We start from the raw sequence: 55,000 nt of genomic DNA on the forward strand, positions 1-55,000 counted from the left end.
CGGCTTCAAACTTTCAGTTAAAGGATTACAGTTCAGTTGTGTGTGTGTGTGTGTGTTTGTGTTTGTGTTTTTGTGTTTTTTGTTCGGATCAGGCTACATTTTGGATTACACGAGCAGCTTATCTGTCTCAACTTTCGTTGCAAATGCACAAGGGCACAAACATTGGAACTGAGGATTGGTGCTCAGGAAACACAAAATTTGGGAACACAGAACCACAAACGTCAATAGTGAAACAGAGGTAAGGAAAAACTGGGGGGTAAATGTCATTACAAATCTAGTATTTCGTAAAGCATACGAGAGATCACCGGTAGAACTGGACGCTGAAGCATAGCGACAGTGGAACAATCACTTCAAAGTCCTTCGCAAGGTCAGTGGACACGACCAAAATAATAAACAATCAAGAACCATATGATAACTATGCACTGAGATATGAAAGAACACTACAGAAAAATACCTGCAAACCCCTCAGGGCTCTTCTGGACAGCACAGATGCCATGCTTTATTACTTTAATTGGACGACTTAGTCGTCTCCAGAACAGCAGAAGGCAAAAAAATGGCCGAAAGTCACGTGGTTTGCAAGAGGAACCACTCTTGTCACGTAAGCCAAAGACTCGCATCTCATTCTTGTGTCCATGCGTAAGCCCAAGCCAACGTCGCCAAGTTGCTGCACAACGGAAGCAATAAATCAGAAAATGTGTAGTATGTCGTCTTTAACATCTAAGCCACGCCTCTAAAGTGTAATGTATGTTAAATGAAAAAAATAGTATAAGCGACGCTTGTTTTTCCCAATACATGCCACTGGTCATTCTGACATTTTTCTAAAGCAAAAACAACAATCAACCAACCGTCAAACAAACAAAACAAACAAACACACAATCAAAGAAATAAAGTGAAAAGAGAAAACAAACTGCGTGATTATACCACCATTCAAAACGATATCATCAACGCGGTTTTGTTGTATATAAAATTTATTTCTTATCAGTATTATGTGTGCCAGCATCCGCATCGTAGTGATGCGGGCTCCTTTATCCGTGAAGTGTGTGTGTGTGTGTGTTGCCACAGTGCCGCCGGGTGTGTCCGTAAATATGCTTTGTGAATGTATGTGTAGTAGTCCTGAGTGATATTAGCACTATCAATACTGAGCCACGGTATATAGCAGCCGGCACAGCAGCAGCAATTCGACTCTGTGTGTGTGTGATAGTGTGTGTGTGAAGATCATTCTCCATTTTGAACGTAAATTTATGTTTCGTGCTCACCTCTGTTTTGCAGTGGTTTTTTTGTTTGTTTGTTTGTTTTTGTTTGTTTGCTTGTTTGTTTTGTTTTGTTATTTCAAGAGGGCGGCTTTTATCTTGATTCCAGTTTTTAGAAACTTTTCAAAGTTTCTTCAGTTCGGTGTGTATCACTTCACAGAAATACAATCGGTTGTGGTTTGCTGAGACAGTGGACGTAATGCCGAAATAGAAAGTAAGGAATACAAGAATGGAAGATCATTTTTATGTCAAATTCCCGTCACTGGGTGGGAAAAAAAGTCCGATCACACAGCAAAACAAGCATTGATTGGTGGATTCTAGCGCTGCGAAAAAAGGAAAAGGGAAGGATATCACAGTCTGCTCAGTGCTCGCACACCTCAACTCGAGGACAAAGTTTGTGGACGCTGGTAAGTAAACGCTGTCGTTTTTTTCCCGACTGACATAGTCCATTGCACATTTTAGTTCATTTATAGATCAACGATCTACCAATGAACTTTGGTTCTTATTCAGTTATTGTGTTACAAATGGACTCTTAGGGTAAGCTCGATCAGAGAAATTCATTCTTCCGTGAGACCATCAAGGACTGGAACACACTAGGCCTACCTGAGAAAGAAGCCTGCCCTCTCCATGGGCATGTTTCAGTCTTCCATTAGAACAATCTGAATTTTTGTGTTTTTTTAATTTTCTTATGGTTTAACGGTTCCTGCTGATTCAGCGCGGCATATCATGCTGGTCCCGCTGAACGAGTTTTGACTGGCTGCCGAGTCAAGTGTAGTTTATTAATGTGTGTGAGACCATAATAGTATCGTGAAATCAACCCGATGATTGTGGATACTCATAAGGAAGAAGAAGAAGTAGTGACTTCTTCTTCTTCCTGTTAGGTGTCCACGGTCATCACACTGACCATTCTGACACCATAATGGGGAGGAGCGCAGCAGCGTGGAGAGAAAAAAAAACCGCAAAAAAACTCCCTCCTAGGGCCTAAAAAGGGGGTGATGGGGTGGAGGGGGTAGAAAGATGGCGGGCGGGGAGGGGGGGGATGGGGGGAAGCCATCTTCTGTTTCAGGCATCAGGACCAGGCCTTTCCGGCTACCGAAGCGGCCCCCGGGGTCAAGCCCCAACCGGCAGAGCCCTAGACCCTCACCGCAGTTGCCTCACTTTGGCTGATGGCGGGGCAGGGCTTCTGATACTGGCCACAAACGGCATTGGTTGAGGACAGTTTCAGCAATGATACCTCATTCCCACCCCCACCCACGACCCATGAAATGTTTTGATATGGGTACCTTCAGACTTTAGGTTTAACTTATGCATTTTTCCACGAAAATGATGAAAGTGAGCATGTAGTGCAGCAGCAGTGGGTAGGTGATCTGAGTCAGTAACTCAGTAAGTTGTATTATTTTTTTGTTAAAGCTCAAAAGGCCATACATTATTTTATTTTACTTTTTTTTTTTATTACTTTAAACATATTTCATTTCTTTGCTTAAATTCTACCAGACAGTCTAAAGGAACACTTTTCTTTTCAAAATCAAAATTGATATCTTGGTCAACAGAGTGAGCCAGAAACTGACTACTACATGGAGGAACAAACAACTGCAGATGGCAGTCCATCCAGGCTGAGGCTAACAGAAAGCGAGGCAGAAAAGGATCTCAGAGTCATAAAAGACAGAAAACTGGCATTCAAGCAGCATGTGGCACAGTCATCTGCAAAGGCAAACCGTATAGTTGGTGTAATCCATCGATCGTTTGATCACCTCACAGAAAAGGCCTTCACACAATTATACAAGAGCCTGGTTAGACCACTTTTGGAGTACAGACACTGTGTCTGGCAGCCTCGATCAAAGTCCCTCTGCAATGATATTGAAGACATTCAGCAATGAGCCACGAAACTTCTGGGCCACATCAAGGACAAATTGTACACTGAGAGACAAGATTTTAAGATTACCCAGCTTAGATGTTGTTTGTTTGTTTTTGTTTGTTTTGCGTTCGTGGGCTGCAACTCCCACGTTCACTCGTATGTATACGAGTGGGCTTTTTACGTGTATGACCGTTTTTACCCTGCCATGAAGGCAGCCATTCTCCGTTTTCGGGGGTGTGCATGCTGGGTATGTTCTTGTTTCCATAACCCACCGAACGCTAACATGGATTACAGGATCTTTAACGTGCGTATTTGATCTTCTGCTTGCGTATACACATGAAGGGGGTTCCGGCACTAGCAGGTCTACACATAGTTGACCTGGGAGATCAGAAAAATCTCCAACCTTTACCCACCAGGCGCCGTTACCGAGATTCGAACCTGGGACCCTCAGATTGAAAGTCCAATGCTTTAACCACTCGGTTATTGCGCCCGTCACCCAGCTTAGATAAGTTAGAGCACAGACAACAGAGGGGAGACCTGATCGAAGTGGATACATACCTCAGTGGGCATTACACCAGTGAAAAACCACAGTTCCAGCTATCTGACACACTGAACCTCTGAGGCAGCTCCATGAAGTTGTCAAAGAATAGGTTTCACCTCAACGTCAGGGGCAACTTCTTCTCTCAGAGGATGGTCTCAGCATGGAATAAACTTCCAGATCATGTGGTCACAGCTCCATCAATCACTGCCTTCAGAAGACGCCTTGACAGCCATTGGAAGGGCCTGCCAACTATTTACGACCCCCAGTGCATTTGATAGACCTCAGGGAACTGCTAGCCACACATGCAAAGTTAAATTGTTAGCTTGGAAGGTGAACAGGCCTGGAACAAGGCCTCTGTCACAACCAAGTCAAGTCAAGTCAGCACCTGCATTTTCTCTGGATTGTTATCCATTAATTGATGGGCATACCACATTACAGATAAGGAATCTTTAGGCATGGGGTTATTACTCAGGGGTATGATTGTTGAACATGGAGAGCTGATTCTAATTTTTGTTACACAATACATGCAATAAGTTATAACAAAGATGACAGCAGGATGGTTTTGACCTGTAGCTACCATGCTACTTACATTTCTTCTCCCCACTTCAAACACTTACAGTTGATTAACTCACTCCATGCCAAGAGTTTTTGCCCTTGCCAATCCCTGAAAACCCAGGGTTTGTATAGGATGGGGAAAAAATTGTAAAAAAACCAAATAAACACCCAGACAATTGATATTTAGTATATTTATGCAAAGAATGTTGTTCCATATGTGTGCAAAAAATCAAAGTATTTACTCACCATCTTGATGTTGATCGCGGTATCCATATTTAGTGTATTTTTTAGCATTTTTGCACCCATCAGAAAGGTACACCAACATGTTCCACATCACATTCTAACACTATTTGAGGAACTGAAGACCTAGTGCATGCAATGAAGTATGAACAGGTGGTGAAGAAAGTTGAAATTCACACATACAAAAAAAAAAATTGTCTCTACATAATGAAAATCAAAGAACAAAGAAAAAAACTCAACCGGCTGGGTGTTGACTGGCCAGTCAGCTGACAAACCTGGTATGCCAGTGAAGGGATGTGCAAGAGGGAAAAATGAAAAATTGTCAGTCCAATCACTGGTGAAAACACTTGCAAAATCGTCCATTTCCTCAGTGGTTTCCTCGTCTGTGTCTGTCTCATCTGCTGGCACATGTTCCTCACTTTCCTCTCCATTGTAAACACTCTCTTCAGCGGCCGAATCTGTTTCTAGGTCATCGGGATCTGGTTCAAATTAACTGTCCGAAGAATCAACATTATCTCCTTCGACATCAGAGCCTTCAGTTTGGATCATTTCCAAAGCATCTTCAACGCTGAGTAACATTTCACCTCTCCAACCGTGTCGAACACTTCGCCGTGACGCCATCTTGTCAAACAACTTACAAAGCTGACAGGGGGCACGCTTTGTTATCAACTGCGGTTGAGCTTATCGCGACACACACGCAGCGTGTGTGAATGAAAAGCTGACCAGAGGTGACGTAAGATATCACATCTGCTTTTGATTTTCGCATCCGACGCGTCACTCCGACAGCACGACTTTTTAAAATCCAAGTCCGCATATGCGGACATTGGCATCCAACGCTTTCTCCGACGATGTCCGCATATGCGGACAATGGCAGCGAGTGAGTTAAAGAAATGGATATGAATGTATTTTTAGACTTTTTTCCTTTTCAGATTCAGTCATGACCAGTCTCAGCGGTCTGACTCTAGAGGACATGAAAGTTGAAAAGAAAATTGGAGCAGGTATTTGTGGTTAATCTTTATAATATTACTTGCCATAGAAAATAGTTAACAAGTTCTGAGCTTCAGTGGTACTTTGTGTGTGTGTGTGTGTGTTTTGCTGGGAGGCCACAGGGAGGAGAGTGAATGGGGTAGAGGGCCAAAAGTGGATGGGCGTCAGAAATGGTGGTTTGTAATATAACTAACAGGAGGATGGGTGTATAGCATTCACTTTTTGTGACTATAGCTGTCTGTCAGACTGTAGGTAGGTAAGTGCTATGCATATATATGCACAATAAACTTCCTACATTTTTTCATGAATCATGTCCCACAGACCAGTCTTTGGTGTCCTTTTCTTGATTTGAGGCAAGTTAGGTGTTGCTTTGTTTCCTTGTTAACTTAGGGAATTACTGCTACCCGGAATTTCCTTGTGATGCTAACAGTTACTCTGAGGATCCTTTCATTTTCACCAAGGGAAATGGGGGATGAATTTTATTTAATGTCCCTTCATATGAAACAAAATTCTTCATTCGCCTTGTTATTAATGAAAGCATCCTCAGAGCAATTGATAACATCACTTGGAAATTCCAGGCAAACTCCATGGTAATGTTTGAAGTTTAAAGTTCAAACTCTTCGAGTCAAAGGGAAAAGAAGCAAACAACAAACATTTGAAATATCTATGGCACTGTAGACAAATACAAGCCAGTTTTTGCAACATTGTATTGGAACCACAATGAATGAAATCATGGGATTGGTCATGTACACAAGGAAAGTTTTTTCCCCCCTTTTCTTTTGTCTTTAAACTTAAGACTGTCTACATTTATTGGGGAATCTGGTTGATTTCCATGTAGTTGTGTAAAATTTCAGCCTTTCTCCAGATTTTTTGCAAGGGAGGTACAGTGTTTACAAGCAAACTGAGGGATCTGTATTCCATATTTGGGGGGACTTGTCAAGCAAGTGATCCCTGATTGCCAAACATGGAAAATTTATCCGAAACATTGTATGCAAGTGGCAGCTTATTAAGAGAATTCCTACTGAAACAATAAGCACCAGCATCAAGCCAAGATAACTTTTGAAGAAGAAAAAAAAAATCATAAAAGATAGATCCAAACCAAGAGAAAACAGTATAAAGGTTATTTATAAATTAATACTCAGTTACAGTTTCTGTTTAATCAGAAAAACATGAGGTTATGTTTCTTGAGTTCCACACCCATGAACATGAAATATTCTGCTGAATCTGTAGCAGTCATTCTTTAATGGCTATATCAGTTCCGATCAGAATCTTTTTCAGTAAGATCAAATGAAAGAGTGGTTGAATCAAATCGAAATTTGATTGAAATTATCAAACTATTTATGTCATTACATGATTGCTTGTATCACAAGTGCACATAAATGTCCTTTTTAGACTAACATTATAGTATTTATACATTTCCTGTCAAAATCATACCAGTCTAATTTTGTTGGCATCATGCCAAATATATATCTGGAACAAAGATCTATCACAAGAAAGCGAATGAATAAAGTTTTACTAGAGTAAAGTTCTGTATAATGTTACATTTACTTTCACATTAATTTCATAGTATGAGTGCATAAAATGTAGATGGTAATGATGAAATGAATAAAAGACATCATTTCCAGCAAGAAATTTATTTCAAGACATCACCCAGTTGATGTCTCTCTTCTGCTTTTCTCATTTGTGAGTCTCACTTTTGTGAGAATATGTGCTCCTCTTGGTTTAAATAGCAGGAAGTATATATATATCCCTGCAAACATTTAATTCCGATTTTTGAATCTCTCCTGCTTCTCGCACCCTTTCTTCCCCACTTGACTCCTCCCCAACCCCTCACATTCCCTTCATCTGCCCTCCAGAAGTATTTAAAGGAGCTTAAAACAATTTTCAGAGTAAAAGTAGGTTGAGAAATAGATTTTTAAAAGTTTCCTTTAAACATTATGAGACATCTCCAGGAAATTTATATATTTTATTGACTAATAGTAATATAATGTATCGTCCACAACAAAATTGTATGACCATGAAAAAAATCTAATATTGTGTTTTCTCCAAGGTACTTACGGGGAAGTGTTCAAATGCTTACACAAGCCCACAAACAGGAATTTGGCTGTGAAGAGGATCCGGATGACTGATGATACTGACGGTATTCCTGTTACAAGTATTCGAGAGATTATGGTGCTCAAGGAGTTGAAGCATCACAACATTGTAAAGTAAGGTTGAAAGTATTATTGTTAATTGGATTCACTTTTCTCTCTCTCAGTTGCATGTGTGAGTCTGTATAAGAATGTATGCTATGAGAGTGTTTGTGTATCATATATACATGACTTTCATTAGAAATGTTGATTTTCTTTAAATGGTGTTCAAAAGCATTAGTAATTTGATTGTGCTATTCTTAGATCCTATCAGATCTTTCAATGTTCATGGATCTTTTTGTTTGTTTTGTGTGTTTGTATGTTTTGTTGTTTTTTGTTTATTATATTTTATTTCATTTTAAAAAAATCATTTTCATAAAACATTTTACCATGTGGAAATATCTCGCACTAATGTGTTTAAAAGCATTTGGTTTCATTCAAAAATGTTTTAATATCATATTTTATATGCATACAGTTTAATTTAATATTTTGTATGTTTTGCAGATTGGAAGGTGTCATCACAGAATACGACAGGCTCTTCCTTGTTTTTGAGTACATGAATATGGATTTGAAGCATTACATAAGCACAGTTCTTCCTCCAGGAGAAATGGTTGACAGAAAACTGATCAAGGTATGGGCGATGGTAGAGCCACCAAAAGAGGCACTGTTAAATGGATGAAAAAGATCAGAACTTACAAAATGCTCTGAAAGAATTTGGTTTTTAAAAAAAAAAGTGTATATATATCTCTGTGTGTGTGTGTGTGTGTGTGTGTGTGAGCAGAGCATTTTGTGTCTGTGCACTGGTGGGTTTAAGGGTGGAGAATTTTCCGATCTCCAATGTCAACATATCTGTAGACCTGCTATAGCCTAAATCACCTTCATTTGTATATGCAAGCAGAAGACCAGATACACATGTTAAAGATCCTGTAATTCATATCAGCATTTAGTGAGGTAAGGAAACAAGAAAATACTCAGCACACACACACACACACACACACACACACACACACACACCCCTCCCCCACTCCCCCCCGTCCCTGCCACCCCACAGGAAACGAATGATGGCAGCTGTCAGGATTATTTATTGTTATTAAATAAAAGATTCCTTTCAGTATATGTTGAATAACTGCTAAGTAGCTTTGCCTCAAGGCTGCATTGCAAGTAGTTTTGATCCTTCAAAAAACAAGATGCTGATATTTTTCTTACCTTGTGCCAACCAAATATATCATTTTTCTTTTTCCTCCAGAGTTACATGTTCCAGATTGTGTCTGGTTTGCTTTTCTGCCACCAAAGACGGATTATACATCGTGATCTCAAACCTCAGAATCTGCTTATTGACAGTGAAGGCAGCATAAAAATTGCTGATTTTGGTATGGCCCGAGCCCTTGCCTTTCAGGTTGGAGCTTTGACACACAAGGTAAATCATTATCATATCATTTTAACAATTCATTTAATATGTAAGACTGAGAGAATTAAGTCATCAATGTCAAAGAAAATGAGTCTTTATGGACCCATGTGACATCTCAGTGTATGCAAGCATCTTCTTGCATGTCTAAATAGATATATCTCAAGTTAATTCGTTCTTGGATTGGAGTTCCAATAACAAAAATCCAGAATTTTTTATACATGTAATGCAAGTTCATTCGAGTGTTTTGGGAAATGTCTCCAGTTCTGTACATTACTTCTCAGATGATTATGCATGGTTCTTTTTAAGCCATGAAGTACATATTATTAATATATTACACTTAGAGATGACTACGTTTTCAGTGTTGGTCATGTGGATCATCTTAGGCTATGTTATTTTTCATCTGTTTATAAAATAATAGTTTGACAACTGGCTGGAATTTCCATGATACTTGACTGTTGGTTGTTCAGACAGTGAAGTGTTCTTTTGTAGTCAAAATATGCACAATGTGTTATGATATCTGCCTGTCCCAGTATGAGCCTTGGCAAAATTTGTAAAAGTGATAGAATGGGTCCTCTTGGTCTTACCTGCATCTGTCTAAACTTGTTGACTGGCTACCCTGTGATTGTGCAGGTTGTAACGCTGTGGTATCGAGCACCAGAGATTCTAATGGGTGACACTGTATACTCCACACCTGTGGATATATGGAGCATTGGAGTCATCTTCGCTGAGCTTTTCAGTAGACGGGAATTGTTCAAAGGAGACTCTGAAATCGGCCAGCTGTTTGCGATATTCAGGTCAGTTACAAAAGCTGCAAATGTGAAGCTGGACTGGAAAATGATGTACAATGGTACATTGAATTTCAAAAATAAAGTATGGAGACAAACTGATTTTTAAAATATGTTTGTTTTATGGTTTTTTTTTACCTTTTAACCTGACAGGTAAAGAATTTTTATCATGATACCTACAAGTGTGAATAACCAGAAGTCACAAGATATAGATATACATAGACAGATAGATATATCTGTCTGTGAATGCTCATACTCATCCAGTCTTAACCTATTTCATGCCAGAAGATACTCCTTAGAAAAGTACTAAAAGTGGATTTGTCTTCTGTTGGTCATGCTTCATTTTTAAAAAGAAAAAAAGTGAGCATGTGTTCTAGTCAGCAGCACAGAAAGCTTGATAAAAATTGCAGTATGAAACATTGTCATCTAACAAATGATATTGTTATTTCAGAATTCTTGGAACACCAACAAACGATAGATGGCCGGACATGTACAAGTTACCTGGATACAATGCTTCTTTTCCAGAGTGGAAGTTCATACTTCATACTCATCTAAAAGAGATAGACGCACTTGGTTTGGATCTCTTGAAGGTAGGCAGTTGTTTTATTTTTGCTTTTTGCATTGTCTTTCTTTGTCTTGTCACTGAATAGACCGGTTCTGTGAATTTTTAACATGCTAACAAAGACTTCTTGAAAGAAAGAAGAAGAAAAATCAGTATTGCAGAAATCAATGAACCCTTGTGTCTTATACCTTGAATTAAAAAATATATATAGAAAAACAAATTTAAATTTAAGTTAATAACGGTGAAAATTATCAGCTGTGTCTCCATGCTGGTCTGTCCCCAAGAATCAAGAAATTACTATGAATGTTCTCACTCATATTGCTCTTTATTACTACATGATTATTGCATTAATTGCTTGTTCCATTTGTCTTTGTCTAATGCTTTGGTTTTAGAAAGGATTTGCACTTTTTTTTTCTTTACTCATTCAGCAATATTAGGCTTGCATTCTATCTTAACCGACAAGATTGGTTATGTGACAACTTAAAAAGAAAGTGGATTGTTAAACTATTATTTTTAAGACTATGCACATACAGTCTACTTACAACTGCAATGTTGTAGCTGTCATCAATAAAACAGCCATGCATGTACTTTGTGAACAATATGGCAAACAGCTGAAAATACTGATCAGTATACTCTGTTACTGAGAGTATTGATGAATGGATTTGGGGGTTGTCATCTCAAGGGCTTTAATCTGTTCTTAAAAAGAAAGTTATGGCACTGTTAATGTTGGATAATGGAATAAATAGCAATTTTTTTTTTATTATGTTGCTGCAACAAGGCACCAAGAAAATTGTGTGAAAATAGTTTGAATTTTCAATGGCAGACTTTGGATTTTCAATAGTAAACTTAACAGTACTTGATGATGTCTGTTCCAGTGTACATTACTGTATGACCCAAAGAAACGTATCCACTGCAAAGTGATGCTACATCATCCTTACTTTGCCGATGTTGACCTTTCGGTTAAGCCAGCTAGTCTTGAGCCATCTGACAACAGCTCAGAAGTGAGTTCTTAGCCAAGTCTTCATCACTGATCAGGCTTCCATTTTCTAAAGGTACAAGGAACATCCATTCCACCTTCTGTTGATTGGTATCAACACCAGTCAGTGAAAATAAAGGTACCAATAATGATCAAGGAGTGTACAGTTGTGTATATTCAGTTGTCCACTTTGTATATATGCACACAAATGCACACATACACTCTCTTTTTAGCAATGTGGCACTGTTTAAGCTATTCATACAGACACAAGCTGTTTCAGAGACAGCCATCTTTGAGTGCCTTTGTTCATCAACTAAGCATTAATTGTCTGATGTCAAAATCCCTGCTTGAATGACCAATACAGACATACAAAACATAGGCACTCATACACAAACATACACATTCCAGTCTGCTGCGAACTGCTGTATAGCAAGAAAAATTAGCTTACCTTGTCAATGGAAGAATGTAGAGTCCTTGGAAAGAAAATGTAAACATTCTAAGACTCCTAAATTCCTCCACCAATAAGGTTAAGGTTGATCCTGCAGTTGTTTAATTAGTTCCTTGTGCTGTGCAGCAGTGTTTATTTTAGACTTCTGAGTCATGGAATATTGTTTTGGATGTGTGGCACCATAAGGATTCACTGGTTTTCTGGGTGTACCACTGTCAGGCTGTGGTGATTCTGTTCAGGATTTGTACACCACAACACCATCACCAGCCACAACACCCAACATCAGCCATATCAATGCCAACCACACTTTTCCTGAGCTGTAAGCTTGTATGGTACTGTGTTTATTTGGTGCGTGCTAATGAAGGTTGTTTAGTGGCTTGGAGGTATACTGTCCTTGCTGTACGTAAGTTTTGTGATTCATTTTTGTCAGTTTGAATTTTTTTTTTTCAACCTTTGACATTTCAGTGTGTTGGTATGACATAATATATGTGTCGATAGAAGAAGTATAGTCCAGTGTTCACAATACTGAAAATGTTTTTGAGATATATATATATATATAAATACAGTTTGGATGGAAGACTGTGTGTTGGGAAGAAGATACATATATCATTTATGCAAATTATAGTGGTGATAAATTTGTTTCAGTTTGTCTTTATTTAACAATGTTACCTTAAATCTGAACAATCTTTGGTCTGGATACTTATGACTCTCATGTTAGATTAAGTGGCTTTGGGAACAGGCAATCTTCCATTAGTTGGAAAAACAAACAAACAATTACGGGAAGCCAATAACCCACGCAAGATAGCTGGAGAAGACACCTTTTATATATATATAGTTTGTAAATGTGCAATATTTGAAAAAAACATTTCAACTGATTGAAGGATGGCTGAGTTGTCAATATTGCTATGTGTATGTCAGATTTATTTTCTTTTTTTGTCCTTGGTTTATATCAAATGCAGTCTGATCAAGGATTTATTTGTCATATGGTGCTGTTTATATATGTGATAACTTGTCTTTGCTGTCATATTCTATGTTTGTTTGATTTTGAATTTACGGTTTACAGATTATGCACATCAATATTTTCAGAGAAACATTCTAGTATGGAACACCAACAAATTCCTTTACATTTGATTGAATACTCCAGACATTTATTAAATGATTTGAGAATCTTGAAATATTGTTTTAGTTGTTTTTGCTTTGCTGTCCTGAATGGCTGTGGGCAAAAGAAAAATCAATATAAAACAGTAAATATAGGAATAAACATGGTTATGTGTTTTCATCATGCCTGGATTAATCTGTTCACTGTGGTGGTGATGTACAATGCACATAATATGTGCCAGTGTTGTGTTCAGGCCAGTCATCACCATGCATCACCAACACAAATGATGAAATAGATTAAGGTATGACTCAATATGTGTTTGTGGTGGACAACAAAATGATATAGAATACTTGTATACAAACTAAAGAGACACTTTCTAAATGCCACTTTGCCCAAGCATGCATAAAGGAATTCAAATAAAAAATTTTAAAAAGCTGTTCCAAGCAAACGTGTGAAAACAAAGTAAACTTTCATCCCAATTCAAAATCAGTTGTTCCCAGCAAAGACTTGAGAAATCAAAGTAAACTTTCATCCCAAATCAGTGCTCCCCAACCAAAAAAAAAAAAAAAAAGAAATAAAGTAAACTTTCATAGTGAAATGAACAGGGCAGACTGGGAATAAAAATAGGTAGCACAGCACAGTGACAACGTACTGTCCCTGTCAGAGAACAGCCAGGATTTAATACAGCTCTGTGACAACACTCTCCCTGATAGAGAGCAACCAGGATTTCACAGATAAAAATATATGTATTAAAAACAAAAAAATACAACAACAAAAAACACACCAACTTTCATTATGGTGGATCCATGCTTTCTATTTCATTAAAAAAAAAAAAAAAAAAAAAAAAACAACTTCAGGACACTGGCCAGCTATCTTGCCTACAGAAGATGAGCAACAAGACAGACCTGAGAAAAAAAAAGCAAAAAAACACACACACTGTAACAAGAAAGTAAGGGGAAACAATGCTCTGTGTGTTGCCAGTGGTTTATCAGTATCCAGTAATAATGCTGTTATAATGGTTGATGGCGTGCAAATGCTGGTCCTGGCAGATTCCAGGTGAAGATGGATCCACCACAGGTTCTTTGAGCTGTCAGATCATATACTTGAATGCAGCCAGGATGGTTTTTAAGATAGTCATGCCTGTGCTCTGATTTTCTTTCATATACATGCACCCCATCTTAATCCCAGACACATATCTGTATCTCTTGTGCACACTTTTTGATCTGAGGAGGAAGCTTGGATGTCCAAAACCTTGATCTCCAGGTACACCCACATGCATGTATTGATGTTATACATAGGAATGGGTAAGTTATTAACTATGGATAAAGACTGAAAATAACATGACAGATGAAAGGCATACTGCACAGTTCATATATCAATTTGCATGAAAGAACCAGAAAGCTGATTTTGAGGTATGTGCATTGGCATTGAAGTGGGGTCGATTGAATTTGCTATTTAAAAAAAAATAAAACAAAGAAAAGCAATTTCTGTGAGGAGGCAGAGAAAATTCTCGTGGGATTTGATTCTCTTGCTTCCTTGGCAAACAAGTGTATGTTACAACTGACATTGAAGTAGATTCTTGCACCTCAAAGGCAGACGTGTTATCACAAGGCCATGACTCCACATTGGACTGAATGGCAGTTCCTCAGCTGATCAGTGATTTGTAGACAATAAAAAGAACAATTAGACAATAAAAAGAACAATTAGAGTGGAGAAGAATTTTTTGTGAGAAAATGCATATGGAAAGAGCTGTGTTAAACTAGTGTTTGAAAATTAAGAAATATTGATGAACCAAACGCTCTTTTTCTTTAAAACCAAATGTTATAAACCAGTGAGAAATAAAGGTACTTCATAGCACAATAAACTTACAAAATGGGGGGAAAAAATAAGTAAGAATGGCATTAAGCGTAGGATTTTCAGGCTATTTAGTAATATACCAAATGTTAAACTTTACAAACCTGTCAGAAATAAAATTTGCAGCACGATAGAATTAAGAAGTTGAAAAAATGTTTAAGTTTGACATTCAGCAAATAATTTTCAGCTTGATTATATCATATGTTTAGTAACATATCGGATATAGAATTTCAAAAAATGAAATAGCCTAGATCTGAGTCTTGATCAGCCTCATTTCAGTTTCAGTTTCAAACGAGGTGTCAAACGGCATGGACTGATCCACATATGCTACACTACATCTGCTGGAGAAAAAAGGCAGATGCCTGATCTTCACATAAACACAACACGCTGATTAGGTTAATTGCTAGGTTTGTGTAAAACAAAAACATAAAGAATTATGAAAAAAAATTATTATGAAATAGATATTAAAAAAATGAATAAATAAACAAGATTAAACAAAAAAGTAAACTAAAAAATAAAGAAAAGGGAAAAATGTGCACTCACTAACACCAGCATGCAAATGCATACAGACACACAATGACACAAATACCAAAAATGCAGTTCACACACACTTAACACATCACTTTGAGGGATTATGCATGCATATGCACACACATTCAAACACACATACATGTAATGTTGATCCACAAACTGAGTAAATGCATGCATTTGTGCAGCTGCACTTGCAGATAGCACCCACAATCCACACACTTAACATATACACAGTTCCTGCCTATCACACAGACACACACACACACACATACATACCTCACCTTCCAGGAGACACACACACACACACACACACACACACACACACCAGCTCGCATGCACACACATACTGCCATGGGTTTGCTGCAAGAGGGGTAGGAAAAGATCTCTGAGGCAATAATCGTTGTCTACTGTATTTGGGAAGGCCCAGATCAGATTGATGGACTGTTCCTTTTTGAAGAAATCTGCACATTATTGGTTTGGAAATTATGCCAATATTCGTTTGATTTGTTATGGATCTTGCTCTGCCTTTTAGGCTAGACTTACAGCAACTCTCTTTCTACATCATTCTTTCTGTGAGGCTATTGATAATGTGATGGCCTGGTTAGAAGTACTCTTTTACTTAGATTTGAGATCTTCCCAGATTTTTCATGGTTAGCCATGGGTAGATTTGAGCTTAACAACCCAGAAGTAGCATGCAGTAGGACGTAAGCTATATAAACTCTGTACCCTTTTCTAAACTGAATAAACACCAAAGAAAAGCACACTTACTCTTGGTAGGTATGGCAACTCCAGCAGTTGCTGCTTACTGTGTAAAATGTGGGTGTAGGAGAAGGAAGGAGTAGGGGGTAGGATAACAGGCAGAGGACATGTGCACACGACACTCTCTCCTCATACCACAGCAGGGTCTTTTAGTGAGATGAATTGAGGTGTTTATTTCTCTAACTTTAAACAGCACACAGCTCCCATGGGACTGTCACCCAATTGTGCCATCTGTTCCCTGGCCTGTTGCTGTTGCTGGTCCTCTTCCAGCTCTCTCTGCCACCTCAGGGCTTCATCTCTGGCCTGGATGAAAATGGTTTGAGGCTCCCACCTCACTACCTGGCGCAGCTCCCTTTTCAGCAAGGCATTCCAGAAGCCACTGATGAAGTGGTCTCTCATCATGTCAGCAGTGAGGGCCCCAGTCATCTTCATCTGGATGGTTCTCTCCATGCTGCGCAGAGCATGAGAGTAGTCCATGATGGACTCCTCCAGCTGCTGCACCCTGCTGAAAAGAATAGACAGCAATGTGGTGACATGCCGTTCATCACCAAACACTCCAAGCAGAATGCCGGTCACCATCTCTTGGGTGTTAGTTTCCTCCAGGTTCCGCAGCATCAGCTCCCTGTGTACGGTTCCCCGCAGATGGCCGTAGATGAAATATGCAGCCATCTTGTCTCCCATGGGGTTTGCGGCCAGGACCCTCTTCATCTCAGTGATGAAGTCCTCAGCCGATGTCTCACCTGGCTCACCACTGAACACTGGCAGTGTGGGTGCCACACACCACTGCATGGGGGACTGCTGAAATGTGGTCGTAGGCATGGTCATCCTCAGGCTGTGTTGGACTGTGTTGGGCTGTGTGCTGCTAAAGCTAAGAGACACCTCACCTGCTTATCATGTCGGCGATGCCAAGTTATGAAAGGTGGGTGTAGAAGAAGGAAGGGGCAGGGGGTAGGATTACAGGTAGAAGACAGATGCACATGCCACTGTCTCCTCGTAGCACACAGAGTCTTTGTGTAAGATGAATTGAGGTGTTTATTTCTCTAACTTTAAACAGCACACAATCCCCAGGTACTGTCTTGTCTGTCCAGCTCTCCCGGCCTGCTCCAAGCAAGGAAAATGAATGAAACCACGTATGTCTACCAGTTTCATCCTCTCTCACCCATTCACTCCATGCAAATTATTTTCAAACCCAGAGCCTTTCCAACTGGTTTAATTAAGTTAACGGATCAATCTGGGACCAGCAGTGCTAAACTTGCACATCCAATGCTTTTCTCACAAGGAAAGGGGGGGGGGGGGACGAAAAGGGGCAGGGAGGTAGGAATAAGAAAAAGATCGCCCTGCTCTGCTTCTGTTCCGAACAGCTCATGTTACACACCACACCAGGCGGTGACCATTGAGGCAGATGCCATCCTGCCAGATATATCAACAAGGAGGAGTGGTGGGTGGGTGGGGGCAACGAAAGATGGAGCATAGTTCGTATAGCACACATACCACTGGTGGCGGTGCCATGTGCAGTAAATATCACTGAGAGGAAAGGTTAACAAAGGAGGAAACGGGGGACGAAAGTGACGAAAGGGGGTAGGAAAGGGGCACGGGAAAGTATCAGGAAAGAAATAAGGTGCGAGATATCTTTAATTAGTATTAGCATTTGCTCCCTCTGCACTCGACCAAGGGAAGGGGGGAAGGGAGAGAGGATATGGAGAGGGGTGTTGGTGGGGATAAGTGCCGTGGAAGGGGGAGGGACGAGAGTAGGGAGGTAGGAAGGAGTGGTCCATCAGTAAGCAGTGTGTGCTGGGAAAATCCCACGCTTCCACCACAGGTGCCTGACACACTATAACAACTGCATACTATCAGATTGCATACAGGCAAATAAGAGATACAGGGAAGGTACAAAAACTTCCTTTAAAATGCATTTGCAACTAATTTTTATTCCACTTTCATTTGACATGTACACAGCAACAACGGTGGGGAAAATGTGCAAACACAATAAAGCTTTTATTTAAGACAGGGCTTTAGTCCAAAACATGTCTCACAGACATAACCCACAAATGTCCAACACATTATTGTCCTGCGCTGACAACAAAGATACCTCAGTTCTGTGTAGTCGATCTGTCAGCAGCTTCCAACACAATAGATCATGATATTCTTCTCAACTGTCTTCATCATACTTTTGGAATGTTTGGCACAACTCTCATTTGGTTTAAATCTTACCTCTCCAATCAGAGGGTGTTTATTTCCAGTTCTCATTTTGAATCCAGACCTCTTCCTATTCAATATGGTGTTCCCCAAGGTTCAGTTACTGGTCCAGTATTATTTAGTATGTACACTCAGCCACTATCTGACATCATCAAACAACATTGATGTGATTTTCACAAGTTTGCAGTTGACACCCAACTCACTGACGGGCGCAATAGCCGAGTGGTTAAAGCGTTGGACTTTCAATCTGAGGGTCCCGGGTTCGAATCTCGGTAACGGCGCCTGGTGGGTAAAGGGTGGAGATTTTTCCGATCTCCCAGGTCATCATATATGCAGACCTGCCTGACCCCCTTCGTGTGTATACGCAAGCAGAAGATCAAATACGCACGTAAAAGATCCTGTAATCCATGTCAGCGTTCGGTAGGTTATGGAAACAAGAACATACCCAGCATGCACACTCCCGAAAACGGAGTATGGCTGCCTACATGGCGGAGTAAAAACGGTCATACACGTAAAAGCCCACTCGTGTACATACGAGTGAACGTGGGAGTTGCAGCCCACGAACGCAGAAGAAGAAGAAGAAGAAGAAGACACTCAGTTTATTTGCTATTCTCTGCAAAAAAACAACAACACAAAAACATAAAGATCTGCATTAATTGTTGCTGTGAAGGAGTGGATGCTGACAAGCTTTTAAACTAAATGATGTCCAGACAGAAGGCATGCTTACAGGTTCTAAATGTGCACTTAATCACAGTATTTCACTGACCATACCTTGACTGTCTGCAATGCTGATGCCAACTTTCAAAATTCAGTCAGAGACCTGGCTGCATATTTTGATTCAGCTCTATTCATGCATGACAAATGTCGGTAATTCATTTAAAATTGCTAATTTCCAACTGAGAAAAAATTGTACCATTTGACCATATCTCAGCTTGTTTGTTCCTTGATCCTGACTTGCACTGACAACTACAATTCACTCCTAGCTGGTTTGCCTTCTGATTTGTTGTCACGCCTTCAGATGATTTTGTATAATGCTGTAAGAATCATTTTTCATAAAGTCAAAAGGATCACATTACCCCAGTCTATCATCAACTTCATTGCTAACCAAGCCAGTACATAATTCAGTACCAAACTGTCACTTTGAAGGATCTCTCCCGTCTTAATTATTTTCTGTCCTTGATACTTACGGCACCGTAATTCCCGTTCTCTAACGGGTCTTCTGTTGAAAAGCTCCGAAGAGTTCCCCAATCCTCTTCAAAGACATTTGGCCAAAGGGCCTTTTAGTGTCAAGCACCTTTAATTCTATCTGGAAATCTCTTCCTCTGGAGCTCTGTCACTTACCAACACCGTGCTCCGTCTTTCAAAACGAAGTTGAAAACCTGCCTGTTCAAACAAACCTTTGGATGTGATGAAGCATATATATATATATATATATATATATATATATATATATATATATATATAGAGAGAGAGAGAGAGAGAGAGAGAGAGAGAGAGTTTGTCTGCAGTCTTCCTCCTCCCACCCACTCCACTTTACCCTCTACTTAAATCATTATGTTTGTGTGCCTTTGGGTAGGTGTTTACTCTGTGTGTGCGTGCGTGTGTGTGTGCGTGTGTAAAGCTTATTTTGGTGTGTGTGTGTGTGTGTGTGTGTGTGTGTGTGTGTGTGTGTGTGTGTGTGTCTCTGTGTGTGATTGTTCTTATTTGCAATGTTAAGTATACTATAATATTGTCTTGACACATATATACATATATATACATATATGTGTTGTTGTTTTTTCATTTGCTGAGGTATGTTATTATGCACTACTATATACATATTGTTTCATGTGACGCGCTTAGAGCCCATTACATGGAGTTTTGCGCCATATTATTAATATTGATAGTATATCAACATTGATATAAATATCATTTTTGCTGTTATTGTTATCATTATGAGAGACAGAGCAAATACATTGTAGCAACAGTACATTTAAAATCATAAGAAATTAAACACCTTGCTCATTTGATGATACTTCCTGAATTGATCTTAGCTTTCAATGGAAGTCGATGTCTGTGAGAGGTTACTTGTGTGCGAAAGTTGCATTGTTTGTTTGGGTAGATATTGTGAGATTGGGATTGGGCCGAGAGAGGAAGGGTGAAAGAAGTTAAAATGTTTTTGCTTTTTAAGGAAAAGGTTTCGGAAACCTTTTAAAGTGGAACAAAAAGTCGATTAACAGTGAATTTGGACAAATGACAACAATGACGACAAAATATTTTTTTGTTCTGTTGCAAATGAGTTTAGAGATTATTATGCCAAGGGAGATCATTCTTCCTTGAGGCCATTATTTCGACAGTTGAAGATGGAAGGAGAATCGGAAAGAGTCGTTATGGCTGACGAGCAGAAACCTAAGGAGTCTGAACAAGAACGTGCTGAATATGAATCAGATGACAATTCAAGCGAAGGTTCAGGGTATGATGAACTAAATGATCTTGACTGTTTTGGAATCGAAGCAATTGACCGTGCTTGTTTGCTGTTATATCCAGACCAACCGAACCCAATTCAAGCTGAAGCCGTCGTGAAGTTTTGGTGAGTAGCAACTGATTATGTTTGTCATGGTTGTGGAATGTGAACCTTACTTGTCGTGCAAGTTTCTTATATGCGTGGGCAGTTGACACTGTCTTTGTTGTCGCTGGAAAGTTCGCTCGTGTTTTACACTCAGGCAATCCCAATGGTTTCTCAGACTCGAATCGAAAAACTGTTGGAGAGCTGCACCAAATTAAAAGTAAAACGAAAGCTGCAATGAATGAAACGAAAGGGCCCCACATTCGAGTCAGTAACGTATTGGAAGAAAACATATTCAGTTTTCTTTGAGCGCGCGCGTCTGTGTGTGTGTGTGTGTGTGTGTGTGTGTGTGTGTGTGTGTGAAAATTAATAATGTTGTTGTTAATATTATCAGTATTGTTAAATGCTTAATATTAGTGCATAATATAAAACTGCACAAATATGACAGCAAATCTTTAGAAGAAACTATTGAAAAAACAAAAATCTTTTCACTATCATAACATATTATTAACTGTGACTGATTAGGAATATGACAAAAAAGGGTTTACTACTGGAAGTTGAATCCTGCACTGGAGCATTGCTCCTGAGTAAAAATTCTTCTCATTAAAAAGTTTTTCACGTTTCTGCATCTGCATAAATTACAAAGAAAACGGAACTACTGCAGTATTTTCGGACGTGTCTACATATCAGTTGGAGGGAAAATGGTTTATTTCTGGTTTTTTTTTGTTTGTTTTTTTTCCTCTTCAGCATCAATATGGCAATGAAGACTGCCAGACCTCTGGGTTGAATGGGTTAAAACTTTCAACAATAATAATTGAAATGAGCATTTTACTGTAAAAGTGTAATGCCCAGAGCAGCCATTATTCATGACAACAAGGATTAAACCAAAAATATATCAGAAAAGGCATACATATATTAATATATAATACAGTAATTAACATACATATATAATACAGTAATTAACACATTATTATCAATTATAGTGACTAGTACTTATAAGATTTGAGTATGTTGCTCACTGTTTTGTATTACTCTTTTTTTTTTCTTTTTTTGTTGTTGGTCACAACAGATTCCTCTGTAAAATTCAGGCTGCTCTCCCCAGAGAGCATGCGCCACTTCACCAAGTTTTTTCCTGCAAGCAAATGCTGAGCAGTTCTATTTGTTTTCATATTGAAGTGGATTTTTCCTACAGAATTTTGCCAGGGACAACCCTTTTGTTGCCGTGGGTTCTTTTACATGCACAAAGTGCATGCTGCACATAGGACATCAGTTTATCGTCTCATCCAAATGACTAGCATCCAGACCTCAAGGTCTAGTGGAGGGGGAGAAAATACTGGCGACTTGAACAAGTGCACTCAGATTCTCTCACTTCTCAGGCGTCGTGTTATCTCGAGGCCAACACTCCATATGCTGTTGATAGTTTACAGTTATATACAAATATTAATAATTCTACTTTTGACCCATTCTGTGCCAAGCCTCTTTTATGCTCACTGATAATTATTTGCCAAGGGATGTTTTGGTCATGAGGGTAATAATTAAAAAAGAAGAAAAAAAAGAAAGACAAGCAAACTACTAAAAGAAAGTTTTCAGAAAGGAAAATGAATACACTATCCAGTCATGACAAAATCAAGTGAATTTAACAATTCTGTGCTGAAAAAATTCCAACTATGCATCGACGGGGCAGTTTGCACTCCAGAAGGGGACTGAAATTTCCATCCTGGGGCACTCAAGGGGTTAAGATTTGATTTTAAAAATATTTTATTGTTTACAGTTTAGTGCTCTGCCTTCGTATTCTAAATGTGTGATGTCTAACTTAACGTTTTGCATATTTTTACTGGCACAATGTGAAATCTTTTTTTTTAAATATCAAATTTGGATTGTTATAAGATATCAGTATTATTACATTATTAATTTGAAATTTCTTTCCACATACTTTATTTGTGTTATTTCTTGGGGGAATGCAAAGTTACGTTATAAAGAAAAAAAATATTGATATTTGGTGTTCCATTTGATCAACACATTTGATCCTAATTTTTATAATATATGTCTGTAGGCTTGGAGGCCCTCATCCACTGGACTACATCAGCATGTATTCCAATGAAGGGGATGCAGAGCAAGGGATTCCACCACATTGGCATTACATAACCTATGGATTTACAGATCTGCATGGAGATGACCGAGTGCACAGGTGGTTTTTTTTTTAATATTAAAAAAACAAAAACAAAACCTATTTTCTTAACTTCTGTTCATTTCATGAGTCATTGATTATTTTTAAACTTAACCTCCATTTACAAGGCTGTTGCACAGATATTGCTGATTTGTGCAGATCTATACATTATTGTATATAACTTTCAAAGAAATGAAAAAACAACAAACAAACAATATAAATGTAATGCATGAATGAAAACTGCGATTGTTTTCAGTGTGCTATCAGCTTGTCTTTGAATTGAAGTTTGAAAAAATGTTCCTACAGGAAATTAAAAGTGACTAAATTCTGTTTTGAAAAGATGCAACAATAAGCATTTATGACAAACTGCAGTGCATGTCAAGAGGAGTAAATGATATATCAAGTTGATTTGACTGTATAGTTTTGTTGATGAATGTGTTTGTGGAAGGGATGTTTCCTTTTTTCCCCCTCAGTTTTACTGGGAGAGGTGCTTTGAGTGGATTCGGTTTTGAGCTGACATTTCGCTTGAAAAAAGCTGAAGGCGAGACAGGTCCACCAATGTGGCCAACCACTCTTCTGAACAAGCTAGCTGCTTATGTTTTCCACACAGGTACTTTAATGTTTTATGTGTTTGTTATATTTGCTATTTTACTAGATTCATTGTGTTGTATCTTTAGCTGCACAAGTTTTCTGAACATTTGTTTATATTATGTTAGGTGTTCTTGCTTTTTTAAGAACAACATTTTATCAGTTCTTTTCGTAGGAATCAGATGTGCGTATGATATGATCCCTCTGTTATTATTAATTCTTTTAAAAGACGATCAGTATTTGAATTACTCTGTCATTTTCTAATAGTATTAACTATTTTTAATAACAGCAGTGTTAGAAAACCTGTAACATCCTTTGCTGTTTGTTTGCATGAGTTTTTATCCTAAAAAGTTCACAAGAATAAAACACTGCTTGCTGTGTTCACCAGGTTAAAACAGGATGACTCCATCTAATAACATTTCTAGTGAATAGACGTTAAACGGAAGAAGGCAGGATAACTGCTAGATCTTCTGGTAAGATGAATTAAAAGGGTGTAAAAGTTGGCGAAAACTAAAACTAGTAAAAGATCTGCAGGATATAAACTTTTGACCAATATTCTGTGTTAATACTGTTATGCACTTCTTAGTGAGTCACTTCTTCTTAGTGAATCAGTTGGTTGAGAAATTATGCTGGCAATGATGAACAGTTATTGAGAACAAACTTGTATGGTTTAAAGTAGTCACAATCTTGTGCGAGTTTTACAATTCAAATTACCCAAATGATAAATGATATGTTTGTCATTATTGTTTTTATTATCATTTGAATCACTTAAGGAGTTGATGAATTCTGCAGGCAATATTCTTCATGTTGGTGATCACATTCCCTGGCACCAACCACTGGATGGAGGGAAAGATTCGCGTATTCAGCACATGCTGGTGGCAGAGGAACCACAACTCCTGGATCTAGATACTCCTTATGGAACTGCTCAGTTTAGACAGGTAAAATAATGCTTCAATCATTCTGATATTGTTGGTTTCTTCACGATATAGTACACAGGGCTCCTCACCGAATAATGATGAAAACAGTGTTTCTAGAATTGGGAAAACAATGCACCATAGCATTTGAGATCACCGATAAATCAAACAGTCAATCCAACAACTAGCAAAATGTGTCATGGGCATTTATAACTACAGCAGAATCATTCATGACAACACTTACTTTCGCCTTTTACAAGGGCCTTTGTGTATGTTGCACAAATAAACAGCTGAAAACGAAAAAAGAAGTCATGAAAAGTGCCGGAGTTAAACAAAAAACGAGTTTGACCTATTTACGCAATGAAATCGGGGCAAAAAAAAAAAAATCTGCTTATAACTCAGTGTTCATGAAACAAAAAGGGGGAGGAAATGTTTCAACCAAAGTTTTCAATGTTTTCTTGCAAACGGTGAGGTATTATTTATCGATTATGTACTTGACAAATTATTTTGAGGGACATATTACATGGCATTAAAATGCTATTCATATGTGAAGTTTATGAAATCTGTGGAAAATTGGGAAAGGTCAAACTTCACGACAGACAGTTATGATCATCCTGGCTAAAGTCACAGCCAGCTATTCTTAGCTATGCACAAGAACAAATGCTTTGATATCGTTTATCAGAAGAACATGTGATTGTTTGACACTGTTTTTGCACTTCATCTTACAAAATCTTTAAGAACATTTGTTAAAGGTTTGGTTTTGTATAGTTGTTACACAAAATGAGACAGATAAAGATGTCTGTGTTTGGTGTTTAGATTGTTGGCGTAACAGATGAAGAAGTGCGATCAGCACAACGCTGGAAGGGTGCTGGTATTCTGGAGCTGCTTCAGAAAGATCCTACGTAAGCCTAGTTTTGATTTTAATTGATAATCCTCAGAAAGTGAACGAACATTTTCATTAATAATATGTGAAATACATGTTTATGAGTTGAAGCTACACAGCTTATTTTGTCATTGAAAAACATTTTGGTTTGTGTTGTTTCATGTAATTCATACCAAGTGTAGTTTGTGACACAGTAAAATCAATAATGAATGATGCTTGTTAACTGATTATGATGCTTTAAAGATACCTGTAAGGGGTCAGCGTAAGTTTGATGTTCTCATTTTATTTCAGACCAGCATTAACATTTCTCAGCAGGAAAAAAAGCACAATTTCATTGATCACTACAACTGTTTGTGGCATATTAACCCCATTGCCTGTCTGTGGACATGACACTTAGGTCCCTTTTGTTGCATTGTTATGTGCCTACAAGACGTAACTCTCACGTCCAATTTTCATCAGCAATTTGTGGTTGATAGTTGAAGGGAAATGATCTACTTTGTTTCTTTCGGAATGTTTGAAGATTGTTTACATCCCTTGGATATGTATGGTCTGCACTGTATGACTTACAGGCAGTGAGAAATTCTGAAATCACTTGCAGGCAGATTTTGTCAAAATGGTGTTATCTACTATCTAGCAACGGTTGGTCTTGGTCCATTTTTTAATTTTTATTTTTTTTACAGGTTTACAGCCTTAAAATGGCTCAGGAAATACTGAAAGATACGGACATGGGGAAAGAAAGTCTGTAGTGGTGAGGGTGGTGATTAATGAGCAGATAAAGAGTATGATGATAACAGTCACAACCAGCTTCTTGACTCATCGTGAAAATGACAGTGATGCAAGTTTTGTGCTCAGTCTGCATCTCTAACAGGCCAGGAGTAAAGTGACAGTGAACATGAACCAGTTGTAAGCTCAAGCACTGTCATTCTATTTGTGTAGCTGGAAAGGGAAGGGGGATGAGGAGAGGTGTGGTCAGTCAAGTTCTCCAGGCTGGGAAGTGGGTGGGTGGGTGGATGGGGGAATGATGATCTGTTGGCTGGGTGCCAACACACAACTGACTGGCCAGTTTCTTCTTCATCAAGCTCTGGTGTAATACTGGGCCAAAGGCACCCAATAAAAACAAGTTTGACTGGAAATCCTGGAACTGATTGTGATGCAGAGAATTTTTAACCACTTGATTTTATGGAAACATTTTTTTTCTCAGATTTATAATCAACAATAACAAAAGTTATACAATGGAATTATGATAACATTATCACCTGCAAAATTTCAAGGAGATATCTTTGAGAAAGTAGTGAATGTTTTTTGTGTGAAAACCCCAAGGTGTCTTTTACATAAAATGATTTTAAACACTCGTGGTATCAAGCCTACTGCTGTTTTGTTCTTTAGCTTTTGACATGCAAATTACTGTGAAATATCCTCAGTTATTCATATGCACATGTGTACACATGGACTTGGATGTTCTAGAGTGGGACCACACTTCATCACGGACATGCAGAGGAGCCAGTCCATCTTTGAGAGAGACCCAAGTCTTGTACAGTTGGTGAATGAAGGCATTGAGACAGATGGTTCAAACCTTGGTCATGTGACAGCCCTCTGTGCCTGGTCAATGCTGCAAGATGAGTGAGTAGTGTTTGTTGAGGTTGAGTGAGGTAGGGTGGGGTGTACCTGGGAAAAGAAAGGTCTGTCAAAAATGCTATCATGAATAATGTTTAACTCTACACAAGAAGTTGGATAACTAAGACCCATTGCCTACGCTGGGATGTGAGACTTTTGTCACTTTTGCTGCACTGTTTTACGCCTTCAGGATGTAACCCACGTCCAGTTTTCATCAGCAATTTCACAGCTGATATTTAAAGGGAAATGACCTACTTTGTTTCTCCCTGTCTTCTAGAATGTTTAAAGATTGTTTACATCCCTTGGACTTGTGCAGTCTGTATTACTCATAGGCAGTAGGAAATTCTAGGGGAAGGTCGGTGAGCAGGGGGTGGAGGGTGGGGTGGCGGGAGGGGGGGGTCTGTTGGCTGGGTACCAACACACAGATGGATTGCAAGTTTCTTACCATACTGTGGTGTAAAACTAGGCCACAGGCACCCAACGAAAACAAATTTGACTGGGAATCCTGGAATTAATTGTTATGCAGAGATTTTTTAACCCCTTGATTTCATGGAAATTTTCTTTGACTCAGATTTAAAACAATAAAAACCAGTTATACAGTGGAATTATAATAACTTTATTATTCTCTTTAAGTTTAAAGTACAGTGTATGAGCAACCATCATGCAAAATTTCAAGGAGATATCTTTGTATTGAGGAAGCAGTGCACATTTTTTTGCACTTAGGAGGAAACCTGGAATTTTCTGCTGCACACAGGAATGCCAAAATTGTTAAAATGTTTGGCAGGCAAGGGGTTAAATCCCAATTGTGCTTTTTTATTTCCCCCTGGAGGATATTTTATAGCTTTAGAATGATCTCTTGGGAACTGGTTCAATGGAGAAGTCCCATGCAGGACAGTTAGATTGATGGCAAAGTGAATTTGTGCTGTTTTCAAGCATGACGCCATGTGGCATGCTACATTTTCTAACCTCAGCATGATGAAAATGTTAAAAGCATCGCAGAGTATAAAAACATAGTTGAACCATTGATTTTCCCTTCTTTGTGATAGAAGAAAGGAGCATGAGCAAATCATACTGTACAATCAAGTGGAGAGCTGTAATTCCTTTTCAGCTCAGCTGAAAGCTCAAGCAAACCAGGCCAGATCACTGGGGTGGAAAAGGACACCGAGGCGAAAAGTGACTCCCAAGCCGGGGGTGACAGTTTTCCTGCAACTGGTCTGGATACACAGGAATCAGGTGCCAAGGCCAATGCCGAAGCCAAACCAGAAGGAGAGGTGCAGACAGACATGGGCAACGGAGAGGGAGAACTCAAAACGCAGACAGGAGGCAGCAAGGAAGTGGAAAAGAAAGGGGAGGAAGGAGAGGAAGAGGAAAACGTGGTCACTCTGGATGGTATTCAGCTCCTGTTTGATATTGAGGCAGCAGAACTCATTCCTCTCATTATCAGGTAGGTGACTTCTCTTGTGCTAGCTTTTTGTTGTTGTTTGTTTGTTCATCCATGGAAATAGAGAAGATGGTAAGGGGTAGATTCCAAGGTTGGTAAAGGCCACAAGGACAATTCATAATCTGAAATAGAGAAAATTATTGTGTTCTTGGATCATTTATATACATGTAGATGTCATGTTTTAAGAAAGTGATGCTGAATGCACCCCCACCCCCACAAAAAGGACAAGAAGATGGATATGCACCTTTTCATACATTCAGCAGACCTGCCTAGTACTACGATTCGTCCGTAGTTTCTATGATTGAAGCCCCCTGACTATGGCACTACGGCCGAGTAAAGAAAAACTACGATTTTTGCCGACCGCGAAACCTGAAACACACACGCACAGCAAATGCTAAGAAGCGCCACACACATTCGTCTCTGAAGAATTCGTCACTGAAAACGAACTTTCATAGCACTGATTTGACGTCAACGCTCCCCCCCACCCCCCCCCCCTTACCCCTCCCCCACCACCATCCCGTATTGCTGAGATTACGTCAGCCGTTGGTGTGGTTCACTTCATTGACGATAGTCCATCCGCTTTACCAAACGCGCGTGCGGCCTGACAATTGGACGTCGGTACATTTCACGATCGCACGCACGCACGCACGCACGCACGCACGCACGCACACACACACACACACACACACACACACACACACACACACACACACACACACACACACACACACACACACACACACACACACACACACACACACACACACCATGCATACAAAGATCGACACACAAACGCACACTGGCAGATGTACAAACACATTTTACCATGTTTACATACACAACACAGATGCGCACTCACATACACATTTATGCGCGTATACACACACGCACACACACACACGCACGCACGCACACACACACACACACACACAAACAAACGCGCCTACACACACAGCGGGCGGGCACGCGCGCACACACACACATAGATCGACACACAAACGCACACTGACAGATGTGCAGAGACAATTTACCATGCTTGCATACACAACACAGACGTGCGCGCACTCACACAAACGCGCCTACGCGCGCACGTACACACACACACACACACACACACCACATAGAAAGATCGACACACAAACGCATACTGGCAGATGTGCAAACACATTTTACCATTCTTACATACAACACACAGACGCGCGCGCACATACAAATACACGCGCGTGCACACACACACACACACACATACACACACACAGACATACCGGCCTACATTTACCACACAACTGTGTGCTGGATCTCTATCCCTGTCAAGTCATATTTAGCAACAATTCCTTTGAAGCACCATAGTGCCACAGAACAAAAATTTTGTTGCAAACAGTGTTAAGCCAGACTTTATCAGCCAATGATAAAGCAGTGCACTGACATGGTGGCAGTGGTATTTAGATCTGGATCTAGATATTCATTTCCCCATTACATGCATGAAATATGGTTGGCTTCAAATGCACTTGCAACATCTGCCTCTAAATGGTTGGCCCATACATTTCACTTGTCGTTGTCTTCCTGGAGTTGAATTGAAAACACATAAACATGTGCGTGCAGACACATAAACACACACACATGCACACTCTCTTTCTCTCACACATGTATACACACACGCGCATGCGCGCACACATACACACACACACATACATGCGCACACACACTCATTCACATAGAGTTGTATTGAAAAGAATACACATGCATTTACACATGCACTTACACACACATTATGTGTAATACTCACATGCGCGCTGTGCACACACACACACACACAGTTGAATTGAAAACACACACATACACACTCTCTCTCTCAAACACACACACACACACACACCTGCGCGCGCATACACACATACACGCGCGCGCATACACAAAAACTCTCTCTCTCTCTCAAACACACACACACACACATAGCTGAATTGAAAACACACACACGCATACACACACACTCTCTCCCTCTGTCTCTCTCTGTCTGTCTGTCTCTGTCTCAAACACACACACACACACACACACACACACACACACACATAGCTGAATTGAAAACACACATACACACACACACACTCTCTCTCTCTCTCGCTCTCTCAAACACACACACACACACACACACAGAGACCTGCATTGAAAAGAAAATACAAAGCATATACTCTCTCTGTCTCTCTCTCTCAGGCATACACACACACTTTCTCCCTATCCTCACCCCTCTTTCACCACACACACAGGATTGAATTGAACACAAACACATACACACACACACACACACACACACACACACACATACACACGTACGTGTGTGTGTGCCTGTGCTCAGAGGTGCTCTCTCTCTCTCTCTCTCTCTCTCTCTCTCTCTCTCTCTCTCTCTCTCTCTGTGTTTATGGATACAACACATTACAAGCTTTGCTGTCCTAATGCAGTCCTCAAGATTCCTACGCCTGTTTCGGTAAATTTTACAATTTTGGAATCTTACCTCTACAAACAGATAAAAACTAAGAGAGAGAGAGGAAGGGAAAGCTGTGTCATGAATAACATAAATGATGGCTACTGTAAGTCAGCCATTTTGTGTTGGTGATTTTGTCACGTGCTCCTTTTTTGTCTTTGGAGACTGGTATCTGTGTATATGATTACTGAAAGCTTCACTTGTGTTCAACAATTAACCCTAAATCTTGTCTTTGTTAGTACAAGGAAGATGACATGAAGAGTGTATTAAAGTGGAAATGCCGTCATGTCCACACTACTGAAAACTACCGTAAAACTACTGAAAACTGGGGTTCTACTACTGAGAGGTATTTGGGGGCCTAGGCAGGTCTGATTCAGAGAGATCAGCAACAGTGCTGCTGGTCCTGTAATGTGCAGAGGAGGCCTTAGAAATTGAGGCATAGTTCCACAGCAGTAACCGCTGAACGGTAAGGAACCTATTGGAGCTTGGGGACAGAACTGAAAATAAGTAAATTTTATTGGTCCACAGCTGTTAATTGGACTGGCTTTCATTTTGCTTGAGTTTGTCAGGCAAATGAGGTGATGACTTACTCTGTATATTTGTGCAGAGGTCGTCTTGGCAAAGGGCGCTTTTTCATTTTTCACAACGCGGATGGTCAGGCTGTGCACTTTGTGCCCCCAGAACTGGTGGGTCAGGAGAGTGTGATGGTCAACAGTGAGGAGCCCATTAAGTGCTCGGACCAGTACCTGCAGGTGGGTGATAGGTTATTATGTACTTTGAGGAAGGTTGCAGAATGGTAAAGATGATTATTTGCCAGTACATTGTCCATAAAGGTCTGGTTTCGATTCCTGCTCTCACCCTTTTCCCCAAGTTTGACTGGAAAATCAGAGTGTCTAGTCATTTGAATGAGATGCTAAACCAAGATCCAGAGTGTAGCATGCACTTAGCACACTGAAAAAGAACCCCATGGCAATAAGTGTTGTCTTCTGGCAAAATTCTATAGAAGAAATCCACTCTGATAGGTACACGAAATTTATGTATATATGCATGCACTCAAGGCCTGACTAGTGGGTTGGGTTATGCTGCTGTCAGGCGCGTAAAACTTTCCATACTTAGCACCATCCACACAAAAATACAAACAAAAACAAGGAAAAATCAAACGCATGCACACAGTTTACTTTGGTTGGTAACTAGCAGAAAGGGTGCTGTTTTAATAAGCATTTGGGGGGAATTTTTTTTAAGCTCATGTTTGTATATAATCTTTTTTTTTTTTTGGTTATCTGTGTGTGCTGTCTTTTGGGGGGATGTTTTTTAAGCTCATGTTTGTATGAAATCATCCTGTTTTGGTTGTCTGTCATGTACTTGGGGGGTATTTTTTAAGCTCATGTTTATATGTAATCATCCTGTTTTTGTAGTCAGTGTGTCATATATTTGGGGGGTATTTTCTAAGCTCATATTTGTGAATCATGTTTGGTTGTATGTGTGTCATGTATTTGGGGGGTATTTTTCAAGTTCATGTTTGTAATCACCCTGTTTTGGTTGTCTGTGTGTCCATTTAGAATATCCCATATCTGAAATATCCTTGTGACTGCACTCTGGTTTATTTTATTTGATCAGAGGTCAGCGAAGTATCTTTGTGCCTTTAGTTTTAGAATGTTTGTGCACGTGTGTGTGTGTGTGTGTGTGTGCAGATCTTCTGTTCAAATGAGCTCATGGAGGAGATGGTGGAACAAATGGATTTTGTCCAAGATGCAGAGAAGGTACTGTTACAAACAGTATGACTGATTTATATTTGGTGAATGAAATTTGATTAATGAATGCTGAAAATATACTTGTGGATGTATTTGTTGTGTATTGCATCACCCACAAATGCATTTTCCCATAATTTTGTATATAAAAAGGATTTTGGATGGCCAAGCTCTTAGTTTTTTCTTGTTGCAGTGCCTCTGTGTGTGTGTGTGTGTATGTTTGTGCGCACACACGCTCACATGGGTTTGTTTTTTCATGTGCTTTGTTTTGCTTATTTGCTCTAAGAGCTAACTGAATATGCATGAAATAGTGTTGTTGTGTAAGTGATCTTATTATTATATAGGAGCTTTGATTAAATTATATGTATTCTGCTCAAACTGTTCTGTTTGCAGAAACCATTTACTGAAGCCCGGGTTGTGCAGCTGAAAAAACTGCCCATTCTTATCCGGGTCATGCCCAAGGGAGGACCATTGGAATCTGCACTTCTGTAAAGCTGGGCACAGTCCATGCATGTATATTTAGAGCTCCCGCCAACTGTCCACCAAGCCAAAGATGTATCATGCAAGGCCCTGCCAACAGCCAAGTTTCTTGTGTAGCATTGACTGTTGTGAACACAGCGCATGGAGGCACTTCACCCAGAACCATGCACTAACACTTTGTCTCAAGTCAGCATTCTAGTCATGTTTTTCACCACTAGACGATCACATAAAAGATGCGTGTTCCTGATGTTCGAGTTGTACATGTTTTGCTGTTAATAGGGTTCAGTCATTACATTTGTGTATCTGGCCCAGAGTGTATTTTTTGATGAGGTAAAAATATTGGTCATTTATTGAATGGTCTTTCATGCATTGCAGTCACTGGAGGTCTACTTAAATGTATGCTGTGTTTTTACAAGGATTGCACGTGACAGTCTTGTTTTGATTATTGAAGAGTATGACCTACTGTCGTCCATTTTCCAGTGACTGGAAGGGTTCTGTCTCATTGTGGAATGCCTGTGCAAGACTGTTCAAGTCTCTTTCTTGCACACTTCCATTTGTTATGCATTTAACAGAAACTAGGCCAAGACGATGTGTTTATGTAAAACATTTGGTTGGTAATTGCATTGGTTACTGTTGAAAAATGTTGTCAGTCAGATTATTGTGGAGATAGTATCCTCATCTGGAAGAGAAGCATACCTGATATTTTTCTGCTCATTTTTCATCCAATCACATTAGGTACACAGAATATAAATCCTTATCCTAGAAAACATTAATTGGTGGTATAAAATCAAAATCTGAAGAAAATGATATGGTTAAAAAAAATAATTTTAATGTTTTTATTGATGTGAAATTTATTCAACTGAAATTTAAAATCAAATGCTGTTTTGTGGCACTAAAAGATATTGTTCTGCACAAAAGTACAACTCTGGAAGGAGTAATTTTCACATTTTACTGAACGGAATTTGTCTGGTGTCAATTTGTCAGCTTGGTATTATTTCAGAGTTACTAGAAAAAAAAAAAGTTACGTACACTAGTCATTATCTCTTACAGTCGTAGCTTAATCTGTCATTTACACTAATTTGATCATGACCATAAACAAGGATACTGAAGAGACTGACTGCTTTAAATTAATTAACTACTTGAGCATCCAAATGACTACTGACTTTTGAGATGCACTTTCTTTATGACATGCTCTTCTTTTTGGTTTTTCTCCATATTTCAGAGACTTGGATTCACCCACTTTGATGCTTTGCAATTCAGAATGCTTGGAAAAAAAATCTCTCATTTTGATTTACTTACATTTATATTTTCTGTTCAGATAAGAAAAGTTTCAGTTTGTGCAGGTAATAGGATCTGTCTTGTAAATATGCATATTTCCACATCTCACAATTTTAGTTGCAATATTTATGGTTACAGAATCGCACCAACGCACAAAGATGATTATCTTTCCTTTCAGAATACAATGCCTGGTTAAAAAGATGGGGGGGAAAAAGGGATTTAAAAGAATTCACAGTCCTGTTTATTTTCGATTCCCCATTGCCATCTTAGATTTGTTGTATGTAAATTGCCGCTTATTGATCTTTGGTTTTAATGCAGAGAAATCTAGCAAACCATATTGTGTTTATAAACCTGCCTGAGGCACTGATCTTCAAACAGCTTTCTCCTGACAAAAAAAGAAAAGAGAAAAGGTTATTGAAACTGAACAGAACAAACTGCTTTCTGACACTATGACTTAATAAAAAGATCTCACAAGTTAGTTTCATGATAATCACATTAATATTCTTTGACTTTGGAACTTTTCTTTTAGAAGTATTGGTGTGATTCCATTTTTTGGTCATGGAAATGTGAGGTGCTGAAGTATATGTGTGCAGGGTAAGGATTCTTTGATAATGCCTATCTGTATACATTGAGATCAAAGATGTATTGTTATGATCAGCATTATTGGATTAACTTTTCATGACATAATCTAATGGTCTGCAATCTTTTCCACTTTTGTGGAGAGTCAATACTCTTCTTTTGTTTTTCTCCTAATGTATTGATAATCTATATAACAACGAAATTCATACTTTTGATGTGTGTGTTTAACATGAACAGTATCTACAAACTTGATAAACCTCTTTGGATTGTATCTCTCTTCAGTGTAACCACTTGCCAATTCTTTGCTCTTGGTTCTGGTGATATTCTTGCCATGATTGTACCAAGTGAATAATGCCTGTGATTTTTCTTTGGTGTGCTGATCACTTGATATGAAAACTGCATGCCTGCAGAAAGGAAAGCACACACAGAACTACTAAGAACAAAATATGATACATAATCAGAAATGGTTTTGAATGCTGGTAAAGTATTTATACAACAAAAAACAAAACAAAGGTTGTGATGAAAGTGATATATTCAGTATATAACATTTATTTATTAAGATGATGTTTATTGCATCTTATCAGTTAAACAGTGAACAAATAACCACAGTCCTCTTTCCATTGTGTGATTATGGTGCTACATTTGTTATGGATGGAAGATGTGCTGGGAGCAAAAATCAAAACTGTAACCATTGGCTTTTAGACTTTACAGGAGATAACAGCTTTAAAAGTCTTGTATAGTCTCTGGTGAGACAATGTACTCATGTTAATCCCATTGCATTGAGTGATGTAGATATCATATCTGTATTGTTTAGGATAGGTTCCACATATTCTGTTGACACGTTGAGAAGTCTTTCTGATGAATCCTGGTTTTCCCTTTCAGTTCAAATAAGAAAGTGATGGGAGGGGGTCTGTTCACCATTAATTCTGTATTCCTGTTAACAAATATCCATTTGCAGTTTGAGTTTTCTCAATTTGTTACCAGTCCTGAGACTAGTTCCAGTGGGCAAATAGTTATGTGATTTTTTGTGTGGAGGAATGCAGGTTATGTGGCAAGCAAATGTTTCACTTAGGAAATCATCCCTTGTCAAAATTTTTATTTTTGTTTTTCTGCAAAGGCCTCACAGCTTCATAAGACTAAACAATTCTTTGTTTTAACAACAAATCACACTGTGCTAGAAGTTAGGAAGAAATCTTTATAAAATATCTTTAACTTTTTGTTCTAATAATTTGTTTGTTCTTATAATGTTTTTGTTTTTTTTTGGGGGGGAAAATTTTATCAGCAAACTTTTGCTTGTCAAGACAAGTTGTATATATATATTAAAAAAGGATAAATGCCTGTGTGTGTGCCTGCAATTTGTTTGCTTAACATATATGACTGCAATATGAACAGAAAAAGTTCTAGTAGACTAGATTTTTTTTATTTTATGAAATTGGTTGGTTTGATAAAAGAAGTGCATATATCTTCAAAATAATCTCTTTAAAAAAAGTTTTTGCAATTTATTTATTATTTGTGAAGAAAAAATGTAAAAGGTGAGCAAACACACAAACACTCATACGAATGAAAAAAAAAAGGAATAATAAATTAAAGATACACACACACAGAAATATATATATATATATATATATATATATATATATATATATATATATATATATATATATATATATATATATATATTTTTTTTTTAAACATGATGCATATACAGACAGAAAGATAGATAAAACTACCACATATGTTTTATCTTTCACGGTTATTCGTCAGACATATTAAGAAGTACATTTTTTCTTAAACTATAGGGAGAGCAAGCACAAAAAAAAACATGATTGTTGCAATGAAAGGTAATTATTTTTCATGATCTGAACAATTCAGATCATTGGTAATTTTTTATTTATTTTTTTAAATTTTTTTAATAATGAGTCTCAGTTACACTAAAGTCTGCAGCTGATGTGATGAAAATGTGTGGGAATACAGCTATTTGGGTCATAGAAAAAAGTATAGAATTGTATTGTTAAGATTTATATGCATGTGACGTTCACAACAATAGTTTAGCAATGTGTCAACAGATTGGTAGTTTGTAAAATGTAGAATTATAGCTTAGCACAACTATTTCATTTTTCTGTTTTTATTTATTTGTATATTTATGGAAGAGATGGTTGTCAGTGATACTTCACTCCTTGAATGTGTTCTTTTCTTGCAAAGATAATATGGTTGTGATAAAATAAATAATCTTAAGTTACCAGCAAATGCTTACATATGTTTTCTGGGGGAAGAGTAAAAGAATGTTTCTTCATGTTTGATAAGCTCAGTATTAATATCTTTGTTTATGAAGGATCGATACTGAATTTTCACTTTGCTTTGCCAGTTTTATGTTCTTGTTCTACCCAGTGTCTGCACATGTCACTTTTTGTCCTCCATTCTTGCCCTATGACTTCCAATCTCGTCCTGTTTACCACTGATCTCATGCATGTTTGATAACAATGTACTTTCACTGCACATTTTCTTGAAAAAAAATTTTTTCTTGTGCATGTTCTAAAAGAACATAACCTGGTGCATTGTGCAGGCCAATTGGTCAGAGAGTTACTTTTGTTGTGAATCACAAGAGCTGTACCAGCTCACAAGTGAATCTCCCTTCCCCTCCTGTTTCCCCACCCCTCTCCTTTTCTCTGGTGCTCCTCATGACTGCAAAGTTTATGTGTTTGTTGCTTGGTATTTTACAGCATTTTACAACATGCATGATGGTGCAAAAGCTCCGCAGTCCTGCAATGACAATTTTCTTGCTTTACTGTGGACTGTTTCTGGACACTTACTTTTTCTGTTCACTTGGAAATCCTGCCAGTCATGGTAACACAAAGGGAAGGCCCTGTGTAAGTGTGTTCCAAATCACTCTGTGAGGATTATATTTTCCACCAACATCCTTCCCAAAGATGTTTTGATTTTTTTTTTCCTGATTGTGTTGTGTTCCAATCTTTGATTTTGTTTGTTATATTCCTAACCCCTGGGTGGAGATTTGTTCATGTATTTTTGTTCATAACTATCTTGTGAAGAGCATTTTGTGCTAATATTATTTTGCAGTTTTTTGTTAATTTTCATTGAACACTTGAATTCTACCCTTTTTTTTTTATGTCAGTCGTTTAACTTAAATTGGTAAATGAAAAGAATCTCTGTTTCTTTTGATTGTTTAGTCATACTCTTGGCAGTCTCTCCCTCCACACCCATTACATTGAGAATAAATTCATCTTTTTTTTTTCCCCATTGTCATTTTGTGAAAGACCCATTTGCATATGTATCAGAAGATATCAGGAAATTGAAGACCAGAACAGAAGAAGCTATCATTGAACATATCAACATTATGATCCAGTGGCAGTGCTCATAGATGTACAGCTGTTCAGAAAGCAGAAGCAGTTAGTGTGCAAATATTGCCATTATCTGTATTTGATTTGCAGCCAGTACAAAAGTAAATATTTTGATTTGGATTGTTTCTCAGTGATTTTTTTTTTCAGGCATGATATATTTTGTTCATTTCTTAAACATACCTGAATTAAGCTGAAGAGTGAATTGACATTACTCTTATCAGCTTGGCCTTGAGATCACCTACTGCCAGAGTCTGTGCCTACTTTAGATCAATATATGTTTATCTTTCAATATGCTAGCATTTTATTTCATTCTGAAATCCATTTGTCAAAATTAAGTGTATTGCAGCATTTATAAGCAATACTTTACTACATGCTTCCTTGACTAATCCTAAAGCTGGAGTCTTTTTCAGTTATATTTGAATCAAATTTATTACTTTTACTTTTAATCAAAACTTCTGTTAAACATTGGATGCTTTAATTTGTGGTTTCTGTGGGGGAAAAAAAAGGTTGTGCAGATGTTCCATTCACTTCAGCTCTGTTTCACGTAATACATATCTATCGTGCTTTGTGTTGCAGCCTTTTCTGCTCACCTTATATTTGTGTGCACTCAGTGTGTGGTTGCCACCATAGAATGAGTTTCTCAGTCTACATGTCTGTTATATATTGCCACCTTCGTCATGTTTCACACAATCAAGTTCTGTTTTCCAACAGACCAGGACTCTGCCAACAGAGTGTTCTTGTGCATTTTGGGGATGGATGAGAAAGTTTGGGTAATTAGGACAGCAAACTGGAATTCAGATTTTGGTGAATTTAATAGACGCTTAAGATTCTGTTTGTGTCGTCATGATGAGAGCGCATGGTTGCATATTGCCATACATGGTGGAAAGTGGTTGCTTGTGAGTTTATAGCAAGAATTGACTGCATAATGGTTCATTGTCGAAACAGTGTATTCTGAAATCATTAAAAATTTTAACAATTCTGTGATAGATCTTGAGTAATCCATTAAAAAAGAAAAAAATGGAACATGAAGCTTTTCGGCCTCTTTCACAAGAAAAAAATGTTTGAAGCTTTTTGTAGGAAACAATTCATGGAATTCCTTTCTGTCTGCAGTATATGCTTATTATTTAGAATTACTATGGTGAAATACCATTATTATGATTGTTTAAACCAGTTTACTGAAAACTATGTCATTACATGCATGTTTTAAGTTTGTTCTTTTGCATTTTTATTTGCAGTTTCTCGCATGCAGTGTTTTGGCAACATTCCATATTTGCAAGTTTATTTTACATTGCTTTAAAGCTTGTGGTTTGGTTATTGCTTTTTTGGTGAGCTCAAATAAAGTGTTAACACTCACACTGACGTCTTGTGTCTTTTTGTGTAGAAGGAAGAATTCAAAACACACATAATTAAGACATATTTGATAAGAATATTCTGCCATGGATGGTGAGGAATCATGAGAAGTTGCAGTTGACTCTGGCATATTGCAGGGTACAGTGCTTGGCCCTTTGCTGTTCTTAATTCACATAAACGACCTGCCATTAGCAGTTAAACCCCAAGTGCGCTTTTTCACAGATGACTGCTTACTGTACCGCCAGATAAGGACCTTCACTGATCATCTTGCACTCCAGGAAGACCTGAAACAACTTGACGCTTTGACATTTTTATTGTCATTACCTGTAAGGGTCTATTGACAAGCGGGTGACGAGGATTAATTCTTAAATCCCCTTGAATGCAAAGCAACATTCTGCTTAACAGCATTTCATCAACAAACAAACAAACAAACAAACAAATCTCTAAATATAACTCTCTCACGATACATTAAGCAAGCGGAACACACACACACACACACAAAGAAACTAATCATACAAACTCGATCACCCATTCTATGAGTGATATAGTTCAATATATCAATTATCTACCTTACCAAATTAACATAAGAAAATAAAATTAACATATGGATATCCTCCTCATTTACTCTGGTGTGTTCTGATCATTGTGATTATGCCTTATTTTTTGTGCTTCTGAGATAAATTTAGCTACTGACTGTATGATATATTCATCATCAGACGATAAAACAGAAAAAACATCATGTCTTTTAGCTAGATGAGATTAAAAAAATGTACATTTTTCTCTTACTTTATCGTATAATTTACAATGAAACAAAAAATGTTTTTCGTCATCTACACTAGATGCACACAAAGGACATGACAATTCTGTGGATGCTGCAGGTTGAAACCACAATTTATTTGCATTGAAACCAAATGTCCGTAGCCGAAATCTTGCATAATTTAACCTGTGCCACTTATCTGTGATGACTGTTAGATATTTTTCAGTATGAAATATACTTTTGAATGAGAAAAACCAACTATATTTCTCTTTGCTTTCCATATCTGAATGCCAATTTTGTTTAAAAGAACAAATCAATCTATCTCTAAATTCTGATATAAACTGCTGTTCATTTCCCACTTCCTGATACATCCACACAATTCCAAAACCGTGTTCAGACAAAACCTTTTTTACACTATAAGTCCAGTTTTCTTTTCCTAATTCCATTTGCAACAGCATCATCTCGTAAGCCTGTCTGGGTAAACGTGATTGTGGAAGTTTCAATAATTTCAACCAATATTTAATGCATTTTACAAACGTTCTTATATACAAAGGATTTCCCCATATAACATTGTGTTGGATGAATGAATTGGCACGTTTAAAAAACGTTTAATTGCATAAGTATGTACTTTTTCCATCTGTGAATTTACCTTTAGTCCCCAAACTTCGGCTGCACATGTAAGTATAGGTTCAATCTGTGTATCGAACATTTTCCAAAACAAACAGTAATCAATAGACTTAAGCTTTTTTAATGAATTCAATATTTCAATAACACCTTTCTTTGCTTTCCTGCAAGATTCTTCCCAAGCATAATTTAAGCTTAATTTTGTTGACAATATCATTCCCAAATATTTATATGAATTTATAACTTTAACATCCTCATTTCCATAAAGCCATTTTTCGTGCACTGACAGATGTCCACCCATTCTAAATACAATAATGTTAGTTTTATCCATGTTCACTGTTAAACCCAAATAGTCTGCTTCTTCTTTCAACGCATTTAATTGGTTCTGTAAACCCCTAACAGTTCCAGACAAAAGAACAACGTCATCTGCAAATAACAGTAAAAATATCTCGATTGCTCCCGGAATTAATTGAATTCCATGTCTTCCTTTTCTCAACAATTCTGTTGCTAATTCGTTAATAAAAAAGGAGAACATTTGTGGGCTCAAAAGACAACCTTGCTTTACCCCATTTGGGCAATCAAAATATTCTGAAACAACTTGAGAAATGGGCAAAAGACTGGGGCATGCACATCAATGCAAAGAAGTGTTACAGCATCACAATCAAGAAGAAGACTGACTTTTTCTACTATCTCAATGGCAAAATACTACAGTAAGTCAGTACAAACCCCTATCTTGGAGTGATGATATCAGATGACCTAAAGAGGCACTCCCACGTCGCTAGGACCACCAAAAAAGCAAATTCCACCCTTGGCTTTTTCCAACGTAACTTGCGACACTGCCTTCAATCCTATAGGAAGACTGCATACACAGCACTCATGTGGTCCATCCTCGAGTATGTGGCCCTACCACCAAGGCAATGTAGACAAGATTGAAAAAATACAACACCGAGCAGCATGTTTCATCAAAGGAGACTACAGAAGTAAAGAATCTGGCTCTGTCTCAACTATGCTGAAGGATCTACAGCTTCCTAGCCTGCAAGAGAGATGACAAAACCTCCGTCTCTTCTAAAACGAGTGGTTGAGGGGCAGGTGCCGGCTGTACCACCTGGTTAGTTCATAAAAGAACAAGCAAGAAACAGACGCTGCATCCAGCATAGGCGCTTTGTTGACTTTGTTCCCAGCAACATTGTGGAGAGGTCAGCCAGAAGGAACAATAGAACACAAGAAGTTCCAGAAACAAAAACAGAACAATTTAAGGACTCGTTCTTTATTAAAACAGCTGTAGACTGGAACAATCTAAATGACGATCAGCTGCTGGCAAGGGTGCAGGACCACCATCACAGTAGTAGCAGCATATTCTATCAAAGTCAAAATCTGCCACCAGTTTTGTAATCTGATTCCAATTTCATCACTTCCCCGTTCACAGCACACCAACCAAATGAATAAATAAATGCCACTACGATTCATTGTGTGTATATATCTTTATATGCCATTTCTTAAACAACCGTATGTCAAATTTCAAACGAACAATAATTTGTTTTATTTCTGATGCTAACTACATTCTAGCTGATGTCTCAATATTCATTTTATAAATATCAATCAAACCTTGAAAACCAATGTCGGATATACAGTCTTGAAAATTCACAAATACCAATATAATGGACAGAAAAAATGCAAACATTGGTGTTCTTGGTGGGTAAAGTTTAGCTAGATGAATAAACTCAATAAAAATATCTAATCTTTGGCAAACTGGAAAAGTCTGGAACAAGGTAGTTTCTTAATTCTGAGCATTGTCCAAACATACATTTCCTGAGCAACTGATTTCACATCTGGATGTCTGTCAGTGTGACTCGAGGTATGTAACTGTCATGCAGTATAAATACAAGCATTCCAATAAATATCCTGCAAAAGCAGCTAACATACCCTTGACAAACTCTATCCACTGGATGAATTAATGGGATCCTATCCAATTCTCTCACAAAAACACAATCTCACACACACATTCCATGAAATGGACTCAAAATGTATTCACACTCATCACAGCCTGTCCATTAGAAGAATGTGAATTTGCTGATTTTCATACTGGTAATTAACTGAGCCATTGTATATTGACTGATATTGAATATGTTTGAGTATCTTAACTGTGGCACATTATTTTTCATGTTTATAATGACCGAGTAAGTGTGTGTGTGTGTGTGTGTGTGTGTGTGTGTGTGTGTGTGTGTGTTTTCTTTCATTAGTTAACCAAGTTTTCACTTTAAAAAAGTACATAGTGTGTGTGTGTGTGTGTGAACTCAGTTAATTGTCGTAAAACCATCATAGGAATTATGGAGACTATAAACTAAACACAACAAGCAAACAAAAAGTAAAAGCAATAAGTTGTGAGCACATGCAGGATATTCCATAAGACATAGCTATGGACTGCGAACTTTAAAGCATTCATATATATGTATTTTGCCAGTTCTGGTTGGAAATAATTTTGTGGCAACAGAGAACTCGGCCTTTCGATCATTGTGTTGCCAGTGCCATCTGGCCAATGATTCGAAGACTGGGAATTAACTGTCACAAGTAGGCGAGATCTCAAGTCAGAGTACACACTACACTTGCCCAGAAAATGCAGTTCATCCTCTATAACTCCACATGATTTACATAGCCGGTCTTTCCTAGTTAGACTGTAGTGACATCCACACTCAATTTCAAGTTCATGTGCAATTATTCGCAATCGACATAGTGCTCCTCTGTGTTTAGTATTTTTGCAGCTGATCAGGTAAGGTTGTAATGTATAAGTATTTGCAATTTTGCAATAAAAGGAGAACCTTGAAATGGTCTCGTTCTTTCTGCTGTTCCAATATCGAACATATTTATCCTGTAGTTTATTCATGACAGAATATTTTAGTCGCTTAACTCACTCAGTACGGCCAGTCCTATCTTCTCCTCTACACAGACCCCTCGGATGTCCAGTGGGTGTCTGAATGACCCAAACTTTAGCTTCCGTCGTCAGAATTGTGGTATTCTTTGTCAACATTCATCTCTTCAGTATAAGAGCGTTCCGCTTGCAATATTTTGATGATGGTAATTGGGAGGAAACGCTGTTAACGTCGTCTCTTTCGCCGTTCGTATGGAGAGAGTTAATGCTGAGTGTGCCTTGGTTCTCCCACACGTGGGAGAATCCAATTGAAACCAGTATCTTTTTGATAAAATTAAGCCAAGGAACTTTTTCCAATGAATTCATCGATAACATATCATCATATGCTTGCCTCAAATAGCTATCTTCTTTTGATTCTATGATGTGTACCCAAAATGAGATGACCTGACACACTGCGGTCAGAGAAATGGGGTATCTGCCCAGCTCTGCCAGGACTGATAACTTAATTAATCTTTTGTGTACGCCCATTAAGCTCCTACAGAAGTTGACATGTACATTTTCTGATGGGCATTTTGCGGAGAGAAAGGCATCAAATTGGTTAAACAGCATATAGGGCGTGGAGAAGTTTGTCGCAGTTCAATTGAATGGAAACTACACCTCAGCGCCGTAACTGAGAATTGGGGTGACTAAAGTGTCAAACAGTTGCGTCATTACATCCATTTTTACTTTTTTCCCTCACACACTGCATTTCTGAGCAGGTGCTGCTTTATGTCCTTGTTTGGCTAAGTGGTCTTCAGCAAGGTGAAAATTTCTACTCTTATGAAAAATAACTCCCAAGTATTTGTATCTATCCGTCGTTTCGATGCAGTTATCGCCATATGAAAAGAGCACTGGTATTTTGGGGTCGTTTTTTGTGAAAATTATGACTTTTGTTTTGTCCCTGTTGATTTTAAGCCCCCATTGCAGACAGTATTCATGTAGTTGGTCTAGTTTGTTTTGTAGTCCTACTTTTGTTGTCGAGAGCATCACAATGTCATCCGCATATATCAGATAAGGGATCTGAGTCTTGGTCATTTCGTTGATGTATGGTGAGGTGTCATCGTATATATATTCTCTTATGTCATTAATGAAAATATTGAATAGCGTGGGGCTAATAACATTTCCCTGAAGCACTCCTTTTTTAACTGCGATAGAATTTGTGAACCCGTCGTTTGATTTACCACATACAGTTGAATTTTGGTACATCTCTTTTATAATTTGGAAACATTTTCCATTGATCCCAATTTTGTTTAGTTTCAAAAGAAGTGCATCATGCCATATATTGTCAAATGCCTTATTAAAATCAACAAAACAGCTGTAGAGACGCCCATTTCTTTTATTTATGATGTTGTCAATTATCTTTTTCAGCATGAATATGTGATCAGTGGTTCTAGAATGCCTTCTGAAACCAGCCTGCTCTTTTATTAGTACCTTGTTTTGTTCTAGATATGTTTCAATTCTTCTGTTGATAACTTGACAAAACAGTTTTCCAAAGGTGCTGTTGAGTGTTATACCCTGATAATTGTTAGGATTGGTTGGGTCTCCACTTTTAAAGGTAGGAACATTTATTCCGTCTTTCCACTGACTGGGATAAATACCAGTCTGAAATATGGCATTGATAACTTGCATACAGTAGCACTGATGCTGGACATGCTTGCTTTGAGCATTTTGCTTGTAATTCCGTCTTTACCGGGGGCTTTATTGGTCTTGAGACTCTTTACGGCTCACATTATTTCAGTCATCGTAAAAGGATTGTCGAGGACAAACACTGGCATAGTCTGTTTTATTCTATCAAGTTCTTTTTGTATGTGTTTTTTCCTACCTTTATCAACGGGTACTTCACTACTTGTCAAGTTTTCTAAATGATTAATCCATTTACCTGCAGATAATGTGTGTCTCTGCGGTTGAGTAGAACTATCTGCATTTTTTAGTTCATATAGTATTTTCCAGCCTTTTGGGGGTCGTGCTCCATTGCTGTGTTTAAACTTCTCACAAGTTCATTTCTGTATGTCTTTTTTGTTTTCTTTATGGTCTTCTTGTATGCTTTCAGGCAAGAAAAGTATTTATTTTGAATGTTTCTGTTAAAAGGATTTCTGTTCAATGCATTCAGTAAAGATCGCACCTCTTTCCTTTGGATGAAACAGTCACGTGTGAACCACTTTTTAGACGGCTTCTTTTTCCGTTTCGTGCATCTAATCTTACGTTTGATCGATAAATCGGCCGCTGCAATAATAGTGCTTGTGAGATTTGACACAGAGTTTTCAATTTCTTCTTTGGCAGTATGTACGTTTCGGAAGTTAACTTTTTCGAGTCCTTCGTTAATAGAGATTATCTTATTTGAAACAGACAAAGTCTTAAGTGCTGATGCTAACTTTTCGGCAGAGCCCTCCTTCCAAAAGAAAGAACGATTGTATTTTGAGTCTCTTAAAGTGGGACATTCCTTTCTACTGACAGAACTAATAGAGGGTGAACTCTTTCTTGTGACTGGTAGATGAATGAACAATTCGATAGGACAGTGATCTGAAAACATGGTAAGATTTTTTACCTTGCATTTCATCACCTTTCGCATAAGGTCCTGGGAACATGTAAAGTAATCTACGACACTTTTCCCTGTTGGCGAAAAGCATGTGGGGTTACCATGTAAGTCACCAAGAGTTCTCCCATTTAAAATATACATATTATTTTCCATACATAGTTTAACCAACCTTCTTCCATATTTCTGTATTACTTTATCTGATGAACTTCTTTTGTGCACATAATCACATGTGTAGTTAACTGGGATATCATACATATTGTTCTCACCGTCCATCTGGATAAAATCATCTAGCATACCAGTTTGTGCATTGAAGTCACCACACAAAATGACATTACCTTTTGTGGTAAACAGTTCTACATCCTTATCTAGTTGTTCCCATATGTCCCGTGTGTGGTCACGTCCAAAGGAGGAGAATTCAGGTGGTATGTATACACAGCCAACATAAGGGTCTTGATCTGTATTAAAACTTTTTATCAGCATCCACACAATGTCACTACTGCTCTGTGGCAGGAACTTAATACGTGGTCTTAAAAGTTAAATATTCTTTCACAAATACAGATATTCCACCAGAGGCTTTCTGTGCCTTTGCTCGCTTTGTCCTACAGTAGTGTACCCCTGCTGAAAAGCCAGGTAAAAATATATCTTTGGTCTTATCCCTGTCCAGGTGAGTTTCCTGGCAAATAACGATATCATAGCTTGAAAATAAGTCTGTCACTTCTTTTTCTGTGAACTTGTTTGTTTTTGTTCCGTCAATAGTTTCCCTAAAACCTTTGATGTTCCACGACAGTATCTTCACAACGGTATTTGATTCAATGATGTCTCTAATTCTGTGGTATGGTGCTATGGTCTTCAGGAGAAATGACAATCGTTTTATCAAGTATCTGCTTGTGTTGGTACAGTGCTATGATCAGTGTAACATAATGGTCAGTAAAACACATACTTCCAGGACTTATCATGCAGACGGTACCTTACATTAAGCGTGTCTCAGTATCTGTCAGTCCAGTGAATATAGTGTCTGTCTCGACGATCACTATGACCGGACGCACGGTAGTCACGGCTTCTCTGATGCCCCCGGAAAGCAGTGATCGTATCGTCTCTGTCCAGGTGGAGCCTTGTCTGACCAGTGTATCGGTGGTTGTTGTTGTAGCGTCTCTCATCGTGGTAGGCACGGTGGTTGTCATCTTGGAAGCGGCGGTTGTCCCAGTCACAATGACTGTTGCGGTAGTTGTCCCAGTCACAATGGCGGTTGTCACCAGGACGGTGGTTGTCGTCCCTGTCCCAGTCACGGCGGTGGTTATCCCTGTCCCAGTCACGGCGGTGGTTGTCCCTGTCCCAGTCACGGCGGTGGTTGTCCCAGTCACGGACGTTGTACCGGTACCGCCTGCTGTAGTTGTCATGGTAGTGCCTGCTATAGAGATGATCCCGATGAAGGGTGTTGTGGTCATCACGCCTGGGATGTCTGTCACCGTGGTGGTCCAGGTAACTCCTGTGGTAGCGGCTCCTCCTCTTGCCCTGTGGCACGTTGTCATGGTGACGCTGGTTGTCTCTGGTCACCTGGTCACTGCGCCCGGCGTCTCTGTCCCTCGTCTGTCCACTGGCCCGACTGACAGGAACGCTTCCGTGTTGTCCCCGTCTTTTGGCCTTCTCCCAGAAGAGACCGTGCACATGGTGACCAATGTTGCCAGCCATGATGCCAGACCCCTTCTGTGATGGGTAGAGGCCGTCCTTCAGGAAGTGTCCCTTCTTCTCCTGTCTCTGCAGTTTGTGATGGGAGATGAAGGATACTCTCTCCTCAGCCAGGAACTCAGCATACAGCAGGGCGTTCAGAACGGCTCCTTTAGTGTTGAGATGTTCGTCCCTTGTTGGTGCTGTCTTGCTGACAATTATTTTCCTCTTATTGTTTTTTCTGAGGAGCATATAGATGTGGTTTTTGATATCAGTCCCTACTGCTTCTGGGTCCCTTGTTTTCAGGTCGTTCACCCCGACATGTAGCATGATGGCGTCGAGGTTGTCGCCTACTTCTGCACCACAGTCTTTTACTGTGCTAGCCTTTCTTTTTGTTACTTTTAGTCCGTATGATTTCCCTAGTCTAGCACTGTCTACGTCGTTCAGGGTGGAGTCATGCACTATGAGGAGGTGGGGGAGAGAGGGGTCTGTCTCTTCACTATTGACGGTCTCCTTGTTCACGGTATGCTTATCTGTCTCGTCTTCTTCTTCGTAGGAACTGGCGCACGTGTTGTCATCGTCATCACTGCTATCTTCCGACATCTCTGTGGGTGTCGGGCTTGCTGCTGGCTGGTGAGGCATGGTGAGGGGGGCTTTTCCTCCTGTGCTGCAGAGATGGTTAGAGGTGGAGGGAGGGGGGTTCCGTGTGGTACGGAAAGGTTGAGAGGGATTTGTAGTGAGGGGAGGGGGAGTGTGAGTGGAAGGGGTGCAGTCTGGTGTGTTGGCATCAGCGAGAGGGGTGGTGTCCGGAAGCGATGGGGAGGGGACAGAGTAGTGTGGTCGCCTTTTCTCTGCTCACTGCGGGGCTGTTTCTCTCCCCTTATCTCCGAAGGCTGTGGTAGCTGTTGAGTGACTGTGTATCTGTCACTAATTAGTTGAGCCAAGGCATCGCCTCTCGTTTCCTCTGCCAGCTGTACCTGCTCAACTAGGGTCGTCATGGCTGCCTCCATGTTCGCAGCACTGTGGTGGTTTCCTGGTGGTGGGAGATAATTAGCTGGCTGACGGATGTGTCAGACACGCCCGATGCTCTGTCTTGGTGTGGGGCAGTACTCAGCAGTGTTTCCGGCACAGCACTGGCTTTGAGAGACTGCTGGATCGCCAGGAATTCCTCTGCAATTTTGTCGTTTATGTATTTAGCCGCACACATCCCACAGGTGAATTTTCGCTGTGTGTTGATATAAACACACAGCTGATACATTGGTAGCTCAGTACAGGTCCAGTGAATTTTCCCCCCACAATCACAGCACTTTAGCGTTCTTTCTTTCTTTCTTGCAAAAACATTCACAACTATCGTTTTCACAACAATTGTTTTCAGAAAATTCCTTCCTGTCAGTGTCATCTTCTTCGCTGTCATGCTCACTTACTTCTCGATCTGCTTCTAACTGATCCTCAGCCCAGTTGATGGATGGAGGGCTGATGTCATTGTCCCCGAACACATCAGGCTCAGTATAACCCGTCAGTCTCATAGCCGTCTTGGCTTGATCCAGTGTATCATAGGCCTTCACTGACGACTTTGGAAAGCCGGTCACAGATTGAGAAGCAGAATTCCAGCTTGTGAAAATTCCCACAGTTCTGCCAGCACTAACGGCATAAAACTTGTGTTGGTTGGTCTTCTTGCCAGCCTTAATGGAATGGATAGCAATTCACACCTAAAGCAACACTGGAAACGATGATGTCCCTGATTCAGACCGGAGCGCACTGTAAGAGCGTGCTACTCAGTGCTACTTCTGGGAGAAGCAGAATATAGGAATGTTCGTGTATATGTGTGTGTGTGTGTGTGTGTGTGTGTGTGCCAGTGTGTGCACATGCAAACATGCCCTGTACTTCCAACTGAATTCACTTGGCAGCTCTATGTCAGTATGTGATGATTTTGACAGAGAACACTAGAGTGATTCATTCACACTTCTTTTCACCGTGGAAGTTCTTTCCCACAAGAAATATTTCAGCTGAGTCTGTTCTGCTGGAAGCTGGCTTCACCACCTTCACCTTCTCGAACATCATTCCCATGGCACTTTCCAGTTTCTGCTGCTCTCCACCTTGCCATAGCTTACACACAACATGACCCCCCGGTCTCAACACGTTTCGTGCAAACACTAAAACTGAGAAACATAGACTGATGATGAGTTCATGGTCCAAAGATTTTTGACCAGTGGCTCTTGGAGCCATGTCACTGAGCACCACATTTACTGGTCTTCCATTCAGGATTGTTTGAACTTTTCGTTGTGTGTCTGGCAAGGTGAAGTCACTTTGGTGGATGATGTAGGCACCTTCCACTGGCATCATGTGTTCCAAGTCAATGCCAATAACCAGACCTTTGTTTTCTCCTGCAAGAAAAAATGACAAAAATGGGGGTCCATATTTCTAAATTATGTGTAATTATTTTGTGAATATCAGTTTTACATAAAGGTCAAATTAATGCTCTTTTGATCTATCTGACACACAATGAAATAATTATGTGATTATTGTAATATCAGACTTCTGACTGCCTCACACTCACAGAAAGAAAGATAGAGAGCGGCCAAAAGTCTAGCATGAAAGGAAAAGCATGTTCCTTTGCAAATCAAATTCCAAATCAAATGAATATTAATATCATTTCCAAACCAACATTGCACAAATTTCTTCAAAACAGAGTCTCTCCCAAATACATCAGACTGAGCAACATGCAAGGCATCAGAGATCTTTTCCCACCACTCTTGCAGCTAATTGGTGGCAGTATGTGATGTGTAAGTGTTGTGTTTGTGTATGTGTGTGTGAATGTATGTATCAGGCGAACTATCTGTGTGTATATGAGTGCATGTAAGTGTATGCATAATGGTGAGTGTGTGTGTACATGCATGTGTGTGTGTGTGTGTGTGTTTGGGGGTGGGGGTTTATGTGTATGGTGTAGGTATTATGGGAGAGGCAGAATATAGGAATGTTCGTGTATATGTGTGTGTGTGAGTGTGTGTATGTGTGTGTGTGAGTGAGTGTGCTGATATTGTGGGCGATGGGGAATGCTGATGATTACTCTGAATATAGCCTTATAGGCCAAGACAGAATGATCTTGAGAGCGTGTTTGTGCACAGGTTTGTATATAAATAGATCTAGTATATTGTACTTGAATTGCATTACCGAATAGTTAGAGAGTTAAACTTTAAATCTGATGGTCCAATACGATTCTGGTAAAACTTTTTCAGCATACTTGCAACTGAGCTATGCAGTGCTTGAACCCACCCATTCCCCTTCATGACACTAAAAAATAGAATGAAAGAAAAAATAATAATGAGGCAAATTCTGATCTTGGCTCATTACCATTTTCCTTGTCTGCATCGACGTCAGCAGGATGACACACTTTTTCGACAGCAACCTGAGTCCAAGATCCAGGAGCTGCTCCACAGTCGACCACGACGGCACCTGGCTGTAATAGACGATGCTTTTCATCGATTTCCAGTAACTTGAAAGCACTACGACATCGATAATTTTCGGTCTTTGCTTTTTTCACATACGGATCAGACCACTGTCTTTTGAGCCACTGCTGAGAACTTGTTTTTTTGCCTTTTAATCGATAAGACTTTGAACTGAAGACGATTGCTCCTGAGCAGAATGAACGTCGAAACTGTTCGAACTTGAGGAAACTCCCGGTAGTCGCCATGTTACAATGACGTAGGGGATCCCCTGTGAATGACCTTCAACTTGCTCAATTTCCATTCGGGGAAAAAGTCGAAAGTTTCGCAAATCATATCCGAATAAACACAGGTTGACCCAAACACAAGTACGGGCTCATATTTTCACATTTTCTAGCGCGCGTACACGGAAAGGCTTAGCTTTGATATGGATAGCAAATATCTCCCTGTTCTCTTTCCCCACACCTCTGTCTGTATTTCTATTTTTGACTCACTTGTGTAAACAAAGTGAGTATGTTTTAACCCGGTGTTCGGTTGTGTGTGTGTGTGTGTGTGTGTGTGTGTGTGTGTGTGTGGTAAACGTTAACATTGACATTTTCTCTGCAAATACTTTGTAAGTTGACACCAAATTAGGCATAAAAATAGGAAAAATTCAGTTCTTTCCAGTCATCTTGTTTAAAACAATATTGCACCTCTGGGATGGGCACACACACACACACACACACACACACACACACACACACACACACACAAATGAAGCCTAATTATATGCAAACTGCATTTACTGTTATATTTATATTTTTGTATTCTCTAAACTTGGCACTTTGATCTGATATTCTGACCCAACAACAAGAGCAGTCATTATTATCATTTTCTGTTCAAACAGGAACTTCTTTTGCTCAGCATGGAAGTTTTATTTATTTTGCAAACGTTTTGGTGCAGATAGTAAAAAAAGGGAAATTACTCTGTAATTAATGCTAGGGGACTTAATTTGCTTTAAACTGATCTTTCTCATCTTAAACATTACATTTTGAAATTATACTCAATACATAAAAAGCTTGGATTAAAAAAAAAAAAAAAAAGTGTATCACAAGTGAGTCTTGAAAGCCTTGCCTCTCTTGTTCAGTGTTTCACAACGGATTTCTCTGTGAAATTCAGGCTGCTCTCCCCAGGGAGAGCGCGTCGGCTACACCGACTGAGAGCCTATTGTGAAAGAACACGCACTCTTTACTGTACCATTAATGTCCCAAAACCCAAAAGGGAAGAACCTTCAATCTTCGCAAAGGCGGAAAAGGGGTGTTCCACACTACTATTATCTCGATAATTGTGGATGTTCGTCCATAGAAGTCGAGCAAAGACACAATCGGTTTGACGGCAGCAAATGACGTGCATCTACTGTTTTAAATGAGGTTTCGGTGAAACACGGGATGACGTAGACTGCTTCTCCGTCTTGGCTTTTGCCACACACGAGTCATTTAATTGCTGTAGCCTAGTGAACCAGTGCCATAAATTGATAGATACTGGAGACGGGACGGGAGCTTTCGCAATTGTCACAATTAAACGCGGCTGAGCATGTTAGCCCTGCCGCCTGTTATGTTTTCTTTTTTCTTTTTCTTCAATTTTTTTTTATTCTGAGTTGGTGACAACAGCTGAAGACAAGACACAACACAGATAGGATTAAGACGGGTGTTCAGAGATCAGCTTCAGATTCGATCGAGGTGTGTAGGACTATGCAGTCAGTCGACAACACAACCATCTTCATTGTGTGATAGATAGATACACGAATAAACCGTTCAGATAAAGCGGTTGAAGAAAATAATTATGAACAAATAACTAAAAAAAACTGGCAAAACCTAATAAAGCGGAAAATGGAATACTGAAAAAGGAAAAAGCCATAACCGATAATTTTAGAACACTGAATTTGTTTTAACAGGCCCTGACTTGTTATTATCATTATCATTATTACTATCATTTGTTTGTTTATCACACACAGGCTTGCATCAAAAACCCGGGGTCACTCCCGAGCTGCTAGCATGGCCATGAACGTCACATTTAACCAGCGACCGCACGGCTATAAGGCAGGCCTGTTTCTGCTGCTGGCCGGGCTTGTTCTGTTCATCGTCGGTTTCTCGTCTTCCTACTGGACCGTCTTCCAGCTGGACATTTCCGACGGGTCTGGCATGTCCCTGGACCATCCTTACTTCTTGATGCGCATAAAGGGCCACAATGGCCTGTGGCAGACGTGTGAAACGGATTTTGGCTTCGACAAATCGTTGTGTGGGCCTGTCTCCCATGGGCATGGAGCGCCAGGTAGGTCAATTGATGACAACGGGTTTCTAAAGTGAATGTTTGATGTTCTGATGATATAGATGTACTGATGCCGCTGCTGAAGCTACTATATAGCTGTGCTACTGTTGTTGCTGATGTTACAGGTTCTGCTGCAGCAGCTGCTATCACTATCACTGCTGTTAGACCTACAATTGGGCAACTACTACTAGATAGGCACGCAGACATAACGCATATTAGACTAATGATTAAACCAAAGAAAGAAAAGACCTGAAAAGAGAAAAGAATAAAATAAACTCCCAAAAGATAAACCGGACAAATGCAAACACCTAGCGAATACTTTTTGTGTGTGGAAAGGTGTTGTTCATTGATATTGAGGCACACAGTGAAAGAATTGTTTATAAAATGTTAAAAGTGATATTACCCCTGTTTATATAAAACAAAAGAGAAATGACAAGAAATAAAAAAGGAAATAAAAAAAAGAAGTCGAAAGGAAACAAGAAAAGCGAAAAATGTTTTATTCGGGGAATTGATGAAAAAGGCATGTGAAGCACTTAAGACAAATGGTCGGAAAAGAAAGTAAGATCAGTGATATTATATGGACCTGCATTTTTAGTCGTGTGTCAATATTTTATATGTTGTTTTGATCAAAGCTATTACATGAAAAGTCGATTTCAAAAAGGTTTGATGACCGATGGAGTATGTATGAATTTCATTTTCAAAAGAAAGTATCCGATAAAATATTCTCGAAGTTTGACATTGCTGCTTTACATTGATAAATTGACAGAACTGATAAAACATGTTATCTATGATGGACGGTTTTTGGTTGGTGCAGCGTGGTCAGTGATGCGACTCTGTTATACCTGGGAGATTTGTTGCTCTTGGAGGGTTGTGTCTCTTAAATCATATTGACCTCTCAGATCGAAACTAATTTTTATTCTGAAAGTCAGTTTTCTTGTTAGATTAATATTCTGATTTACGTATCATTTCTCTGCGTAATTTGTATTTTTGTTGATTATTTTGTTCTTTTTGTCAGACAATATATGCGGCCTCTTTTTTTTGTTGGTTTTTTTGAGTGACTGGCTAAACTGCTCTTATATATTATTTTGTTCAATGAAAGGTTTGAAAGTGTGTCACTTCACCATTTCAGGATTTTAGAAGTGTGGTAAATACTGTATGCAAATCTG

At 39.0% G+C, this 55,000-nt stretch overlaps 5 protein-coding genes across 8 annotated transcripts in view; 3 read left to right on the forward strand and 2 right to left on the reverse strand.

Annotated features, from left to right (window-relative positions):
- The window catches only part of LOC143292522 (cytochrome b-c1 complex subunit 2, mitochondrial-like), a 15,984-nt gene extending 15,377 nt beyond the window's left edge, over positions 1-607 (reverse strand). For both annotated transcript variants that reach the window (XM_076602884.1, XM_076602883.1), the window contains exon 1: positions 455-607. In XM_076602884.1, the coding sequence (XP_076458999.1) occupies positions 455-496 (42 nt within the window). In that variant the 5' untranslated portion in view covers positions 497-607. The remainder of the gene's footprint in view (positions 1-454) is intronic.
- Positions 608-1,365: 758 nt separating this feature from the next.
- On the forward strand, positions 1,366-12,951 carry LOC143292524 (cyclin-dependent kinase 1-like). 2 transcript variants are annotated; one of them, XM_076602886.1, is made up of 8 exons: positions 1,366-1,657; positions 5,371-5,439; positions 7,479-7,635; positions 8,062-8,188; positions 8,804-8,974; positions 9,596-9,759; positions 10,202-10,340; positions 11,188-12,951. In XM_076602886.1, exons 2-8 carry the CDS (start codon positions 5,379-5,381, stop codon positions 11,323-11,325), a joined length of 957 nt encoding a protein of 318 aa, XP_076459001.1. In that variant the 5' UTR covers positions 1,366-1,657; positions 5,371-5,378; the 3' UTR covers positions 11,326-12,951. The 2 variants fall into 2 exon arrangements, with proteins under 2 accessions (XP_076459001.1, XP_076459002.1); XM_076602887.1 differs by lacking the exon at positions 5,371-5,439.
- Positions 12,952-20,510: 7,559 nt separating this feature from the next.
- On the forward strand, positions 20,511-36,543 carry LOC143292525 (suppressor of fused homolog). The gene is made up of 10 exons (XM_076602888.1): positions 20,511-20,744; positions 22,774-22,908; positions 23,361-23,497; positions 24,268-24,413; positions 25,206-25,291; positions 26,737-26,892; positions 27,995-28,330; positions 31,414-31,558; positions 32,498-32,566; positions 32,948-36,543. Exons 1-10 carry the CDS (start codon positions 20,518-20,520, stop codon positions 33,044-33,046), a joined length of 1,536 nt encoding a protein of 511 aa, XP_076459003.1. The 5' UTR covers positions 20,511-20,517; the 3' UTR covers positions 33,047-36,543.
- Positions 36,544-50,036: 13,493 nt separating this feature from the next.
- LOC143292526 (rRNA methyltransferase 2, mitochondrial-like) lies at positions 50,037-51,567 on the reverse strand. The gene is made up of 2 exons (XM_076602889.1): positions 51,436-51,567; positions 50,037-50,468 (listed from the first exon to the last, which is right to left on the reverse strand). Exon 2 carries the CDS (start codon positions 50,425-50,427, stop codon positions 50,038-50,040), a length of 390 nt encoding a protein of 129 aa, XP_076459004.1. The 5' UTR covers positions 50,428-50,468; positions 51,436-51,567; the 3' UTR covers position 50,037.
- A 1,603-nt stretch (positions 51,568-53,170) lies between these two features.
- The window catches only part of LOC143291865 (uncharacterized), a 6,244-nt gene continuing 4,414 nt past the window's right edge, over positions 53,171-55,000 (forward strand). The window contains exons 1-2 of one of the 2 annotated variants that reach the window (XM_076601985.1): positions 53,171-53,245; positions 53,521-53,837. In XM_076601985.1, coding sequence (XP_076458100.1) covers positions 53,561-53,837 — 277 coding nt within the window. In that variant the 5' untranslated portion in view covers positions 53,171-53,245; positions 53,521-53,560. Of the gene's footprint in view, positions 53,246-53,369; positions 53,838-55,000 lie in introns of those variants that run through there. The other variant, XM_076601983.1, reaches the window with a different exon arrangement.

This window comes from Babylonia areolata, chromosome 18, assembly GCF_041734735.1.
Source record: "Babylonia areolata isolate BAREFJ2019XMU chromosome 18, ASM4173473v1, whole genome shotgun sequence".
Taxonomy (NCBI): Eukaryota; Metazoa; Mollusca; class Gastropoda; order Neogastropoda; family Buccinidae; genus Babylonia; species Babylonia areolata.

Excerpts from the sequence above, each read along its gene's own strand:
- LOC143292524 (XM_076602886.1), top strand. The coding sequence starts at position 5,379 with ATGACCAGTCTCAGCGGTCTGACTCTAGAGGACATGAAAGTTGAAAAG. Across the intron at positions 5,440-7,478 it reads TGAAAAGAAAATTGGAGCAG|GTACTTACGGGGAAGTGTTC; the intron begins GTATTTGTGGTT and ends GTTTTCTCCAAG. Across the intron at positions 10,341-11,187 it reads TTGGTTTGGATCTCTTGAAG|TGTACATTACTGTATGACCC; the intron begins GTAGGCAGTTGT and ends TGTCTGTTCCAG.
- LOC143292525 (XM_076602888.1), top strand. The coding sequence starts at position 20,518 with ATGGAAGGAGAATCGGAAAGAGTCGTTATGGCTGACGAGCAGAAACCT. Across the intron at positions 20,745-22,773 it reads GAAGCCGTCGTGAAGTTTTG|GCTTGGAGGCCCTCATCCAC; the intron begins GTGAGTAGCAAC and ends ATATGTCTGTAG. Across the intron at positions 32,567-32,947 it reads TTGTCCAAGATGCAGAGAAG|AAACCATTTACTGAAGCCCG; the intron begins GTACTGTTACAA and ends TTCTGTTTGCAG.
- LOC143292526 (XM_076602889.1), bottom strand. The coding sequence starts at position 50,427 with ATGATGCCAGTGGAAGGTGCCTACATCATCCACCAAAGTGACTTCACC.